The 50,707-nt window shown below is 33.4% G+C and overlaps 5 protein-coding genes across 10 annotated transcripts; 3 read left to right on the forward strand and 2 right to left on the reverse strand.

Annotated features, from left to right (window-relative positions):
- Positions 1 to 7,142: 7,142 nt before the first annotated feature.
- BNAC01G27250D (CST complex subunit TEN1) lies at positions 7,143 to 8,728 on the reverse strand. 6 transcript variants are annotated; one of them, XM_048746266.1, is made up of 4 exons: positions 8,505 to 8,728; positions 8,211 to 8,318; positions 7,959 to 8,112; positions 7,143 to 7,491 (listed from the first exon to the last, which is right to left on the reverse strand). In XM_048746266.1, exons 2-4 carry the CDS (start codon positions 8,312 to 8,314, stop codon positions 7,378 to 7,380), a joined length of 372 nt encoding a protein of 123 aa, XP_048602223.1. In that variant the 5' UTR covers positions 8,315 to 8,318; positions 8,505 to 8,728; the 3' UTR covers positions 7,143 to 7,377. The 6 variants fall into 6 exon arrangements, with proteins under 6 accessions (XP_048602223.1, XP_013670139.1, XP_022550721.1 ...); XM_013814685.3 differs by having other exon boundaries at positions 7,143 to 7,503; positions 8,211 to 8,334; positions 8,492 to 8,707; XM_022695000.2 differs by having other exon boundaries at positions 7,143 to 7,503; positions 8,211 to 8,348; positions 8,492 to 8,707.
- A 12,170-nt stretch (positions 8,729 to 20,898) lies between these two features.
- LOC111202307 (chaperone protein dnaJ 6-like) lies at positions 20,899 to 22,476 on the reverse strand. The gene is made up of 5 exons (XM_022695001.2): positions 22,094 to 22,476; positions 21,923 to 22,010; positions 21,744 to 21,814; positions 21,516 to 21,572; positions 20,899 to 21,187 (listed from the first exon to the last, which is right to left on the reverse strand). Exons 1-5 carry the CDS (start codon positions 22,199 to 22,201, stop codon positions 21,047 to 21,049), a joined length of 465 nt encoding a protein of 154 aa, XP_022550722.1. The 5' UTR covers positions 22,202 to 22,476; the 3' UTR covers positions 20,899 to 21,046.
- A 7,581-nt stretch (positions 22,477 to 30,057) lies between these two features.
- On the forward strand, positions 30,058 to 31,045 carry LOC111201741. The gene is made up of 3 exons (XM_022694033.1): positions 30,058 to 30,443; positions 30,637 to 30,774; positions 30,952 to 31,045. The coding sequence occupies exons 1-3, from the start codon at positions 30,058 to 30,060 to the stop codon at positions 31,043 to 31,045; spliced, it is 618 nt and encodes a 205-aa protein (XP_022549754.1).
- Positions 31,046 to 45,978: 14,933 nt separating this feature from the next.
- Positions 45,979 to 47,186, forward strand: LOC111202309 (GTP-binding protein SAR1B-like). Its single transcript, XM_022695003.2, has 3 exons — positions 45,979 to 46,208; positions 46,312 to 46,443; positions 46,610 to 47,186. Exons 1-3 carry the CDS (start codon positions 46,080 to 46,082, stop codon positions 46,934 to 46,936), a joined length of 588 nt encoding a protein of 195 aa, XP_022550724.2. The 5' UTR covers positions 45,979 to 46,079; the 3' UTR covers positions 46,937 to 47,186.
- A 20-nt stretch (positions 47,187 to 47,206) lies between these two features.
- On the forward strand, positions 47,207 to 48,156 carry LOC111202308. Its single transcript, XM_022695002.2, has 4 exons — positions 47,207 to 47,342; positions 47,427 to 47,506; positions 47,588 to 47,813; positions 47,896 to 48,156. Exons 1-4 carry the CDS (start codon positions 47,279 to 47,281, stop codon positions 48,006 to 48,008), a joined length of 483 nt encoding a protein of 160 aa, XP_022550723.1. The 5' UTR covers positions 47,207 to 47,278; the 3' UTR covers positions 48,009 to 48,156.
- Positions 48,157 to 50,707: the final 2,551 nt, after the last annotated feature.

A 50,707-nucleotide genomic window follows, 5' to 3' on the forward strand; every position in this document is an offset into this window, starting at 1 on the left:
TTAAAGGTAAAGCTACAAAATCTACAGGTTAATTTTTTTAAAAAAAAATTAAAGCAAAAGATCCAAAACTACATCCTATACCATTCAACCCCATCATATAGATATGAAGAACGAAAGAAGAGAAAAAATAATAGAAAGAACCTCAAAGAATTCACTTTTCTTTGTCATCGGCATAGCATACGGAAACGTTGGATACACAACTTCTAAGCTCTGAACTTTCTGGTTCGCGTAATTTCTGGAATCCATGAACACTCTCGGCTCTGGCTGAAACCAAAAGCTGGGATTTAGTCAACTCACTAATAGTTTTTGAACCATGCCATGTGGCAGTTGAGGAAGAGTGACTTCTGCGAAAAGACATATGTTATCCTTAAATTGAGTCTCCTAAGTATCACAATCTTTCTTCAAGTTATTTTTAAAATGTATCACAAAGTCTTTTGCCATGTACACACTCTCTGGCTCAAATTTGTCTAATCCAACCTTCTTCAAAGCTACTATCCTCCAAGTTTCAGTCTCTCGCGCACGGAAGACATTATGGTTCATTCATTTTCAAATCTTTAATATCTCCAAAAAGGAAAAAAACAGAGCTAATAATTTTCCATTAACTGCAAAAATTCAGACGCAAGCACATTCACATGTATTCATAACATAACATAATGAAAAAATAAATGAGCTAAAAATGCAAAATATTGTACTTGATTGAGTTGTCGAGCTCTTGCGCAGTTGCGCAATCAAAGCTCCATGGAAATAAACGTGTTACCATGGTGGTAATCGTTCCCTTCACCATTTTCTCTTGATTTCGGACATGAAACCAATCAAAGCTCAATGGAAATGAAAATCTCAGAGAGAATTTTTGTAACTATAAATGTCGTAACCTTGTTATTTTTTCAAAAGCATCAGATCGAAACTGGACCCGGCTGTAGATAGCTTCGCCAGAAAATTTGCTTAGCCACGCATGCATGGAAGCCGGTGGCGACCAACTCTGAGGGAAATTCTGGTTGCGGAAGGATACATCGGCATATTTATATGGAGCTAGTAGAATTAGTGGAAGATGATAGTTACATATCTAGGTAACTAAGGAAATGATAAGATTTATGATGACTATTAATTTTTCTTTAAATTGTAGAGAAGGGATAGAGAAAAGGCATGGGAAGGTGAGGAAAATGATCGGATGAATAAATGTGGGTCATATTTAAAGAAAATGGACTTCGTTGTAATATGATTAGAGAACGGGCTTCGACTAAGGTTAGATTTTATTTAGGCTTGTTAAACTAAAAGTGATGTGTAACTTTGATTGGATATGAATATTTTTGCTGATGTGGAATAGCTTAGGAGTCTCTAAATTAGTTCCTTTTATATAGTAGAGATAAATTACAAACACCCAAATTTACATAAAATCTTCCAAATTAACTGCCAAACTTTTCAATATATAACAAAATTGCGACTGTTCAAAAAATCAAAACTAGTTTAGATCATAGGCCCATTATCCAAAGTAGTTTAAATTATATGCCTATTGTTCACACTAAATAATATTGTAATACGATAATATTTAATACCGTGAATATAAATTTAAAAGGATTAAATAATTTTTGGATTATTTATTTGTATTAACTAGGTAAATGGCCTCGCATATTATATGCGGGCATAAATATAATTCGTAGATTTATGACAATATTTGAATAATAAATATTCTCTCATGTACACATATCGTATATTATGATTATGTAATTATTATTAATGTATTGTTAACATTATAAATGTAAAGAATTTTTTTTTGTTATATATGTATACGTATCTCCATTTCGTTTAATATTCCTCATATTTTCTTTGTTAGGCAAGAGCAAAGCCTCCGTACGATGCAAACAAACCGTTTCAAAAATAGTAAACACAAAGAAAGGTCATAGAAAAATGCTAGATTTTAATGAGTTTGCGGTTAATGAAGCTGTGAAATTTTTAAAACCTTCGAAGTACCGAACAAAGTTCTATCTTGAGACGTATTATAAAACCACCACTAGGTTTGTCACACTAACGTTTGATGCGCAGAGAGAGACACCTCTGAAGATAACCGAGCTGTCTGGAGGAGATACAAGCTTTTTGATGAGCAAAAAGCAACAGAGACAGATTCTTAGTAGCACTTTTACGAGGCCGAGATGGTGTTCAGTGGTGAGCATGTAAGAATATTTTATATTTTATATGATTCATGTGTCTATTGGTTTAATATAAAATTCAAATTCATATTAATGTTTTATATTCTAATATAAAAGTTGACACCGTGATGGATCGGTTTCGAGTAATGAGTTAGAATATAGGTGTATTGATAACCCTCCTGCTTTATCTTAGCTTATAAATATCCTTAATCCTATGACTATACATATATATGTATATATATATATAAATATAAGGGAGTAATAATGGATTCATACACACTCTGTAAACCAAATCGGCGGCTCCGTATCCATGTGAACGACGAAAGACGATTGTTTCCTGGCATTGCGTGCTAGATTATCCGCCTTTGAATTATGCGTTCGTGGTACATGAATGATCTCTAACCTGATGAAGCTTCCTTTCATGGTCTTGATATCTTCCAAATAATTTGCAAAAGTTGGACATTATTCTGGTTCTAAAACCATCTTCACCAATTGAGAACAATCTATTGCAAATGTGACTTGAAACTGACGCAAATTCCTCATGCACTCTACTGCCCAAAGCAACGCTTCCACCTCCGCATGAAAAGGGGAGAGACTAGCCCTGACATTTCTTGCCCCCATCAAACCATCAAAACCCTCAGAGTACTATATCAACCTTGTCTTGAAAAAGTTCATTTTCCTTTCAAGAACCATCTGTAAAACACCATGTCCCTGGAATTGACGGTAGGTTTGTAACCCCGACATGTTGTGTTGTCCTTTGTATGTTCAACACATGTGCCTCAGCCCAAAGTGTGGATTCCGTTTCCGCTAATTTAAGCGTTTCCCTAGGATCGATATCTAGATTACTGAAAACTTTATTCCTTTCCAAATGTATCATAGTATCCATGCAAACTGGTGATCATCCATATGTAGGAGAATTTTCCAAAAGAGATGATCCATATTTGTGAAGAAAGAAGTAGTTGGAAAAATAGCTGGATTTGATGGTCTCTTTGAGAACGCTCAAACCTGAAGAGCATGAGGGCATTCAAAAAACACATGGTTTATCGATTCCTCTGAAGCTCCGCATCTGGCACAACATATATCCCCTTGTATCCCTCTAGCTTGCAGATTTTTCTTAACTGCTATACACCCTGATACCAATTGCCATAAAAAAACACTTTATCTTCGGTGGGCACCATACTTTCCAGCAGAACACCTTTAATATATCGACTGTGGGTCCAAACACCACTGGTGGTGTTTCCTTGTCTGGGTAAACCCGTTCTACTTGGTATCCTGATTTTACCGTATATTTTCCCGGTTTTTGTGAAATACAATCTTTCCCTATCCACCATCTGATTTATACTCATCTGATTTATACTCAGTGGTATGCTTTCTATGATTTTCACATTCTCGGGATCCACCAAAGTCTGAATTGCATGCGAGTTCCAAGTTCGAAGCTGGATCAATGAGAGAGTCCACTGTAAGGTCTGGGTAAATGTTATGTTGGTTTTTATTTGCTGATCTCGGGCGAGTGGGTAGGATCCACGGGTCGTTCCATACGGATATAGTTGATCATGATCCCACCCTTTTGATTAGTCATTTGCTAACCAGAGATCTAGCTGATACAATACTCCGCCAGCCATATGACGGAAAATATGATCTAATTGGTTCCAGGGGTAAGGCATTCCTGAAGTACCGTCCTTTAAAAACTCTAGAAAATAAAGTATTTGGCTTCTCTATCAGACGCCATAACTGCTTAACAAGCATCGTCGTGTTAAAATAAGTGATGTCTTTAAAACCCAAACCTCCTTCATCATTATTTATACATAATTTGTCCCATGATTTCCAATGCATACCTTTTGTGCTTCCCCTTGGGCTCCACCAGAATTGTGCAACCGCACTCGTCAGTTTCTTTACGGTTGCCTTCGGTAAACGATAGCAAGACATTATATGATAGACCAAAATATAATCTATAATTAATGAATAGGTGCAACAACTTTTCATAGGTAGATTTTTTAAGAATTCTTTCTTTTTAATAGTATAGACTAGAGCTTGACTCGCTCTCCCAAGCAAGTATTTGTGTCTTACTTTTTAATAAATAAATATTTATTTCTCAAAATGATAATATAGATTTTTATAATTTATTCATATTACATAATTGTTTAATATGCAATTTATAAACATAATTAGGTTATAGTTCATACTGAATAATTTTTATTTTGTCTTGTAAACGATTAATTGGATAGAATATGACCGTACATCCGCATAAATATATTTACATTTTTTTGATCAAAACTTTATGATAATGTATAATAAAATTATCTTATATACTATTAAAAATCTGGTGCTATATATTTTTATATTTTTCAACAATTATCATACTGAATTCACATTGGACTATTATTTATATGGAAATATACGTAAAATAAGATATTTATATAATAATATATTTTTTTATTTATATATTATTTAAATGATTCTTTTATGTTACTTTTATTTTTTATTTATTACTAACAAATAATGAAAATATAACTATATAACTTTAAAACAGTATTTTATTCTAAATTTAGTAAATGAATATCAAAATCAATTTATGTGGTGAATTTATGATTTTTTATAAATTACTTATTAATAATATATTTGTTGATCCCTTGATAATTTTACAAATTCAGATGATAGGGAAACATAAATGACTCATTTGAGAAAATATAGGTAAGCACAAATATAGAAAGTAGTTAAGACTATCTATAATTTTAAAAGAATATTTAGTTTAAATGTGTTTATATACATTTTTTAGATTCAGAGAAGGTGTAGTTTTTTTTTTTTTGAGTATCACAAAATTATCATATATAAAGTTGTTTGTCCCCTATTGAAGAGAAGTAGAGAACCAACGAATTTAGAAACAGAAAAAAACTGAGGATGAATAGAATATAAACTCTGGTGGTGTCGTACATTAATAAGCTAGCAAATTATCATTGTTTTAGGAAATGCAAAGTGAGGGAAGTTAGATTTCGTATAAGGTGAATGATAAATTGGATTTAGTTACAATAATTCAGTTAACATATTTAAAGCTATATATATATATATATATATATATATATATATATATATATATTGTCATTATATTAAATATAATAAATTAATGGATATTAACAATACATTACATAAGTTTTCAGTAAAAATAATAATTTCTTTCAAAGAAATATTTTTAACACGAAGAATGTTTGGACTGGATATTATGATCTATGATTACTATTAGACTTTTATATGGTTTAGTGTAAAAATAAATAAAAGATTTGTAAATGCCAAACTACTACTTATTTACGTTGTGTTAAACTACTTCTTCCTAGAGCACCACATATTTTATTGTTCGAACTTATTTACTACGAAGGTGAGATGAAGAATTACGGGATAATAAATTCTGAAATTGTTCGAAAGATATAATATCTAGATATTCTTAAAAACACTATCTAACAAAAATAACTTTTAAATTAAAAGAAAATAAAATAAAATAAAATAAATTTAAAACTAGTGAACAAGAGCCAAGTCAATCGAAATTACACAAACATTATCACTAAAGTCAATCCATTGATACAATCGAACCTAAAATTATACTTAAAAAAAAAATTATACATAGATAGTGAGAAAAATAAAATCACACAAAAAGCAATCAAAAATCTGTTAAAGAAAAACTAACAAAATATTCAGTAAAAATAAATTAATTTAATATTTGTATCTAATTAGATAATTTCAATTTAAATACAGAAATTTATATTAAAATAAAAAATTGTATATATATTAGTATGCACAAGGTGCAGCATTTCATCTAGTTAATCTTAATTTTCAATCAAACTTTAAAATTTTGAAAGATAAGAAAAAAATATACTTTTTGAGTTTGGTATTATATAAGAATTATATACAATAATATTTAATTGTATATCAAGTATTAATTAATAAAACCAAAAAACTTTTAGAATATCGTTCTATATTATTTTATTTTTTACTAAATACTTTCGAAAATTAGTTTCACAAAACATATGTGAAACATATCTTATGTATAAATCTACTAATTTTTGGAGATTTGCACGAGAATTCTTAATGATAAATCAGATGATCTTTTGGTTTTCATATTTAACTATACTAGTTTCTTAATTATAGCTAAGGCCATGATTATCCCTAAGAAATCCATTGGGTTTCTTAGTTTAAAAAAAAAAAAAATTAAAAAGCAAACCAATCGCGGGCCGCCACGTGTCAGTGGAGCCCGCGAACAGTATAACTGTATAAGAAACTCACTAAGATCGGTTGTTAATTAGTAGTTTTTGTAATCGATCCTTAAGGGTTTTGTGGAGGCCCACGCACTAAGAAACCCACTAAAAACCCCGGATAATCATGCTCTAAGACTATTATAATGTTTTATATCTACATTTTTTGTCATCTACATTATAGGAACATGATTTTTTTTGTTAAAATAATGAAAATATATGATCATGGAACATTTGATTATCTTTGTATTGTAAAATAGTTTTATATAATAAAGTTTTCATGAGAATGATCTGTGCAAGACATTTTATATTATAGTTTCAAAATATAATATACAAACGTATCTATAAAATATGAGATGGTTTCTAAACGGGACGTAGGATGCACTTATATGAGACGGCTTTGAATGAGGCAGATTTTTTTTTTTCCTTTTGTAACATGCATTCATAAATCACCGCAAGACCACAAAAATAGGCAAAATTTAAATAGAGTAATTTCTAAATGGAACAGGTTTAAGTGAGGCAGACTTTCCTATTCTAACTTTCCCAACAAAACATTTGATATGTTTTTATTGGATTTTTGTAATGTAAAATATTTATCCTTTAACAACGCCCTATCAAAATCTAGTTGAATTTTTTTTTTCAAATGATTCAATATGGAAAAAAAAGAAGATTTTTGTAAATAAAAATAAAATAAAGGATTAAATATCAATAGATTATTTGGATTTAGATTTTAATTAAACAAAAACGAGGACTGAAATTTGAAAAGATCCTAATTCACTGTCAAAACCATATCGGTTCAACTGACTTACCAAAGCGGAGAATTCAGAATTTCAACACATTCGTTTCATAACATTGCTCGCATATGAAGAAGACCAAAACAAATCCACCAATGCTAGGATGCATCTACAGGTGAGCAAAGAGGTAACAAAGGAACAAAATATAAAAATGCAGGTGTTATATTAGTTGGATGGCATCTGATCTGATAGATAGCCTCATTCGACCATATTTCTGTTGTCTTCTTCTACTTCAAGAAACCGCCTTAGGAGTTCAATTGTTTTACGGTAGAGGTTAATATCGATTCCATCCACATTTCTTCCGGTTCGAGCCTGCAAGATAGGCTAACGAAATGGTATACATCTTAATTTTTAGCTCTGCTAAGCTACCAAGACAGTAATCTTACAATGGAGAGATTATCAGTCTGATACAAAAAGTACAGCCTGAAATGTGTAGCAGTGTCTACCTCTAACATAAACTAACAATATTTACAATTCCCATGATGTTCAATTTGAATGGAGAAGTGTACTAGTGTCTACCTCTAACATAAATATCAGGACTTTCATAGTATAATTACTTAAATTCTCTAACTGAGACGGTGAAATTACAACTTGAGAGCCAAATACAAGATAACAAAACTTAGTGAGCAACTCTCAGTTTGCATTCATGAAAGGCCTAAACCTTTTTAGGAAAGCAAAGTTCTTTAACAATGTTCATAATTTCAATATTTGCCAAACCGGGAACACATGGTGTAATGCAGACACTAACAAAGTTAAAAAGAATCCACATGAAAACTAACCTCATTATTGGGCTCAATGTGAAGCTCTCCGATGAACTGGTAAACAGAGCCAACCCGGAAACTAACATCTCTTAAGTGTTGAGTGTTGATTTTGAGACTTTTCTCTCCATCTTCAATAACACCTATAGCTGTTTCAACTGAATATCCTTTCAGCCTGCAAAAGAAAAAACGACAAAACATCATCTTTATTTAATAATACTATACAATAACACAGCATTGCATTGGTACAATCTAAGTCATAAAGAAGCTTACAATCCTGTAACTCTGAGTGAACGAGCTTCCATGAAAAACGGGGAAGAAGGGTACAACTCTTGTAGAGTGATGGGAGCGCCAGATTCAATTTGAGAATTTGCCATCGATCTAGAATGTCATGTAACTGTTATTATCCAACTATATGAGTGTTTGAACTTGAATTAGCTCACAGAGAACAATTTTACAAATAATCTCTCATGGATTTATTGGAGTTGCACATTTATTTCTTCATCGAACAAGTGGTGTGCATAAACAAGCAAATCAGAGTGATAGACAAATACCTCGATCGAGTACCTGGAATCCTCCTTCCGGGTTTTACAATGAAGCTTTGAAGTTACTATCGCTGTTCCTCGTACAATTAGAGAGAAGTATAGGGTTTTGGCGGAGAGAAATAGGGGAAGACACGGACGAGTTGAAAAGAGGTAAAAAAAAAGTGAAATTGTATCCTGTCAGGCTGTCACACAACTTTTTCTCTAAATTCTAATTAAGTCAATACCATGAATCGAATCAAACTTTCATACGCTTTCATTATGTCATACTCTTACTTATTTTGTCATACTCTTATCTATTCTGATACTCTCTATATTGATGGTTAATATCGAAAGTATCATTACTCTACCTGGCCGATTGAATGATGAGATGACCAATCAAAAATCATTATTCCATTTCCAAATCGGGAGTAATCGAATATGTTATTTTCTCTCTCTCATCTCACCCGCGGGTTTCTTCGGGTTCTTCGGGCGTTCTCTTCTTCCTCGCTATCATCGCATTGAATTAACTCGGTTTCGTCGCTTGGATGCTAAATCATTGAGCTATTGATTCCGTTTTACAGGGTATGTATATTAAATCGTCGTTAAACCAAATGTTTAAAATCCACCATAGACGATCGATTTACATAGATTCTGATTTACAAGATTCGTAGTTGTAATTGAACTGGATTAATCGAGGATCAGAAAGTGTGAATGGTCTGTCTATTAGGGAATTGGGTAATCAATAACTGTATAATCATAAGAAAAGATAGAACGTCGGGAATCAAAACTGATAACTCTGAAATAACTATTAAAACAAATTGAAGAAGAGAAAACAACTAGAACTGGGAAAACTTGGGAAACGTTGGGAAAAGTTGGGAAAAGTAGGGAAAAGTTGGTTACTGACAAAACTGTGTAACAAGGTATAAGTTAGTATAACTTAAATGCTATAACTGTATAACCAGGTATAACTTAATGGTTTGGTTTAGTTTTTTTTTTGTATTGCAGATGTGTCTTTCTTCCACAAACATACACTTTGATTATGATGGACATTATTCTATGTCTGAAGATGATTATGAATGGATTCCCATCGATGCTCGTTTGTATGCTATATCCTTTAGGACATCATCATTAGAGGAGATCACTTATTCGTTGTTGAATGAGAGGATATGCAGGAAGATGAGAATAGATCTGTTTACAAAGAGGCTGAATTTGGGTTACATTCCATTGGTAGTGGAACCTAAGAGGCAATCATATATTTTGGATGATGAAGATGTGTTTGTTTATCTAACATCGGTGGATAAAAAAGAAAGAAGAAGTATTTTGCATGTTGAGGACATCGAAGAATTGAAAATAGTTCAAATCACTGAGCAACTATCAAGAGTTAAGAAAGAAAAGCTCATTTAATAGGAATTATGGTGAGCGTGAGAGTGAATATGGAGAAGAAGAGAATGTGGGCACTGGTTTGGAACAGAAGGAACACAATGAATATCCCCACAAGAAACACAAGAGGAGTAGGTTGTAAACCTTTCACTTTCAGTTTGAATATTTTTATTGTATGGGAACGTTGAAAGGTGAAATTTGTATTTTGTGTTTGTGCAACTAAGTGAAACTTTTTTCTTTATTTTAATAAGTCGATAGGTAAAATGGGTAATAGGATTGTAAATTTTAAACTTGTTAATAAGTCACGAAAGTACTAAGTTGGTATATTTATGAGTTATTTTGTATTAAGTATGATTTAATCAGAACAAAAAAAAATTCATCTCGTTGCTTATTAGTAATCATATAGTCGGAATAATTACATTGTCTTCTTATAGCTTTTTCGTTAATATTCACCTTGTCTCATTTGAAAACTTACTAGGGTATTAAATCGAGTTCATGTTTACATGATCATACGAGAAATGAATCTAGGATAGAGAACATAATTGGTATAACCATAAAATTAGGCATTCAAGTAGAGTAAAACTAAGATAAATGGAAAAAATTATAAAGTACAACTTTGATGTTTTATGTAAAACTGCAAATTTGGTGAAACTTCAATCACGAAAATACTAGGCTAAAAATTTCCCGCCCACCAGCTTTTCGAATTTCTAATTTCACTCTTCCCCCCCTTCCCAATTGGCTTAAGTATTTAAACCATTATTTTTGGGTTTTCCCCATTCTCTCTCTCTCTCTCTCTCTCTCTCTCTCTCTCTCTCTCTCTCTCTCTCTCTCTCTCTCTCTCTCTCTCTCTCTCTCTCTATCTCTCTCTCTCTCTCTCTCTCTCTCACCCCAAAAAGAAATAATGTTGAACCCAATAACGCCCGCTTCATCTTCCACTTCCACGACTGGGGGTAGTATCGGTGGTCGGAGACGAGTAAGAACTCTGGGAATACCTTGTAGGTGTTGGTGTGGGGAGAGCATCATCGAGCTCATCTCCAAATCTGGTCCAAATCGATATCGCAGGTATCATCAGTGTCTCTTTGCGTATAAAAGGAGGGTGCGTCAGTTTAGCTTTAGTTATCGAAGGCTTGTTCTCTTAAGCCTTGTTCTCTTAAGCTGTACGTTTAAATTTTTTGAACAAAATGTTGTAGCTTGAGAACGACGATCACATCTTCAAATAGGTTGATGAAGCTTTCACCGATGAGATTCAACAGTTGGACAACCAAGTTCGAATCCTAGAAGAAGAATTTCAATTGCTCAAAGCAACAATAAGGAGTGAAGGTCCCAAAATAATGCCTAAGATAATGATATCAGGAGGTTGTGTTATTATAATTAGTGTCGTTGTAGTTCTAGGAATTTTGATGTACAAGTAATTCCTAAAGCCAGTGACAAAGTTAAACTTTCTGTTTTCTCTAAGTTTTTCATAAGTTTCTCCTAAGTTATGCGAAGTTGGACTACTACAAAGTTTGGGCATTTGAAAAAGTTTCTCTAATGTTTAAGATGTTGGACAATTGAGAAAGTGAAACTAACACAAAATTTGACATGCTTATACGATCACGAACTTCATGTTAACTTCAAGTTATTCTTAGTTTTACGCAATTGGATAATTACAAAAGTTAAAAAAAAAAACAGTTTTAAGACACATTTGCTTTGATCAAATGTTAAGCATTCTACTTACATGTTGTCCCTTATGTAAAACACCATCTTTGGCCTTGAAGGGTCATCGAAATGGGCTTCCGTTTTGAAGACTACTCCCACTGTATCTATCAGATAAGTGTTTTCGCTTCCGTTACTTACATCTAAATATCTTAAATATATTTTAATTTTAGTAGTTAGCATTGATACCTATGGAATAGTTTCGGTCCATATGGTTCATGTGAGGGATTTCATGGATGTTCTTGAAGTCCATCTAAAGCTGATTTTTCAGACGATCGATGATGTAGACTTGCGTATGGCGCGTAGCATTTAGTGTGAACCGAGAGTTTGTTGTCTGGAAACCTGGATAGGCACGGTGAACTTCTACCCGAAATATTTCTACCAATTTTCCCTCTTGCTTCTCTAGGCCTCTAAACCTATCTTCATATCCTTCAGAAATGGTCATCTCCATCTTGGTTCCCTGCATAAATAAAGTTCAAGGATCAAGTTTTTGTTCTTCATTGTTGCATGATATTAGAAACTTGAGAGATGATGATTTAACACTTACATCTTCATCTGCTAGGATATAAATCCAGTGTGGTTTGCTGCCGGTAACATAGGAATAGAAAGGGTAGATCCTGTGTATTTTGACTCTGAAATGCCAAGACGTGATCTTTTTGTTATAAGAAACTTCAGAAAGCCTATTGTAGTGTGTCATATTGTTTGTTGAGAGATGATGAATATTTTTTGATGAATTTTGCAGAGAAATATTCTATCCGGAGTGAAGGACACGTTTCAATTTACTGCGGTGGAGTTTAAATGCAAATGTAATGATGATTGTAGACACTTTAGTGTTGTGGCGTCTAAATGCAGAATACCCCTAAATGCAAGTGTAATGATGAACTCATGTCACGTCAAATGAAGATGGTAGAATATTATCTCTGATAATATCATTTCTTATCTAAATTTCTTGCAAAATATAACAATAAAATATCTAAATTTCTTTAAATTTTACATTGTTTCACATATTTAGACTATCTAAATCGTTAAAATTTTGCTTAGTTTCATATATTTAGACAATATAAATTAGTTATATATTTTAATCAATTAAAGTTATACACAGTTTCAAATCCAAGGCATGCGACCGTTGTCGTGAAATTCGTGCAGAAAAACTCGTATGGTGTCTTCTGGAGCCGTCTATCAAATCAATCTTAAATGGAAGAGTTAAAACTTGTAGTTGGGGTAATAAATCATTTAATAACAGGAATTAAAATTACTAAATATTTTCATTTTCATTTATTATCTCCGGTATGCTTGTTGCTAGCATTTCTAGCAAAATATAACAATATAATATCTACATTTCTTAAAATTTTACATAGTTTCTTATATTTAGACTATCTAAGTCGTTATAATTTTGCTTACTTTCATGATTTTATACAATCTAAATCAGTTATTTCACTTACTTATACAAAGTTATATATTTATCAATTAAAGTTATACAAAGTTTCAAATCCAAGGCATGCGGCTGTTGCAGTGAGAAGTCGTGTCTTCTGAACTCGTGTCTTCTCGAGGCGTCTACTTTTTGTAGCTAGGTCAAAGGATCATTATCACCTTCTCCAAATAAATAAAACGAATATCTCACCATTTACTTGATATAACTAATATCTCTCCATTTACTTGAGAAAACGAAACTCTCCGGCGAACTTCAACTTGGCTTCTCTCCCTCCTTCCATGCTTCACAAGATTCTCTCCAAGGTAGCAACAACCAGTATCTTGGAATTTGGTAGTGTAAGAGTTTGTTTCCCCGGGCTTAACGCAATTTGCAGAGAAGATCACTTTTACAAATCTGCCGATCTCATTTTCTTGAATGAGTGGACAGATGAGGTCAATGCTGTTATAACATTCAGGCTTAGGTGCTACCAACTGGGTAATCCAGTGTCCATCTATTTGTGAGGTATGTATGAATACTTCATCCTCCATTTACTTGATGAAGGAAGGGAAAAAATTCATCTTGCTGGTGAGAGAGGTTGCATGTTGGCCAAATATGTAGATTATATGATGAACTTAACTTTTAGCGTTGATCATAGAGGATTGGTTCACAACTATCCTGCTTTTACTCGTGAATATGTTGATCAGATGTGTCACATGATCACTAGTTGGGCACTCTCTGGCCATTGGGGTTACGATAAACCTGAGATGCTTATGTCTCTATTAGGAAGAATAGATTTATGGTGCTCCGCGATAATAGAATACATTTCATAATGTAATGTCTTTGATCTTTCTCTATAAAATTTCTCTATTTATTTTAACTTAAATAAATATATCAGTAAAAACACTGTATCCCAAATAGAACATATTGCTAATGTAAAAGATACAATCAGAATTAGTGGAACTTTTACTAAGTTCTACATTTACTAAAAGTGTGACTTAGTTGAAGTTTTATTAAGTTGCACCGTAAACCAAATGTTTACAGTTACACCAACTATTACTAACTTTTCGGAAGTTGTGGAAAAATAGATCCGAATTTTATGGATCGGGTCTGGATGGTCCGCGAGATTCCCTTGGTTGGGTTGTAATTATCCAGGTCTCTTTTGGTTTCATCGTCTTTTACCTATTTTTTTGGATTTGATAAGTTTTATTTAAATAATTTTCGGGCATGAATACTGGAGAATTTTTTTTTCCGGGCAAGAGCACTGGAGCAATTGAGTGTCTTCGTTGATAGACACAAAACTAGTCCTATCATAGGTAGTTTGCTAATTTCATCGTTCTTTTTGGATTTTAAGCTAATTCACTCTAAAAAAAATGATAATCAAACAATTTCGTTTTTGCATATTCAATATATTTTATTTAATACTTCAAATATTTTTTCTATTAAGAAAAATACTTTGCGGGAGTCTCTCTCCTCTCTTGAGAGAGAGAACTCTTTCTCTCTTTTTTTCCTTCCTCTTAACACATTCCAATCTTTCAAAAGAAGGAAAAATACGTTTTTTTTCTCTTTTGATGTCAAATAGTGTTTCGATCAAAAGATCGATTTTTGTTGTGTTTCAACTTTCAAACAAACCGAAGCTGTTTCTTCATGTCTTTATCTTTTTCTTCGGTCTGGTTTGACAAAATAAAGTTCCAATTAAAATCGGATTCAGTATAGCTTTGGTTTTATTCGAGAGTTATCGTGTGCATTGTTTATACTTCTCTTGTTTTTTTTTGAACAAATACTTCTTTTGTTTAAAACCGATTGGTCTGACTATTTGGTCGGATCTTCTGAGTAACTCTTCGAGATTCTTTATATCCTATTTTATCTTTTTTATTTTAGTGAATGTTAAATTTATTTATCAAAAAACCTTTTTTTACATCAAGTGTAGACATTTCCAAATGAAACTACTCCTTATACTACTTCACTTCTTCTTTGCTACTTTAGAGACAAAAAGAAATTATTTACTCTTGTTTCAAACCAAAATTGGAGAGCACCTTCCATACACTTCCCCATCTTCATTCTCATCAAGCTAAGCTTGTTTCTGATCCTTTTATCAATGAGCTTTTTCAAGATAGGCATGGGCAGATGCTGCTCCCCATGCTTAATCTTGTTCCATTCTTTCCATATCGCATGAACTACAGCCTGGAAAACATATCTTATACGGAATGAGCTCTTCTTTTCCATAGTACCTTCTGATATCAGTGGCACAATAGTATACCAGACGTTGGTGTAATAACTTCGCAGAATGCCAATATTAAGATGTTTCCATATCTATGAATAATAGGATTATTCAAAAAATAACTGATTCCTAGACTCCGTAGCATTTTTGCAAAGCAAACAGATAGTGTCTGCTCGCTGGCTCCATTTAGAGACTCTATCCATAGTAGATAGTCTATCCAGCATTGCTAACCAGGTCATAAATGCAAACGTTGGCGTAGCCATAGAGAACTAAATACCTCGAGCCCAAGAGCATTGAGCATAGGTTTCTCTTAGTAACATCCAAGTCTCATGAGTCGAGAATGTAGGTTTGAAACCCGAATTCCTTCTCCATTTATTTGCATCTTCGACATTATTTCTCATCTTCCCTTTAACTGTAACCAGCTCAGCTTCTATATCATTTAGAACCTCAGTTCGATGCTTTCTTCTTTTCCTAATACTCAGAACTGCTTCCTCCATTGTAGCTTCTTTTCTTATACCCATATCAATAATATCACTTTTTTTCCCAATAGATCAAAAAGCACTCCCTTATCAGACCAATTATCATACCAAAAGGAAATATGGCGACCATTCCCTACCTCTTTTTTATAGAAAGTCTTCGCAACATCTCTCAGCTTCAATATCTTTCTCCACATCCAAGAACAAGCTTGAGTTTTTGTGTTTACTTCCGAAAACTCTTCTTCTTCAGAACATTGGATTTATCCATTTCCCCAAAGTGAATCACCCGACAACATCCTCCAAATGAGTTTCAAACCATATACTATATTAACTTCTTTGAGAGCTCTAACCCCCAATCCACCTTCATTTTTTAGTTTACAAATATCTTTCCAACGCAACCTTAGCTCATATGGACTTTAGTTCCAGCCCTGACCAGAGAAAAGAAGCACAGAGCTGTTCCACCTCCTTCATAGACTTACTTGGTAGCCTAAACACAACTGCCCAGAAATTTACAATACTCATCAACACTGCTTTAATCAATTGCAGCCGCCCATCATAAGAAAGAAACCTATAAATCCATGTGTTAATCTTACCTCTTACTCTTTCCACCAGATCGCAAGTAGTCATGTTTTCTCATTACTTGAGTCGTAAGAGGGAGACCAAGATAACGAATCGGAAGTGTACCATCCACAAATGAAAAGTTCATCAAGATTCTGCCCCACGATTTCAATTTGAGTATGCTGACGTGTCGGTCTCACAATCATTTAAAAATTAATGCGTTCACACACTAATATTTTTTAACTCCACCGCAAACAATTTGATGTGTTTACACTAATATTTTAATTAGTTCATTTTTAGTTTCTGCATTTTTAACATTTGTATTAGTGAACTTAAATTCTCTATGTACAACTACTGAATAATACCATTTTAAAAGAAAAAAAAATAAAAAATCATTAAGATTCGCATCAACTAAAATGCTAGAATGAATTTTTTTTTAGAAATTGAAAGTTCATATGCTGTCGAACTTAGCCATGTTTGAAGTTTATGTACACGAATACAATAAATAATTGTGACTGATTATGAATTAAGAAATTTGAGATAAAAAATACCACACACAAAGTCGGATCTTTAGTTTAGCCAAATATTGCTTTTCCTTACAGATTTTTTATATCAGACCAAGAATTATGAACATAATCAAATTGCTAGAAAAATATCAGAAATCAGAAAAGCTTTAAAAGAAATAAAAGTTCATTAAATCGATTGAAAAACAAAATTCATGTGCCGTCTGAAGAGATCACATTGTTTTCCACCGAACTCTTAACACTTTTCACTCGATTGTATCGTGTTTTTATGATATTTACCAAGAATGTTTTATAAGAAAATACATTTTATTGGTTATAAACTACGTCAGTTTTGAAACGTGCCCAACAATATTAACACGACACCCAACCATTTTTATTGGTATTTTTAAAATATTATCCAATAATTATGTATGTTAAATAAGTCCAAAATATTTGTTTTACATTTATTTTATTTTGCTTTATATTATTAGAAGAAAGTAAGTCTGGGTAAAATATATGATCCGAAGAACCGAACCGAAATAGATTTGAAAGTAATACTAAACACAAACTAAAATTGATTAAGTACTCAGATGGATCGAAAAGTTTAATATTCAAATTACCAGATCCAAATCTGATCCAAACTAAAATATTTTGGATACCAAAAATATCTAAATCACAATTATATACTTAAATATGTTAATTATTTTAAATTTAAATTTATTAGATATTCAAAAATATGAAAATAGCTAAAAATTATCAATAGTCACAAGTAAATATCTAAAAATAACAGAAAAAATTCAAAATACTGAAAATATTTATTTGTTCTCCATCCAAATATTTAAATTGAACTAATTTTTATATAAATTTAAATATTTAGTATTACATTATTCAAATTTATGTTTTGTATTATTTTATTTTTTGGTATTGAGGATTCAAGTATATTTGGATTTTTGTTTAAAAAATATATAATTAAAATGAATAACCGAACTCAAATCTGAACCGAACCCGCAATGATTTGAACCAAATCGAAACTAAAATTTATAAATATCTGAATACGATTTAAATTTCTAACTCTAAAATCCAAAATCTGAATAGATCAACTAAATCCGAACGGATATATGAATTATCATCCTAGAAAAACTATACAAGACATTCTTTAATACCAACATACAATAAATAATGTAATAAATTATTTCATTCCCGCGCATAACGCAGATTACTACCTAGTTCTATTTTAAAATAGAAAATATATTTTAGATGGAAAATAGAACGATAAAAAAAAAATGAATTAACTCTATTTATATAATATTTATAAAGTAAATATATTTTTACTTTATTATAAAATAAAAATAAAAATATAATAAGAGTAATTTTACTTTAAACTCTTTTTTTTTGTCAGCAACAAACATACTCATATAGACTCTGTTAACCAAACTGGTAGCTCCGCATCCATATGGACAACAAACGAGGGTGGCTTTCTTGCACTGCGTGCTAGACTGTCCGCCCTTGAATTATGCGTCATTTGTATATGGTTGAGCTTGGAACTGTGGAAACTTCTTTTTAGGATCTTGATATCTTCCAGACAACTTGCAAAAGCGGTCCATTGTTATCTTCACCAACTATTTTAAACTCTATTTTAAAGTGAAAAAAAATATAGAGATAGAGGTATTCCAAATCCCCTATATATTTATTGAGGATCATTTAAAAAGTTGTAACCTTAATTTTGTACTAATTAAAAAGAGACTCTGCTTAGGTGTCACTCAATTAAGATGTCAATTTAGTTTACGTGGCAGCTTAAGAATCAATTGAAAAAAATGTTGGTCCAAATTCAATTAGGAAACATTATATTAACCCAAAATATAAGAAGTGTGTATTCTTTCCTTAAATAAAAGCTACAGAATTACCTAATATGATTAATATATTTATGACAATTAATGACTATGAATAATAAAAATTTGATAACAATTTTTGCATCCTTCATCATTTTTGTTTAATTTTATATTATTAAAAAATTAAACAATCACATTAACCATATAATAAAAAAAATAGATTTTTTCTTATATGTTATATTTTGAATTTTTTAAAATGACTTTAAATTACAAAAATGAGAAAACCTTATATGTTATATTTTAATTTTCTTAAAACGATTTTAAATTACAAAAATGAGGACCTTATATGTTATATTTTTCTTATATGTTAGATTTTTTCTCATATGTTATATTTTGAATTTTTTAAAACGACTTTAAATTAAAAAAAATGTAAGTTTTCCTGAAGCATACGACTAAAAGCATTAAAATAACATGTATCAATTCGATGGTTGATCTAAAACCTTTCAAAACCATACGAAATATAAAAGTCAAAATAATTCAACTGTGGAAACAGTATTGTTCATTTTTTTCAAGAATGTGTGGAAAAAATACTATTTTTGTATCATAATTTGCTTAATTTCCAATCCGATCAACCCATGATATATTAATTATATTTTAGTTTCACAATTTTTTAATAAAAATTGATCTGGTCCATTGGAAAAATATTATATAATAACAACAAAAAATATTATATATGTATAAATAAAATGATCAAATAAATAACAAAAATTATCGATAATATATACAAATAAACTCACCATGCGTAAAGCGCATGTCTTATCCTAGTGCTTCATGATTGCTTGTCCCTACGCCTAAGCAGCCGCGAACCAGTGGGGGACGTAGGTAAGGAGAAACAGGGGCACGTGCCCCCATCTATTTTTCATTTGCATTCAATAATCGATGCTAATTTATGTATTGTTATTCTAACTCTTCAACTAAACATAACGAAACAACGATTGTGCCCCCATCTAAATATAATTCTAGGACCGCCACTGCCGCGAACCACATCCCTTGTATATTAAAGGAGAAACACTTTTAAAACTTAACTTAAAAATTTATTGGCAAAGAATGTGACGTGGTGACGTGGTGACGTGGCTTCACGAGAAGCTTTTATTTAGTAAAACGCTTAGGTGTCACGCAGAAAACGTTTCTCACCAAAACTGTGAATTTAATGCATTCACACTAACATTCATTTAAAAGAACTTTATACCATCTATACTTTTCTCGACGAACACTTTTATGTGATAAACCTTCAGCTTTAAGTGATTATTTGATTTATCAATCCTCTCAATATAATCATAGCATCAATAAAGATTTCTTATTCCTCTATATGTTTTTGTTAAAAACGGTAACCCATCTGATCTATCGCAACTAAGTCGACAGATCCGTAGAGACGACAAAACGATGAAACTTTAGTACGATGCCAAGTGTTAATGAAAGAACTTTTTTCTCCATATCTGTTTTCATGCATTTAGCAGAGCACTCACGTTCTTGAGAACCGCCTCTCATTGCTGAAAGAGGACGTTGAAAATCTATTTCTAGATAAATGTGTCGTACTCGGTTTTGTTACGGCTAGATGAGATGATCTCTGTTTCGAGGATACTGAATCACTGTAAATCGTCTCGGCTTAGTGTATTAGTCTTCTCGAGCAAGCAATATAAGCATGCGAGTGTCACCACCTTCGCCGCCATGAGAGCTTTGTATTAGACGACCTTGAAGATGAGAAGAAACTTCCAGGAATGAACCACCAGCAAGTTTCACGTGCTGGTCGCATCTGGAAAAACCTTTACAATTTAGAGGGTCAAATAACCTTCAATTTTTTTTTTATTATGCAACTATGTTTTATGAATTTGAAGGAATTATACTTTTTTTTATTTCACACAGTTATTGTTTTGCTTATAATATGTTATTGATCCACCTTTTTCGATTTTATTTGTTAAACCTCTAAGTCCATAACTACTACAACGTGATAGGTGAAATATAAAAAAAAATATTTTCCAAGTTTCTTCTCAAACTTCCAAACACTATATATTAAATTTTAATATTAGTGAACTCATTATAAAAAATCTCTTGGCTTCACCCCAATCATACTTTTAGTTCTATTTAATTATCGCTTATGTTATACATAACCATAGTATATAATTTTAACATTAATATAGACATTTTATCCCGCGCAAAGTGCGGATTAGTATCTGGTTAACATTTTATTTAGTTCGATTGACCACATAATGTGAGAAAACAATTTTGATTCTGGAATTTTGGAAGCAAAAGCAATTTCGGTAACACGCGTCCGACAAATAATTTCCAATAATTTTGAAGTAGTTCTAGTTGCACCTCAAAGATATTTTATTTTATAGCCTTCAGAGTTGACACTAGAAAATAGAGAAACACGAAATGACAATTGAGAATTTGAGACGTAGCATGAGACAATTAAACGCGAAACGACACGACACAATCACAAAAGAGAACAACAGTACTAACGCATCGCAGCACTACTCCTTGAGATATTAACACGTGGTCTTTTGCTGTTACTTGAATTGTCGTTACAGGCAAAGCTCACGCTATCTCCACCAGCTATATCCGTGAACATCCGTTGCAAGTCCTCCAAGCTGTCTCCCTATTTATCAAAATCCGAACCAGTTAGTTTAAAACTAATCTCTTATTTGAGCCGGAAATATCTGAAACCATGCCTTAATTTACAAATACAGCTTGCGAATGGTTAATGCTTCCCATTACTCCATCCGGTAATCGAGTACACAAAATTTTCATTTATCAAACCGGTCTATGATCGGCTAACCTCAAGTTTACCAACAAATCTAACCGGTTCTGGAAACCCAAGCAATCCCGAATCATAAATGTACTATAACTAAATATTCTGGTTATGGGTAGAATTGTTGAACCGACTGGTCATAATGAACCGGGAAGAGCATAAGGATCCAACGTACCTCGCCTTTGATATTGTTCATCATTGAGATCATCTCTTGCATGAAGTCGCAGAAGTCCTGATCACAGCGTTTAGGGGGCCAAATTCAGTTTATAAAATAAATATAAGGTGAGAATGGTAAATTCTAAAACGAAAATGACCAATTAAGAAATAAATATCCAACATAACGAAAACAACGACATTTTATGCAAATGCGAAATGAATGAAATAAATAAATTTAGATACGAACGTCGTCGTCATCTTCATGGGGATCGTATAGTCCAGCGTCATACATCGAGCGCTTATTCTCGTCATTCAGAACTGTAAGAGGAAAAGTTTAACTATGAAGTGCGGACGTTAAGAAAAGATAACGACAAGAATAACGGACGTTAAGAAGATATTTTGAGGGAGAGAATAAGGTGAAATGACCAGAATAGGCTTCTTGGATTTGCTGAAATCGACGTTTGGCTTCTCCGGCGACATCAGGATTCCTCGCGTATTTATCCGGATGCCATTTCTTCATAAAAAATATGTCAAACAAAATGAGAACTGATCAAAAATAAAAATCTGCGAAATTCGAAAGAGCAGTAGAAGAAGTACCATGGCGAGCTTACGGTAAGCAGCCCGGACATCGGAAACAGAGGCGTCTTTGCGAATACCGAGGACGTTGTAGTAACTAGATCTAACGTTGGATCCTCCACCTTCCATTTCCAGATCTCTCCTCTGTTTCGATCACCGCTGCGTCTTCAACGATCTACCTCTCTCTCACTATTCAACTCTACAGCAGCGAAAACTAGTGAAAAAGGAACTGCAAATTTACGTTTCTCTTGGAGAAAAATATCGGAGAGTTGAGACGTAATGGCTTTCTTTATGTGGAAGGGAATAGAACGCACAACAAAATATCTTTGTGGAAGAGAGATGGAAGTTAGAGAAGGAAACTTCGAGAGAGGGTTTGATATTTTTTTTTATTTTAAAGATATTTTCTGGCATATCGCGTGTTTGTTTGATTATCGTAAGGCCCAATCTTGAGACTATTTTCCATTCAAAAGCCAATTTTGAAAAATATTTGCTGATGTGAGGGGAGCTTAGATCAAAAACTCAAAAAATATTGGTAGAAAGCAGTACGCACTGACACTCGAGGGGTGTATATCAGAAGCCATGGTAGACTCCATTGTAACTGGGCATGTTAAGCCGTGAAATAAATTCTGAAACGGGGTTTATATTTGATTGCTATATTATTTAAATTATTACAACTAGATGGATACCCGCAATTTCGCGAAATTGAATGTTTTGTAAAAATATATTTATTATAAATAATGGAAATATTTTTTAAAACAAAAATTAATATGATTTTTTTTGTTAAATTATTTTCTAATAATATATTTTATATATTTATTCAATTTAATTATTTTATTGATTTAAAAAAAGAAAAATATGACTATTTTAAATATTTTTTATTTATAATTGCACTAAAATTAGTTATATATAATATTCATGATTCAAATTACTTAAGTTTCGAAGGTATATAATATTGAAACCTTCGATTTTTAAATAATTTATAGCTAAAGTTTTATTTCTTTAACAAGTTTAAATGTTACAACAATATAATTATCACACAAAATCTTTTCAGTTTACATCATCTCTATTCTCAACATATTCATATACAAAAAAAATACAAAACATGAATAACATACCAATTATATAGGAATATAAAACTACTATATCAATTCTATAAATCATTTTTTAAAATATTTTATATAGTTTATAATTACTTGATTGCTAAAATGAATTTATGAAGAATTATATATACTTTCTATAAATCATGTAATTAATTATTATGAATGATTATATGCAATCTATTTGGATCGTTTGGATACAGATACAAATTGGTTCTTGAACTGATTTTTTTACTCATTAAAATAGATAAAAATTGAAAATCCCTAAAACACAAATTATAAAAAAAAATTCTTAAACTCTCGGTGTGATTGACACCTAAAAAAATCACTTAAATAACTTCTCATAATATATAGCTGAACACTAATAAATTTAGATGTTAATGTTAGTTTTTATTTAAAATTAAGTTATAAAATTAAATACAAATATTAAGTCAACTCCTTACTCGTAGAGTGGTTTACTAGTTTTCTTTAACTAAACTGCGCGGGGTTCTTTTGCTTTTGCGTGGCCATTTCGTTGCTAATTAATAATTCGATTGACATGTCTTGTAAAAAGCTTCGGAAGTGTGAGATTTTCGAGTGATTCCGCTCAACTGTCTCTACCCAAAGACTGCGTAAATAGACCAGGGCTTGAAGATGCCTTTATCTGCCACATGCATGGCCACTGGTTTTGCTTATAAAAGAGAGCGATCGAAAGGTAAAACATAGACAGTCTCCTCGCAGCACCGCACCACCTATCGAAGTTACTTTCCTGCGATTATTGATTCTCTGAAAGGCTTGGGATGGATTGTCCAATGTTGTCTTCTTCCAAAGGTTCCAACGCTCCGCTCTCTCACTTCTTTAACCTTTCTCTCCTTATTATGGTGTTTGTGTGTTCTGTTCACTATCTCCATTCTTCTTTCATGTGTTCTTCCCATTTTGTTCTCCTTTCTCTTTCTCTGCATGACTTAATCATTTGTCAAATAATGAAATATTAAATGTTTCAACATTTGCTTTTATGAAAAATAAAACAAATACTTCTCATTTTAAAACTTTTCTTCTGTTGTTTTGAATTTAGTACAAAATCGCAAGGATATTAAATCAAGGGTATAACAACACCAAAAGCAAGACCATAGACCGAACTTTTTGTCAGCTTACAATCATGCATAATAAGTGAATTTTAGAAAACATGTTCCCTACCAATAAAAAAGTTAATAATTTTAGAAATTTATTTGGTTCCTGAGCGACAAATGCTCAGGTACGTCTTCTCTTGGTCTTCCTATGGGGCAGAGGCTTGCATCATTATGGTACAATCCGTCTTATCTCCCATACGCTTGTTTTGTCTTGTTCTTGTGATGTAACTTGATCCTTCTTTCCCTTCTCTTTTCTGAAGTGGAGTTTATTTGCTTCTTTGGAAGTTATTTATACTAATGAAATGATGTATGTTGAAATGACCGAGGTTTATGTATTGTTGATGCCATCTGACATAAGAAAATAAGCGTACCTTTATTATTGAAAGTCATAATAATTCTTACACCAGTAAGAAATAGTTTGCAGCAGATCAAAGAGAAAATAAAAGTTCAAAGTAGAGAAAAAAAATGAATATTCAAAATTGAAATGAAAGTAAAGTTAAGTGGGGTTGTGATAGACTATGGATTTGACCTATTTTCATCCATAATTTATAGGTGTTTTTACTAATAATTATTATATTATAGAGTCTATTTATTATATTTATAAGATCATGAGTGTTTTGGAGATAAGTGATGATTTTGGAGCATTTTAGAGATATTTGGAGCAAGCACCCGAGATGACCATCGAGATCGACAATCGGTCGATATTGGAGAGGAATAATTGATCGATACGCATGACTTGGTATCGATCGACAGCGAAGCGCGCAGAAAGCACGTTTGGTCACAGCCGACTTGAAGTCCAAGACTTCACCATTTTACAAGATTACCCCTGACAAGTTTTGCCCTAATTATATAAGTTTTGCTGCCATGTTAGAGGCAAAGTGTGCTTTTATTGTTTTACCATTTTCACAGCAAATGTTTTTAGGATTTTGATAGATTGGAGAGAAGATCCAAAGTTATAATTTGTGATTGAAACTCCATTGATATCTATTTACTATTCTAATGAAGTTTTTATACTTAACTAATGTTATGAATTACTTAGCTATGTCTGAGTAGCTCCATTGTTAGATTTTAGGGTTTAAATAGGTTAGGAGGGATTATACCCAACTATAGATTGTTGAGTTGTGATAATCACCTTTAGGATTGTTCATTAATACTTCTATCTAGATTAGCTACCTAGAACCTTTCCTTGGATTGATTGATAAAAGCGAAAGCTTTATTCTCATCCTGAAAACATTCTAATAGAACTGTGTTTCTTGCTATGAGCAAGGCGAGAGCTGATCTAGTGAGCTTAGTAAGCATTCATTCAACCTGCACATAAAGCTTGACTAGAGCGCGTCGATCGATATCACACTTGAATAATCGATCGACGGTGCAAGAGGTGTATCGATCGATATCCCATTGGATCAATCAATCGACTCTTTCTATTGATCAATATAACGAGAGTTGAGATCATAGATCTAGTCAATAGACAAGTCAATACATGCGAAAGCTGATTGACTAGTTGATCAAAGTAGTTGAGCTTTACATTATCATGCATGCAACTCATTAGGTATCTGTAGGATTATAATCCCAATTTTCCTGAATAAAACCCTAAGTCTAACTATTTCCTTTTTAAGCACCAAAACCCCAAACCTGCTATTGAACAAACACTTGTTCAATATAAAACTGCAATTTACATTCAAAACTCTAAAAATGATCTTACTTAAGAAATCATATTAGAAATCCTTAGGTTTCCTAGCTCCCTGTAAATTCGATCCCTAAGTACTACAACTCGACCTGTTATTTGAGAGAGTATAAATCACTCCTTAGGGTAATTTGAGTGGTATCAGGTTGATGGTTAGATGGCCTAGGGGAAATCACTCACGGGGCGTTTGCGTTTGTTCTGGTCGGTTGCAGGACCTGGCATACTTGGCTTCACCAACTTCCAGTGAAATCTTTTGCGCATCACCCATATTGTTGGCAGATTCTGTTGCTTGTCCGACTGGAGCTGGGTTGAGAAACAGTAGCACATATGAGTTTATTTATATCAGCAAGTAAAAATACTGTGAATACATAGATGATCCCACCTGTGCCTGAGTGTCAAATAACAGGTCACCACTGATTGCTTAGGCGGTGAACGGTGATTTAGAGTGAAATTCTCTTTTTTCTAGGTTTTTCTTGATTCTCCGTCTTTCCTGATGTTACCCGAATCCAAGAAGCAGAGGAGGTGACCAACATGAATTGGGAAGTTCTCCCAAGTCGGAGAGCGTGAAGGTTGCATGGTGGTTGGCTGATTGGTCAGCATGAAGTCATTTTCCTAGGAGGATTGTAGGGTTTCGAGAGTAAATAAACTGAGAGAACATGTTGGTGATGCTTGGTTCCACTCTCAACCCTCTCCTATATATAGGGTTTGAGGTGTTTTTTCGGTTTAGATACGTATGAAGCTTTGACTTTAAAAAGAGGGAGACAGAGATTTTGTAGGAGTTAATGAGTTAAATATAAACTGAAGATTCATATAGGTTACAAAAAGTTGAACGGAAGGTAAGAAAGAGACGTGCATGAAGATATAGGGGAGGTGGAAAGTTCAGTTAAAGGATTTTTGGTTTTTTTTTTGTACGGCAAAGAGAGATATGTTGAATTGTCGAATATGGAGACGACTCCAAACCTAATAGACTCGAACCTTAAACGCAGACTTTGGATTTTTTTGGGCTATAATGGGTTTGAAGATCAATTGGTTTTCTTTATTGGACTTGTAGCATTACCTAACCAAATTAAATTAAAAACATGTTAATAATTAAAGGAAGTTGACAGAATGAAAAATTATCGTAACTACTTGCGTCTACACGGTAATTATGTGTGAGACCTAATAATGCTGACGTGGCAAAACCTTATAGCATGATTGGGTGATTTTACGATCTGAAGTGGACGGTCTATGTGAGGTTCTTATTCTTTTTTTATTACTTGTTTTATCCCAATGGTTTGTTATGTAGGTTTTTCTTTACGGTTTATGTACAGTATTTATCTTTGAAAATATAATTCTTCGTGTAATTAAATTTATGGATTGACTTTAGAGAAGCTTCTTTCAAGATTGAAGAATAATGATTTTGTCTAATTTTGATTGATTTACTCTATTTCAGTAGTTTTGAGTTAGTAATATTTTAAAATAATATAAAAGATAAATTTATATTAACAAAATCATATATCATTATCGATAAGATCTATGAGAGCAAACACACTATCATCAAGTAATATATTTGATTAGCACTTTCCTTCTCATCGAATTCTACGAACATTAGTTCAATTGAAATTCACATGATTTTCATCTTTTTAAAATCTGAATTTGTAGCCAAAAAACAAACAAAATCATTTATATCATGAGATTTTGTTTTCAAAGTATCTGAATTTATTGAAATCTAATATATTAAAACTGAAGTGCATTTGGGAAATTACCCTTACTTCACCTTAATATTTACAACTTGTACCATTGACATTTTCTTTTATATTTCTACTAATTATTAGGGAGAATTAGAAAAATTGGACACTTTGAACTTTTGTCTGTCACAATAAGACTTCTCATACTTTTAGCAATTCTGGACATGATTTATCCTTCTTTAATGGGAAAAATAGTAAATTAAATTTTAAAAATGTAAGAAAATATGAAAACTGTTGGAAACATAAGTATGACAATATATATGTTTAAACTTTTAAAAAAAAATTGGAATCATATTTTATTTTATCTTCTAGCTACAGTTAGAATACTCATTCTGGTAATCTACCTAGTTTATATGTCCGATTCTAAGTTTTAAACATAGATATATCAAGGGTATATACCGTAAACTAACCTTTCTTGTATATTCTAGCAAAGATAGAATCGGTTATGTTATAATCAAGAAAGATGTCTTCGGTCTACCTACAGCTTGATAACGATATATAGCCACAACTCAATGATATAGGTCGGTTATATTACATGACATAACTTGTTCTGCATTTTACCTTATATGACACCTACAGGAAGAATACATTTCTCACCTACTATACGATGTTCTCCTTAGGTAGTGTACATATTCTAGGCAAATCGTGAAAATATGGAAACTTTCATATTCGGTTAAAGAAGTTTTCTAAATCTAAACTAAATCTACCCTAAATCTCTCAAAATATATTTGAGAAAACTTTCTCCACGTTCTTCTCCTCCTCCTCCCACGATATTTTTCTCTTCGTTTGTGTTTCTCTCTTCTTCATCCACAAAGTCATCTTTTCTCTCTATCAATACAACATGGTTCTAATCTATGTTAAATCTGGTAAATGGGTGTCTAGTTGCAGTGAAGAGTGGAGTTTCGTGGTAGACAAAGCAAGGTGTGGTCGAATGGTAACATTAGAAACTACTACTCCATTGGAGAAGCTCAAGAGGATCGTGTGTGAGGATTATGGGGTGGACCATAATGTTCTTAATACCGAGTTCAGTTATTCGATGGTGAATCAAAGAGGGAATCCTCCAATTATTATCACCAATGATGGGCAAGCATCTAATTTTGTGGCGTATGCAAAGAGGGATTCATCTACTACCTTGTGTGTCACGTTCTCTGGTTTGGGTGTAAATCAAAAAGAACGAGTCAATATCGATTTGAATAAGGAGCCATGTGATTCAAGTAATGTTGAAGATGAAGAAGTTCCTGAGATAACTCGAGCAGATTTTGTGAAGCCGTCAAAGGAGTCTTGTGATAGAAGGAAGGATCATGTCGCTGCGGATGGTTCCGGTGATGCTGGGTTAAGGAGTGAAAACAATGGTGACAGTAAAAAGAATGGTCGAGCTTGGAGAGGAGATTTCGTGAAGAAGGATCAAATTTTCAGAAGTAAAGGGGTTCTAAAGGCCACAATGGAAATTTTGGCGATGAAGAATAATATTGATTACACTGTTTTCAAATCCACGAGAAAATGGTGGTATATTCGATGTAAGGATACATTCTGTAACTAGATTGTGCGTGCAGAAGGTATATATGGGTCTACATATTTCATGATCAACCAGTGTGAGGGAAGACATTCATGTGCTTCTTCAAAGAAAATGTAATTCGGACAAACAACATCGGCAAGAACAATTGGGACTCTGATACAACATCGATTTGATGATGCAAACGATGGCCCAAAAGCAAATGACATCATTCAATTTATGAGATTGGAGCATAGTTGTGAGATTACTTATTGGCACGCTTGGGAAGCTCGTGAGTTTGCTATTGCAGCTGCTAGAGGTATACCAGATCGCAGTTATGCTAAAATACCAGCATATTTTCATATGATTAAAGAAGCTAATCATGGTACGCATACTCACTATGAAACTAATGAGAAGGGAAGATTCATGTATCTATTTATGTCATTTGGGCAATCAGTTAGAGGATTCTACAATGCAATGCGAAGGGTGATTGTTGTTGATGGAACTTTTCTGAAAAATAAATACAAAGGAGTTCTACTTGGTGCTACTGTTGTAGATGGTAACTATAATTTGTATCCGATTACATTTGGGGTTGTTGATTCGGAGAATGATGATTCATGGGGGTGGTTCTTCAGACAGTTGAAAGTGGTTATTGCTGATTGTCAAGACCTAGCTTTTGTCTCAGATAGAAATGTGTCTATTTCTAAAGTGATTGAGACTGTCTACCCTCAATAAGCACATGGAATTTGCATTCATCACTTGTTGACCAATGTGGTTGCATTTTTCAAGACAAAAGGGTTGACTGCCTTGGTGGAAAAGGCTTCACGGGCATATAGGTACACTGAATTTCAGGAACGTATCACCGAAATTTTTGAAATGAGTCCTGAGCTTGGAAGATATCTACGGGAGGCTGATGTGCGCAAATGGGCTCGTTCTCTCTTCCCTGGTGAAAGGTATGGCATTAGGACCACAAACCTTGCGGAGTCGATAAATTCAGTTCTGAGAATACCTAGAGAATATCCGGTTATTCCTTTGCTAGATAGTATAAGAGAATTGTTGACTCGATGGTTCAATGAGCGTTGTTTGGTAAGCTCTAAGCATCTTGATCCTTTAACCACTAAGGTAGAGAAAAAGATTGATAGGAGAATTGTGAAGGCAAAAGGGTTTCAAGTCTACAAGGTTGACAACTTCAAATCGCTTATGAAAGGAGACATATATGATTGTCATGTTGATTTGGAAAGAAGAACATGCACTTGTGGGAAGTACAATATAGGAAAAATTCCTTGCCGACACGCCATTCCTGCAATTTGTTCACGAGGTATGGAAGTATAAACACATGAACTTGGGACCTATTTATTTTTGGTAATTTCAGCATATCGACTCCAATCAATCACGTTTTTGTTGGTACATGCATGGAAGTGCACAGATTTACTGACGACTTATACACCACTGCAGCGTGAAAACCGCCTATGCGGAATGCATTAATCCAATAGCAGTTCCAGAGTCTGAATGGAATGTCCCTGCTGAGGTTAAAATTGCTAAGGTTTTACCACCAGAGACAAGAAAGAGTGCTGGTCGGCCAATAAAGAGAAGGTATGAATCAGTAGAAGGCAAGATAAAATCTTCTCAAGGATCAAGAAAGAATAAAAAGCACAAGTGCAGTCGTTGTGGTACCAAAGGACACAAGAGAGGAACATGTGATTTACCCATCTAGTTTGTTCTATGTGTTCTGCTGTCTCTGTCTTGTTTCTTATTAATCTTGAAACATAGCGATGTTCTGTTTAAGAATCTATTTGACTATTTGGTATTTGCTAAACTCTTGAGACTAGTCGTGATCTTGAAACTTATTGATCTTGAAACATAGTGATCTTCTAGTAGATGATAATCACCAAGAAATAACAAGAAACATAGTCTTAAACTTGTTTGAAAAAAAAAACAACAATTTGAGGCAGCACATGAACATCATGTATATGCAAGGTACATGAAGACCATCAGCAAACAACACACAAATAAAGCTTTTATGATCCTTAATTCCCTAATGCATTCTTCCACTTCTTAACAGCTTCCTTGTCCTTATTCCACAGGTTGAAGAGTGTAACTGTTCCATATTTTCTCCTCAACACATTGCTTCAGAAACCACCGTCATATTTCCAGTCTTCAAACTCCTTAAAAGAGATACGAGTATTGTACTCAAACCCGGTTACTGCGTGGAATTCTTGTAATGAAAATCGAAGTGGTCTCCTCGCAAAGATGAACCAAAGCTCGTGCAATTTGTAAGTCACCAGCTCCCTAAACAAGAAGCTGTGTACCACTCTCACGAAGAACCCAAGACCATTCTTATGCAGCTTAAAAATCTGAGAAAAAATCGGATCTTTCTTCACAACTTCCAACTCCTTTGGCATCCACTCAGTGAACTTTCGCATAATGTAGTCAATCCTGTAGTTGTTATTGATCTGAGTCACTTGGAGCTCCTCGTCCTCCTTAAAAATCCTCTTTAGTAACTCTAGAGACATATCTAAAAGCGCAGAAAAACTTGTTAGTTCAACAGGTTAAAGTATCGATATCATAACACAAATAATGAGAGCAACACAAATGCCTTTTACATTTACATTCTCCTTATCCTAGAAGATGTATTCCACCTAGTTCTAATTTCAGAAAGAACAACAATTTGTTCAACTGATCAATCAACAATAATCAATCTACCCATGGCCTATATTACAATCGGACAACATCTACTATACTTGAAAACATACACAATCAGACAACAACTAGTATAAGATTTCAAGAACCAAACTTTTCCCCTTTCCAAAAACCTAAATCGATATTTTACAACTACAAATCTAAAACATTATCATGCAAACACTTAATCGTGATGTATAAGATGTTTAATCAACCCGTGAATCGAATTTACCTTAAGAAATATGACAAATCGATTTTTAAAAAATCTATGTAAAAGGGAAGGACAACTCGATTTCGTTTTAGATGAGAATCATTAGAAGTAATCGAATACCTTGTGTGAAGAACTGAGACAAAAATGGAAGAACACTTCGTAATTCGATTTGACCCGTCCGACGAAGAGGAAGAACACTTGGATTTCGTTGTATCTTCAGTGAAATCGAAGAGGAGGATGACGAAGACAATATTCGAAACTACAGGTAGATGAAACTCCGACGAAGAGCAAAGCTTCTCTCCGTTGAACCATAAACGCCATGGAAGGGGCTTTCTTCTACGGCGGAGAAGAGAAGGAGAAAAATAAATTAGGGTATCGGCCACCCCTTTTCCCTTTTTGGTATTTTTTAAAGTTTTGTTATTTATATTTAATTTTAAATATTTACCATTTAAAATCAATTACGAAAATTACAATATATAATTTTAATTCAGCTTAATTGATAAATTAAGGGTAGTTTGGTATTTAGAGGAACAAAAATCCGATTTTCCTAAAAAATCTTCTAAAAATTTTATTGTGATAAATCCAAGTTCAAAGTGTCATTTTTTCCAATTTTCTCTAATTATTATTAGGCTTTCACGTAAAGCAATCACATTCAAATAAAAATCCTTTAAAATAGACTTATCTAATAATTACATTTTTATCTCTCCAACAATCAAAACACAGTTTATTATTTTACTTTGACCCCATTTCCCTACATAATTTGGTTTACATATATTTATACACCAAAAGCGTAAAGTCAAGTAAAATCTTTTACTGTCCATGTTACTACTATTACATTAAAAATACTACAAAATAAGTGTAATAATGCAATTCACGAGAACATCATCAAAAGCACATTTTATTTGTAACATGAAGTAAATACAATTTGATATTTTTGTCCGGTTTAGATAGAGTAGTTGTACATAAAATTCATGTATTATAATTTATTTGTCAGAAAAATAAATATAAATTAAGAATTACAGATTTTCTATCGATTTTGTACAATCAAAATCATGTATATAGCCACTAAATATTCCTAAAATCATTCAATGTCCAACTACCTTACCATAACAAGACCCTAAATTCTATCACATTAACCACAAAATATCAACTTGAGAAAATATACTAAATATTTTTACAATGTAGAATATACTAAACCTAAAATTCTCATTAAAGGTATTATTGTCATTTTACCATTCTTTACTAATTTTCAAATATGTTAAATATTTACTTAAATAATGTGATGTTAATGACATTACCTATTAATTTTCACATACCTTGGTATAGATTGGTTTAGTTTCTCAATATTTATCATATTTAGAGCAAGCTCTTAAGAAAGAGAGCATTTATTGAGAATAAAAATTGTCCATAGTTTGAACTGAGAAGTTGATCACCATTTTATTTTATATCTGCTTTTAAAAAACCAAATAAAAATATATCTTGTAATAATCATCCCTATATATTATTAAAGGAGAAGCAAAATAAAAAACTAACCTTTAATTGGTAATTTATTTATATCTATATCATTTTACATACGTGTCAACTTGATAGTTCATCTCAGCTGCCATTTAAATATATCATTTGGTATCTAGAATAATTACAACGAGATGCCATTGGACTTAGTTCCATTACTATTATTTTGCGACATAAAATTTTCCTTATGGTTTTAACGTTTTCCCTGTGGACCCTTACCTTCAGAAATCAATTTCAACAAGTTAATGGGTTTGGTCGTGAGAATTAAACGCCCCAATGTTATGATTTCTCTCCACAATAAGATATTTGTTCACCGGGAACTTAAACTGCTCCCTTCTCTTATGTTCCAATCATATTTAACTAACGTTCTATACATTTTATAATCAAGCAAAGCTTCAAGCAATATCAAATATTTAGTATATATATATACGTTTTTAAAGTGGACCGGACTTCTATCCATATGTTGACCGAACCAGACAATTCACCTCTAACTTGATTAATTTTCACATATTATGTTCAATTTTTATGGCAACTAAAGACACCCAACGCTGAATAATTAAATGCTGGAGTATATATTCAAAATCGTTTTAGAAGTATAGTTAATAGGGTCTCCAAAAATTTGAATTAGGTTATTAATCAATGTCAAAATATGATTCATATAGAAAATTTGACATTTGTCTTAATGTAACGATCTAACATATGCATAGATATAAAATTTGACATATGGTATTTTAGATTTATTGTTACATATAGATTCCCTAAATATTGTCCTATTTAATTCGTATGCCAAAATTTATGCTAAATTATAAATATAACTTATTTAAGTTTTAAGTTATGCGTAACAATAAATCTAAACTGATCTTTGTTTTTAATTTAACAACGTAATCATAGCAACTCAAATGGAAATACAAATCAAAAGTTTACTTATATAAATTCATTATTAACTAATCACACAATCACGTAATTTGCAATATCATTGCCATCGATATGTAGCTCGTGCCTTCACCCTATAAAAAGACACGAATGATGTGATACAAATCATACTTTTCCCTAGAGAAAGCACTTTCTACATTTCTTAAGGTTCGTGAACAGATACGACTGAAGAAAAAAACCTAATCTCCTTTAGCTATATTTTTATGTCGACAAGTTCTGAATTTTAACATATATATATTTTCTAAATTACTTCACCCCACGCAAGGCGCGGATCTATACATAGTTATGAATAAAATCATAACTTAACTGAATAAAACATTATATTTAATATAAAAATATATAAAATACCAATGTTTTGTAAATGTTTACGGGATCTCTAATATTTCAAAATATTAATCTTTTTTCTTTTTTGAAAGTTTGCTTTTCATATCTTTCTTATACAACATATAATGGAATACTACTTTGGTATCGGTAGAGCATAAACATGAGTCTTTGTTGTGATACATATTACTAAAGTTTACAATTGTTAATAACGTAATTATTTTTTGACTAAACACTAATAAATTAAAAATAGTAAACTATATATACATCGATTTTTTACTATTAACAAACCCAAAATATATAACGTTTTTATAAAAATATATATAATCCTTTCATGACAAGGAAATCTATTCATTTTATTTTTTTGTAATACGGAGAGGAAAGTTACTTTTATATAGTAATAAATAAGATTACACCAAATATTTGTGTAGGTGATAATTATCATTTTTTAAAAACTCATTATTATCAAATATATAAAATATTATTAAAACTAGTTATTAAAATCATTAACTCACCCTAAACTCATGGACAGCTTCTATTTATTTAATAATAAATAAGATTATATCAAATATTTGAATAGATGATATATTTTAATTATAATTTTCAAAACTGTTCATCATTAATAGATATAAATATTATTAATTTATTTAAGAAAACTATTGACTAAGTCTAAAATCATGGAAAACATGACAAATAAAAAAAATGACCTAAAATCATGGAGAATATGACAAGTAAGGAAAATCACTTCTCAAATAATAGTGTATAGATCTAAATATTTTGGAATTTGAGTCTATTAGTATGAGCAAATATGTAGTATATATTTGCAGAGATTTCAGCTATAATATATTACATATTTGAAAATTGCAGAAACAATAAACCATGTTTCATTGGAAAAGCCCAAATGGATTGGAGTACAATGAATTCAGATACAAAAGTTCCATAAAACGTAATAACTTAAAACCAAAATAGAAAGGCGATGTAAATGTTTTGTCCACATATTTTTCTTATGCTACTTCACCAGGACACGCATCATATCCGTGCTCGTCATGCCTGAGACGGAAAATTTTGCCGCTGTGAACATCCATAAATCGCTTCCCTATCTCCGCCCTTTCTTCACCATTTCATAGGTTTTCCTCTTTCTTGTAAAATCTTTGATGCTTCTATCTCTGATTCCAATGAAAAGACTTCTTTGATATCACCTTTCTCTCCCTTATCTGATCATCATCCTCTAGCGACGAAGAGCGTGCCGCCTTCTCTAGTTAACCACAACTCGGAGAACTTGTTTATGTCCCACTTAAAATTGACGGTTTAAATCAAACATGTTACCTCCATAGCCCGTAGGAGATTCATCAATTGAAAATGACAAATCCGAGATTATAAATGAAAACTCATAGTTGTCATCAGGTCCGATCAAAACATGATTGAGATTCTATTAAAATCAATCCCAAAAGACATAGATAAGATGTAAGAGACATGAAGGAAAGCACTGTTTTTGATTGAAAAGCACAACAAAACTCACCAAATCGAAAAACTAATCCAACAAGTGGGAAATATAATTCGATCGAACATCAAAATATTCACAATAGAAAAAGAAGAAAAGAGAACAAGATCCCCCCCTTCTTCTGAAAATTTGAATGGGTGAAGAAGGAATGGAGATAATTTTTATCTATCTAGAAAAGAACACCTACACTATTATCTTAATTACAAAAACAATTGAATTGACTACCTCATATAATTGAAAGATAAAAACTCATAAGCTCAAGTTTTTTATCACATAAAAATAATGGATAAAAAATTTAAATAACAGATTACAAGATGTGTATATAATTACAAAATAGGTGGACCGCACAAATGTGTGGGCATGAATTTTATTAAGAATTATATATATATTTTACAATTTTCATTCATATAAAAATATGATATATGTAAAATAGTATAGTAACATCAATCACCTAATATATATGGTTGATGTAACTATATCATGTATATGTGGGTAACAATACAATTCATAGATTGTATGCATGTCAAATATAATTCATACATTTTTATATATCAGTTATTATGAGTGAAGATATATAGTATTAATAAAATAATATATAATGATGTAGCAAACATTATTAGAATTATATTCCAACATCAACTTAACAAAATTAAACATTAAGTTAACTCTCATTCTTATTCTCACCTTCACTCTCAACTTCATCTCGACCCTAATTCGCACCTTCATCATCAGCCTCTCCATCACTCTAACTCTCACTCACTCTGGTGCTCACGCTCACCCTCAACTCCATTCTCACCCTCACGCCCACTTTCACTCACACTATCACCCTCACCTTCTATATATATATATCTCACCCTCTTAATCACCCCAAAAGCCATTGAGTTTCCGAGAGAACTAACTTCTGTCTGAGAAGAGAAGTAAAGAAATGAGTATTGGAAAGTGTATTTATTGGAAAACAGAAGAAGATTTGGAAAGGAATCATCATTATATCTTAATACATAGTCATCATTAAAGCTAAGATACTTGTCTTTTATACGAAGTTCGAATATCCATAAGTTGTTTCTAACTATAAGCTAGTAAAAAGTATGCTATGTAGTTTCAATTTAGTGGATTTTCCACATTAGAAATCCTATTAAGCTAAGGAAAAAAAATCAAGAGATATGTTCAGAAGGTCATAATACTTTGGGTATTTTGAGGCTTCAAAAGAGAAAGAATATGGCCTCAATAATCTATCAGAAACACCTAATGAATCTATTTCATTCATTCTTAGCTCTTAATTCTGGGAAAACAACTCATGGATCATTATCACGTCAAAAGATAGATAAAAGAGGGCTACAGAAAGCAAGCTTTCCCCCTTTGTTTTTGTTGTGGGTCTCGCCTCACCGCAAACACTGAATGAATGAAATGAGTGGAATGGTTAACCTTCCCCATAAACATTATGTTTTGGTTTCTAGTTTCATTTGCACCATGAAAAAAATACTTCTACTTTGTCAACCAGTCTTTTTTTAGAAGAACGACTTCAAGTAAAGTAGATAATTTATATGAAGTAGAATATGGGAGCTATAATAGTAAAGTACCTATTACCCAACTATCCCTACTTAATCCATATAAACCATTTACTAAACCAACCTCTACCTTACCAAAACTCATAAAACTCGTGTTTGGTCCAAGCAACACATGTTGTTAAAAAACTTGCTCTAGCCTCACAGTTATAACAAGTGTGATTCACTAGTCTTATAAAAGTGTTAGGGGGTTTGTTAAACAAAATGGCATCAAAAGCCATTCATACAAGCAATGTTTTGTTTTAAAACCAGTTTTCCATTCACCCCCCCCCCCCTTTCATTCTAATCTGATGATATCCACTTTTTAAATCAATTTTAGAAAAATTGCAGGAACGATGAAGTTCATCTAGCATATCATCAAAACGAGGAATGAGATGTCTGTACTTTACCGTCATGTTGTTGATGGCTCGCTAGTCTACACACATCCTCCAAGTTCCATCCTTCTTTGGAACAAGCAGCACATGAACAACACAAGGACTGAAGCTCTCTCTGATGTGTCCTTTCTCCATAATCTCAGTAACTTGTCTTTGAAGCTCCAAAGTTTCTACAAGGTTGGATCGATAGGCTGGTCTGTTTGGCAAGGAATATCCTGGAACAAAGTCTATCTGATGTTATATGCCACAAATTAGAGGTAGACCTTGTACATTCTCCTCTGCAAAGACATCACCACACTCTTGCAAAATAAAATCAAACTCACTCGGAACAGCCGGTGCACTGTCATAAGATAAGGTTAATGTTCTCTTGTAAAAAGACAAGTTCATAGCCTACTGAGCATACATGTTTCTCTCAACCTCAACATTCTTGACAAAAAAAAATTAAAGTTTCTTACTTTCTATCCCTTGTCATCCTTTCTTTTGTTTTTCAGTTGTACCTGATCTTATTGCCTTGGTGTTCAAAGGAGTGGTGGTTTGTGAATCCATCATGCATCACCTTGTGATCATACTGCCAAGGTCTTCCCAAGATAATATGTCCAACATCCATAGGAAGAACATCACAAAGTATCTCATCTACATATCTTCCAATGGTGTTAGGAACCTTACCTTGTTTCTTGACTTTCAGATCTCCATCTTCACTAAGCCACTGCAGAGTGTAAGGCTTTGGGGGTTTCTGAACCTTGAGATTAAGCTTCTCAACGAGAGATTAACTCGCCACATTGGTGCAATTTCCTCCATCAATAATCAAGCTGCAAACCTTGTCTTGAATCCGACATCTAGTATGGAACATGTTCTCATGCTGTTTATGCTCTTCTTCCTTTTGCTTCACACTCAAAGTTCTCCTAGTAACCACTAGCTTTCCCTTGACTGAATAATCCATGGTTTCCTCATCACTATCAATCAAGAGTTGCTCTTCTTCAGATTCATACACTCCATTCTCAAGCAGGATCATCAGCTTTTTGTTTGAGCACTCATTGGCATAATGTCCAATGCCATGACACTTGAAACAATTCACATCTCTGGATCTTGTGGTTGGAGCTTTCCCTTTGTCATCTCTGCCATTTCATGAAGTCTTAATCTCCTCTTTTGGCTTGTTGAAAGCCTTTTCTTCTTTATTGTAGGCTGGTTTAGAAGATGATCCATACTGGTTTCTGGTATAAGACTTCTTCTTGTTCTTTTTTCAATAAGCACAACTTTGTGAAGAAGTTCATCCATGGTGTTGACCTCTTACATCTCTAGCTGGTCATGCACATCTCTGTTCAAGCCTCCGTGAAACCTTGCCATGGTTCATCATCCTCATTAACATTGGCCTTGATCATGAGAGTTTCCATCTCCTTGAAATAATCTTCAAAATTCTTAGTTTCTTGAGTCAATCTTCTGAGTTTCTGATGGAGATCTCTGCCATAGTGACTTTGAACAAATCTAGCCTTCATCGCATACCATAAATTTACTGGTGCCATTCCAGTGTGCCTTGTCTTGTGCATAATCAGTTCCCCACCATTTGACTGCATATCCACTAAACTCAGTTACAGCAAGCTTCAGTTTCTTCTCTTCAGTGTAGTTTTGGCACTCAAAAAGTAGCTCCATTTTTCTTTCCCACTCCATGTAAGCATCATGAACATTCTTACCAAGGAAAGGTGGAATTCTCAGCTTGATGGTTCCCAGGCTGGCATCAGTTTTTGGATGAGGATTGTGATATATGGTGTTTTTGACATCATAGTAAATATGTTTTTTCAATGGTTTTCAGTCCTCTATCGAATTTGTCTAGTCCTTTTTGAGTTATTTCAGGTTTGGAGTAGGTTGTAGAGTTGAAGGAGGGTGCATGTAGAAAAGTGTTATTATTAGAGTATTTTTTGCGGAGCAGCCAGACGAATCAGCCCTACGGTTGATCCCACAAGGAGCAGCCAGGTGATTGCTCTTGATATTTAAGGAAACCTTAAAGATATTTTAGGATTTTCCCTAACCACCTTATCTCCAACTCTAACCTAGTGGCGCCTCCATATAAAAACGCCACATATCCTCTATTTCTTTTGACGCAAGTTTTTGGAAGAAAAAAGTTTTCTTTGGATTTGCTTTTGTAAGCGAGACGGCTCCATATTTCTCACCATAGAGAAGATTATCCTGAACCCTAGTTTTATCCTATTCAATCGTATCATGTATTATTCAGAATTGCTTTCTGTGTTTGCTTGTGCTATGATTGAGTAGTCGTTCTTGTTAGCCTAGGGTGTTAGGGTGCTAGATCGCGAGCTAAACACAAATAAGCATGATTAATTGTCTTCATTCATAACTGATTTTAACGCTTGCATTAAACTGATCACTTGATGCATGAACTTATGTAGATCTATTCATTAACCGTGAGATAGATTGCTTGACACGTTTTGAAGGAGCATTGCTTCCATAATCATCAAACGTAGATATTAGGGTGTCTTGTGAATGAATCGAGTCAGTTCTTAATGTTTGTCATTGCATCTCAGTCGAAACATGAGTTTAGGTACTGAGATCGATTGATAAAAGGAGAAGCACCACGACGGCGGGCTGATCTTCCTTGCTACTCGAGTTCTAGACTCAAACTAAAAGAACTTGAATAGCTGTTTGGCTCGCATCCTTGCAACCCGTTCAATCACTCTAGGCTAGCTCATTTATCATCCTTGAGAAACCCCTTGAATTACTTGTTACTTGCTTTCTACGCTTAACAATTATAAAACCCACTCATTGTTTTACCTTAATATTGAACCAATAGGATAAAGTGTGAACTGGTCATCTGGAATTGAATCTAAACATATTACAACAACACTGTTAACTTGACAGTAGCATAAGATTCATTTTTAGTGTATCAGATTGTAGCTTTTCCTAGATCTAACATCACTCCTTCCTGAAGAGGACTAAGCATCATCTGAATCATCCTCGCTAGTTTTTCCACCGGTTCTTCTTGCAGGACGATCAGCCGCTCTGCTTCTAGGCTTTCTGGTACCATAAAAGAAATCATTGGCTTCTTCACTTTCTTTTGATCAGGTTATTCTGAACCTGCTTGGTGATCTCAGATATCATTGCATCTAGAAAGGGTTAATGTTGACAGTAGGTGTCGTTTCTTCTTGTTTTCTCCTTCCATGGTTCCTGGAAAATCAACAAAATTTAGTAAAGCACAGACTTCTCTCCCTCACGATCTCCCTTTGTTCTCTCAGAATTTTGTGGTGAAGGTGATTCAAAAGTTCTATAACCAACTCAGTCAAGTGAAAGAACAGAAAATCAAAGCCAGAAAGAAAAAAACATATAGAAAAATTGCAGGATTTTGGATGAGCAAGTGATTTAACCAAACCTCAGTCCGCTGTACTTCAAAAATCAAAAAGGTCTACATTTTGGATTTTCCCTCCATGAGATGAGCCCAGTGTCGACAAATAAACTATAGTGCTTGAGTAAGCGGCATGAGAGTATCCAGTCCTGGGAGAAGAGAAACTCTAAGTGTACATGCAGTTCACGTACCAGCTCTTAGAATAGGAACCCGGCTTCGCTAACCTTTCTTATTTAGTCGTGCAACAACGATTTATCATAGACTGAACCCGATTTCTCCTGGGGATTTTTAATAATATTTGGTGCACTTACAAGAAGATAGAAAAATAAGAAACTGATACGAACATAGATACCCAAATTTAGAATTGAAATCAAAAATTCCCAAAGAGAAGAACTTGAAATCCCAAAAAGTTTCAGACTTGAAATCCCGAAAAGTTTCAGAAATTGAAATCAAGCTCTGATACCACTTGATTACTTTTACCCAAGATTTTTCCGCTCTGAACTTTGTTGGATAGAAATTAGTGTTTATGAGATTTGATTGATTTGAATGGTTTATGGTTTGTAGGTAAATGGTAGGGGTTCGACCAGCTAACTAGTTTCCTCCGAACAGGTTTGATGGATTAGAGATTGAAATAGAACCCAAAACTTGTTGATCTACAAAGTGGTCGCTCTGATACCACTTGATGACGTCTACCCAATAGTTTTCCACTCTGAACCTTGTTGGATCGAAATTATTATGAGATCTGATTGATTTGAATGGTTTATGGTTCCAACTAACTAGCTTCCTTTGAACAGGTTTGATAGATTGAATGAAAACACTGAAGCTGCAGAAAGGCCTCAGATACTCTTCTTCCAAGTTTTGGATTTGACACACCAGTCAACTAGAAAGTTTGTTGATTGTTTTAGGTTTGCACTCCTCACAATCAAGTTGTTCAAAGAACAAGTGAATCACCAAATCAGATAAAGATTTAAAAAAAAAAGATGATGATTGAAACCAGAACTAAATAGAAAGAGAGGAAAAACAAAGAAATAACTAGAGTACTTGCATGAAACATAAATAAGATAAAAAGCTTTAACACTTAGACAAAAAAAGTAGTTGTAGGTGCATGCTTGGTTTCGGCCAATCAGAGTGTCCTTATTCTCCATAGACTGGATTAGGCCTCCAATCTTCTTAAATAACTTCTTGGACTTAGATTTCGTAATAGGCCCATCAGAGATTGCAAATGAGTCTATTTCCTGAACATTGGAATAAGACATCCACTCAGGTTCACGCACACAGTCGCATCCACGGGATTGCATCCACTCATGTTCATCAATAGAGTTGCATCCACGGGGTTGCATCCACTCAGGTTCATCCATAGTTTCTTCTAAGGTTGGCTTATCTATGGTTATTTCTGTATATTGGTTCGACCAAGGTTTTTGAAGTGTTCCAAAAATGTATTGACGTTAATCTGTCCGAATGCCTCTTGAATTAATTAGCTGGTGAAAAGAAGGTAATTCAACAACATCCCTTGGAAATCAACATAGAAAGCTATAGAAATGACTGGACGCAGCGATGTAGTGGAGTACCAAGATTGAAGCCGGTGAAAGTAGCGGGGGAGAGAAGAAATTTCGTCAGAACAATCAAGGTGGCGTCATTAAGACTCAAACTCTAACAAGTGTCTCAGAAAATTAGGTTTAAATTACATCTGTCTTTGTAATATTACTTGGTATTATTTTTTTGGAGTTTAATTGTACTGCTAAGCCCATTGAATATTAATAAAAAGTTGACAAAAATTACTATTTTTAGATGATGCTACAGTCGGCTTCAATGATGACAATTGACAACATCAAAACATTATATAGGTCTCAACGATGCCAATATTTGTCTGATCCCTAAGAAAGACAAGCCAAATGAAATGTCACAGTTTCGACCCATTAGTCTTTACAATGTCAGCCAAAAGATAATATCGAAGAAATTATGCCATAGATTAAAGAAAATACTACCATAACGGATATCTGAGACACAGTCAGCCTTTATTGCTTGAAGACAGATATATGATAATGTACTAATAGCACATGAGATGTTCCATGCTCTTTGTACAGATCCCGGCGAAAGAAATATGAGGATGAAAATAAAGACATACATGAGTAAAGCCTATGATCGGCTACAATGGGACTTTATCAATGCGGTAATGACTAAAATGTGATTCTTAACCTTATGGATTGAATGGATAATGCGGTGCAGCACGTCGGTGAATTATCATGTCATGTTCAACGACCAACATAGAGGAAACATAGCCCCACAAAGGGGATTGCGTCAAAGAGAACCTTTGTCTCCGTTCATACTTATCTTATGCACGGAAGCACTCATTAGCCTTCTCAATCACGCAGAGAATCAATGTAAGATAACGGGGATGCGCGTCTCACGCGGTAGCCCTCCGGTATCACACCTTCTCTTCGCTGATGATAGCATGTTCTTCTGTAATGCGGAGCCCCGTGAATGTGATGAAATCATGAAAGTTCTTAAGACTTATCGGAAAGCTTCTAGACAATGCATTAACTATGAGAAATCATCCTCACTCTTTAGTAAAAGAAGATACTTGGAAATGTGAAGAAGGCTGTCTAAACATCAACGGGAATAACAAATGAGGGGGGGGGGGGAATGGAGACTTATCTTGGTATCCCTGAAGACATTAGTGAATCAAAAATGAAGTTGTTTGCTTTCCTGAAGGAGAGGTTGCAAAATCGGGTTAATGGATGGACATGTCGATAGCTAACAAAAGGAGAAAAGGAAGTGCTGATAAAGTCTATCCTATTGGCTCTACCTACTTACGTAATGTCGACTATGCAACTACCGCTAAAGACATGTGAAAATTTAGCTAGTACCATTGCACAAATGTAGTGGAGTTCAAATCTACCTAAAAGAGGAATACATTGGGTAAAATGGGAAAAACTATGCAAATCAAGAGAAGAGGGAGGGATGGGATTCAAGATGATCGATGAATTCAGTATTTCCTTACTAGACAAACAATTATGGCGATTAGTACAGTTCCCAGATTTCTTAGTGGCTAGAGTCTTAAGGGGAAAATACTTTAGATGTAGTACGTCCTTGCGCTAAACAAAGCAGATATGCCCTCATATGGACGAGTATAATGGCAGCAAAGCCATTAATATTGTTGTGAATCAGACAAAATGTACACTCTGGGAATGAGATTAGAGTTTGAGAAGACCTTTGATAACCAACTATACCAGCAAGACCAGCTAGACCAATAGCACCGTTGATCCACCCAATGATATCAGTACGAGATTTAATGATAGGGAACCCCAAAAGATGGGACTCAGAGATGCTTGAAAACTATGTCAGTCCTGAGGATATCCCATTTATTCAATCTTTGGCCATAAGCCAAGGATATCATCGGGATGGGTATTGTTGGAGCTATATTAAGAATGGCATGTACACTGTTAAGTTATGATACTTGGTGGACAGAAACGTTCACAACAGGGAGATGGTCGACTCTCAGGTAGAGCCAAGTATTACTAAACTTCAAGCCTTTGCTTGGTAGCTATAAGCTTCACCAAAGCTAAAACACTTTATTTGGCAAACAATTTTTGGACAATTAGCAGTGAAAAGCAACCTAACACATCGTCACATGCGATCCACGATGCGACAACCATTGCCCTTGATGTGGAGCAGAGGACAGAAACTATAAACCATGCTATCTTTGAATGTCCCCAGCTCTACAGATATAGGCACATGCGTCAACACCAACTCCACTAGAGAGGTTCCCCAGTGCAAGCCACTATACAAACATAGATTATGTTTTTTTGGCAGAAGAACGATATAGAAGACCCTGAATTGGATAAAGACTAATACCTTTGGACTATATGGTACATTTGGAAACCGAGAAAAGATAAATTATTCAGAGAGATAGACATGGACCTATTAGAAACTGTCAGACATGCTGAGCCAGAATACCATGCTTGGTTTGACGCAAATGACAAACATAAAGAACGAAGTTATACAAAATCCTGAACATGTAGCAAATGCTGAGAGATGTATGATAGATGGATCACAAACACATGATGCATTCTTCAGTGGTTATGAATGGACATGGATAAATTCTATGGAAATAACATAGCTATTGGGAGCACGAAACCAGCGGCGAAGAATCTCACTCCTTCACACAAATATATCGTCTGATTCTATAGTTAAGATAGCAAGATCTTTTTATAGGGACATGTACTGCATTGGTTGTTCTGTTTTGTTTGGTTTTCGAGACCACGTTAAATTTGGTTATAGAATAGCAGTTTCAAGCAAAAAAAAATAGGCATCCACTCAAAACACGCCATGTCATCATGCCAGTTCGATCACCGGCTCAAGAGATCGGTTTCCGAATTTTCTTATTTTTTTGGGTCATATTTAGGAATTTATACGAAAGAGGCGAAGATCAGCTAGGAGGAAGGAGAAGGAGACAATGTTTTTGTTCGATTGGTTCTACGGAATCTTAGCATCGTTAGGGTTATGGCAGAAAGAGGCGAAGATCTTGTTTCTCGGCCTCGACAATGCTGGAAAAACCACGCTACTTCACATGCTCAAAGACGAGGTTTGTCTTTTCTATTATTCGATTCCTTTTTTTTTTTTCTGGAAGATTGAATGTTCGTCTATATGAATCTGAGATTTGGTGATATGTGATTTGGTAATGACAGAGATTAGTTCAGCACCAGCCGACACAACATCCAACCTCTGAGGAACTTAGCATTGGCAAAATCAAGTTCAAGGCTTTTGATTTAGGTGGCCATCAGATTGCTCGAAGAGTTTGGAAAGATTACTATGCCAAGGTTGCTTAGAAAGATTGTATTGTCGTCAGATTGCTCTTCTTTTTTTATATGATATTGAAAATATTTTAAAGACATTGAGCAAGTAGGATTTGTTGGCGTGGACTTATTTTTGGGTAACATGGTATTCTCTTTGCTGATATAAACTCTTTCTTTGATCGGTCTAAAGGTTGATGCAGTTGTCTACCTCGTGGATGCTTATGACAAGGAGAGATTTTCAGAGTCAAAAAGAGAGCTAGACGCTCTTCTCTCGGATGAAGCCCTTGCAACTGTCCCGTTTCTGATTCTCGGAAACAAGATTGATATCCCTTATGCAGCCTCCGAAGATGAGCTTAGGTATCACTTGGGTCTCACCAACTTCACCACCGGTAAGGGCAAAGTGACGACAGCTGGAGGAGATTCTGGTGTTCGCCCCCTCGAAGTCTTCATGTGCAGCATTGTCCGCAAAATGGGCTACGGCGAGGGATTCAAATGGCTCTCTCAGTACATCAACTAAAAGACATCATCATGCCTTGTCTTTCTCATATAATCAAACCAAACCCATGAACATCTGTCTTTTCTTGAGATAAAAGATTCGTCTATGATGATGTCATAACACTCTTTCTCCTTTTTGGGTTTTTGTAGTTTTCTTGTTTTTAATATAAGTTTGGTGACTTGCATTTCCAAACTTGTTCAGTGTCTCCGTCCACATTTTTGTCAACAGCTTGCGTTTTTATTGAAGCATTATTCCCATGTTAGACCACCAACCTTTTTGTATGTACTTTCACTTTATATATTGTGTGCACTAATCAACCTAAACAAGACCGCCCCAAACTATCAAAATCTCTCTATATTCGCCATGGATACAATAAGACTTTGGTTAAGCTATGCAGTGTTGCTCTTTCTTACTCAGAGACATTCAGGTGCATCATAATAGTCTTAGATTCATTTTGTTCACTTATCAAGTTTATTTTAAGATTTTCATTCTTTTGTGATTGTTGATGCAGTTTGTGCGCAAGGTGGCAGTGTCATTGGGGGCGCAGGGATTTTGGTTCAGAGAGCAGCGTTCTGTTTCAACAATAACCTCGTAAGTATGATCGATAAGACCACCATAAAAGAAGAGGCAACTTTATTTGACAAGAATTATTACTTGTCTCCATATTTGCAGCTCTATAGAGGGTGCAATGAGGCGTTCAGACTAAACCAAGGAGGTGAATTCAAGGTTCCACCTGAGGAAACAGACAGGTTCTGCAACGGCCCTTGTGCCGCAGAGACGGAACTCGTGCTTGAATGCATTAACAACGTCATGTCTGATTTCGTGTTTTACAATCGTGCTACACCGAGAGATATCAGGAACACTCTTCGTGGTGGCTGCAGCAACTCTTTCACTAGAGGTTTTCACCATGATACACCCTTTCAACTTTTCATCCTTACACAACCCAGTGACATCAACTTTTTCTCTACTTTGATATACAGGAAACTTCAATGTGGGAAACTATGCTCAAGGACTCTTTTTTGGCAAAGCCGAGAAGAAGCTGCCTGGTTTTTTCATTGGACTAGTTCTCGGTTTGGCACCGTTGATCCTGTAAAGCATACTTTTGTTATTCATTAGACTATACAAGAGCTTGTATGTATATGATACTCCATCTCATTGGACTATCATTGTTTGTCTACATAGGAAAAACATGGATTCATTGTTACCTTTTTGATTTTAGAGTCTGCGGCAAAGATTTACACTTTCTCATTTGTTTTATGGCTTGTTGAATGTCGGAGCTGAGGTTAGCGTTGAATGTCACTTTTGTGTTTTCAACTTCATCGGGTTAACCATGTGAGAGACCTGCACAAATATTTGCTCACTTTACACACCAAAGGCCATATACATTACATTTCATCCTCTAACAAAACACACTCTTTTCAAGTTATCTTCAAATTCATATTTCAAATAAGAGGCTTGAAACTAAAATGCCATGAGGGCTTGTACGAGAAGAGAAGACAAAGTCGACATGCAAAAAGGATCGCAATCAGCTGGTGGTTTTCATCAGAATCAGCCACTGACGTTGCAGAATGTCTAGAATATCTCCAGAGCCATACCAAAGCTCAACACCAGACGAACATGCAATTGAGAGCTTTGGTTCAAGATTCGAACATCCAATTCAAGAAGGTTCGGGATCAGCTCTCATTTGATGAATAAGATTTTGAAGAGTCGAGACGAGGAGACGGTGAACTCAAATTCAAACATTCTGATAGGCGAAAATAAATTTATACACTAATGATTATGCGGAAAACCTAAATTTTTACTAAAATTTCAGCTGAAAATAGAAAACTTTGTAAGTTTTCTAAACCTTAAATCAAATATTTAAAAAGTTGTAATCTTGAGTTTGTATTAATTAAAAAATGTTTTGTTTAGGTATCATTTAATTATGATGACAATCAGGTTTATATGACAGCATAAGAATCAATTGAAAAATTATCAAGTCCAAAATTTAATTGCTAGTAAAACTTATATTAATCCAAACATAAATGTATATGATATGATAAACTTAATACTCGGCGATCTCATTAAATGATACTTTCTTTAAATGGCTCAAAGTTGATTTATATTGTGATTCAACATAATAACTTTTTTAAAGTGTAAGATATACTTTTAATTCGTATTATTTGGACAACAATTTAAATCAAAGTTTGCTATATATTAAGTATTGCGTGATTTTGCTATACATCGTAAAATAAAGATTTTTTTAAGTGTTTTTTTATTAATGGAAAAGAGACACTTTGATAAAAAAAAAATAGAGAAGAGACGCAGCTATTCAAAATGATTTTGTTAATTAAGAAATAAATATTGTTCGGTTCTCAGGCATTCCTAGCCTACAATTTTTTTTTTATAAAAAATAATACATAAATTAAGTTTTTTTTTGTTATTACCAAACGAACTTATATATCAAATATTTTTTCTTGCAACACAATTTTTTAGAACTTAAATTATGAAATTTATATTGAAGATTAAAAAAAGCTTTGGCACATGCCTAAATTGTTTTTCGTAGTCTAGGAAAATATTAATAATGACCTTTCGTATTAGTTAAAGATATATATCACATTAACCTAACTTTCATCATGTACAAAGTATCGTTTGCAAACAAATAATAATATCATCATTGTATATTTAGGCCTCAAGTATAATAAAAATGAGGCGAAAATTTTTATATTGTCTTAATGTTGCCCATAACCAAACTATACTTCAAATTATAAGCTTAATCCAATTTGTAATTGTATTTTTAATATTTCAATTTTTCATCTTATGTTCACAAAAAGAAAGTAAAAAATCTGATATTATAAAAATTAGTGTAACTTCAAAATTGAAAATATATAAATTTTATTTACTGATAAGTTAGTAAAAGAAAATATCCAAATTTATCGGTCCAACATATAGATGATTATATAAACAATCAAAAATTGTATACATATAAGAACAATTTGATCATATATAATTCTTAAATTTGTCAATACAATATGTTTAATTAGAAAACAACTACTTATTTCGGATTATCTATAATTGAGGTCGTTTAAATGTTCTTTTTAATTTCAGTTGAGCCGAAGGAGAATCAATCGTAAAATGTCGGTATTATTATCGACAATAAAAATCCTAAAATCTGAATCAAATTTTCGTGATACGTAATTTTAGAATCAAACTCTTTTGGTAAGTTTAAATTAATTATTTTTATACCAGGTTTTTTAATAAATAAGAAACTTTTCCACCAAGTTAATGCTTCCACCGATTTTTTTAACTTTCATTTACAAATAGGAGTGTAAATGATATAACATTTTAATTTTTTTTTTTTTTATTTTAGCTTCTATACTTTTTCTATGTGTACCAAATATTTATAGTTAGTTAGTTATTCTATATTGAGAAAACATAAATACCAAATATATTTGACAACAAGAACACATGTATTCGGAAATCATCACATTTTACAATATGAAAATATAATTGTTTAGTAAATATTTCACCTTGCACATGACACAGTTGTTATCCTAGTAACTAACTAAATAGCAAAAAACACTTCATTAAACTTAAAATCAATTTATAAAGTATTTAACATTCAAAAAACTAAACAATATAAATTTCAAATTGTAATTGTTTTATTAAATAAAGATCCAAAAATCTAACCCTAAAAATACAATAATACTATAACATATGTTACCCTATACTGAACCAAAGATTATCATGACTCATCTACCTTCATTCACCAGTTGACGACAATGAAATGTTAAGATTAAATTTCAGAAATTA

The sequence above is a fragment of the Brassica napus genome, chromosome C1, assembly GCF_020379485.1.
Source record: "Brassica napus cultivar Da-Ae chromosome C1, Da-Ae, whole genome shotgun sequence".
In the NCBI taxonomy this organism is placed as follows: Eukaryota; Viridiplantae; Streptophyta; class Magnoliopsida; order Brassicales; family Brassicaceae; genus Brassica; species Brassica napus.

Coding starts and splice junctions, on each gene's coding strand:
- LOC111202307 (XM_022695001.2), bottom strand. CDS start 22,201: ATGGAAGGTGGAGGATCCAACGTTAGATCTAGTTACTACAACGTCCTC. Junction 21,573..21,743: donor CCCATGAAGATGACGACGAC/GTTCGTATCTAA, acceptor CGCTGTGATCAG/GACTTCTGCGACTTCATGCA. Junction 21,188..21,515: donor TGAACAATATCAAAGGCGAG/GTACGTTGGATC, acceptor TTTGATAAATAG/GGAGACAGCTTGGAGGACTT.
- BNAC01G27250D (XM_013814685.3), bottom strand. CDS start 8,314: ATGGCAAATTCTCAAATTGAATCTGGCGCTCCCATCACTCTACAAGAG. Junction 8,113..8,210: donor TCACTCAGAGTTACAGGATT/GTAAGCTTCTTT, acceptor TTTCTTTTGCAG/GCTGAAAGGATATTCAGTTG. Junction 7,504..7,958: donor ACATTGAGCCCAATAATGAG/GTTAGTTTTCAT, acceptor CCATTTCGTTAG/CCTATCTTGCAGGCTCGAAC.
- LOC111201741 (XM_022694033.1), top strand. CDS start 30,058: ATGAGTCCTGAGCTTGGAAGATATCTACGGGAGGCTGATGTGCGCAAA. Junction 30,444..30,636: donor AGAACATGCACTTGTGGGAA/GTACAATATAGG, acceptor ACACCACTGCAG/CGTGAAAACCGCCTATGCGG. Junction 30,775..30,951: donor GGTCGGCCAATAAAGAGAAG/GTATGAATCAGT, acceptor CTTGAAACATAG/CGATGTTCTGTTTAAGAATC.
- LOC111202308 (XM_022695002.2), top strand. CDS start 47,279: ATGGATACAATAAGACTTTGGTTAAGCTATGCAGTGTTGCTCTTTCTT. Junction 47,343..47,426: donor TCTTACTCAGAGACATTCAG/GTGCATCATAAT, acceptor TTGTTGATGCAG/TTTGTGCGCAAGGTGGCAGT. Junction 47,814..47,895: donor CAGCAACTCTTTCACTAGAG/GTTTTCACCATG, acceptor TTTGATATACAG/GAAACTTCAATGTGGGAAAC.
- LOC111202309 (XM_022695003.2), top strand. CDS start 46,080: ATGTTTTTGTTCGATTGGTTCTACGGAATCTTAGCATCGTTAGGGTTA. Junction 46,209..46,311: donor TTCACATGCTCAAAGACGAG/GTTTGTCTTTTC, acceptor TGGTAATGACAG/AGATTAGTTCAGCACCAGCC. Junction 46,444..46,609: donor GGAAAGATTACTATGCCAAG/GTTGCTTAGAAA, acceptor ATCGGTCTAAAG/GTTGATGCAGTTGTCTACCT.